Here is a 72,089-nt window from a genome sequence, read left to right on the forward strand (position 1 = left end):
GCTGTGGATTGAGGAAAGGTCTTGTGAAGTTTTTGCCAGGTTAACTTCAAACTAAGATGCTCCTGGTGTCTGACTCCTGAGTAGCTAGGATTACAAACATTTCTAAGTTCAATATTTTTTTTCATTTCTCAAGTGAGGATGATATTACTTCTTCCTCTTGTGACAATTACGTGAAACAATATACTCAACACACATTAGAGTTTTCCACTTTACTATTTCATAGGGTTCTCTGAACCAACTTCTCTCTAATAATGTTATCAACATACAAGTGAACAGACATTGAAGACAGCCTTCACTTTGTGAACCAAATTCTCGGACATTAAATGTCCACCTCCTAGGGCTGGGAAGGTGGCTCAGTGGTAGAGCACTTGCCTTGCATGCCTGAGGCCCTGGGTTCGATTCCTCAGTACCACATAAGCAAAAAGAAAAAAGCCGGAAGTGGCGCTGTGGCTCAAGTGGTAGAGCGCTAGCCTTGAGCTGAAGAGCTGAGGGACAGCGTCCAGGCCCAGAGTTCTGGCCCCACTACTGGACCCCTCCCCCCCAAAAAAATGTCCACCTCCTAGAACCACTGAGTCTAGGCCTTAACTGTTCCCATCCCTGGAGATTACTCCACGTCCCACTCCAAGCCTATGAAAGATTGGGAAAAATAAGGTATTCGTGGCAAGTGTATGCATTTAGTGAAGCAAATATGCATGGAGAAGATGCTTTCTCATGTCTAATCACGGAAAAACAAGGGAGCCCTGTTAGAAGGGAAGGCAGAATCTCATTCTCAACAGACATCTTCAAGAAATGCAGCTTGATGATCTGCCCAGAGACTGAATGAAGAAAGGCAGAGAAGACAAGAGGGCAGGAGTGGATTGGAAGACAATGGCAGAGATGTGGGCACCACACATTTGAAATGCGGTTGCTTGGGGTGGAGTGACAGAAAGGAGCTAGTTGGCACCTTATAAATGCTCCTCCCCCCACGGTATAACCCCTGTTTCCACTGTATTTCATGTCGGTATAATTTGGGGAAGGGAAGAAAAAAAAGAAAATGTTTAAATACGGATACAGGTTGACCCATTGTAACAATGAGATGTACAAGACACTGTTGAACAACAAACTTTACAATTTAGGTCGGGGGTGGGGGGCGGGGGGCGGGAGTGTAGTTGTGGAAATGGGAGGGAAGGGATGCTAGGGGAAAAACAAAGGAGGCAACAATGCTTGATAGGAAATGGACTCATTACCTTGCTCATGTAACTGTAACCCCTCTGTACAGTATATTCACAATAAAAAAACTTATATAAAAAAAGAAAGGAGCTAGTTTGTGCCATCTTGTTGATTTGACATTGGGGATAGCAGCTGGACCCTTATAGTCTCTGCATCTGATTCTGAAAGTCCTGAAGTCTTAAAAATTCTTCTTGATCATAGAAGGAAGGGAAAAACTGTACTTCTAGGAGCCTGGAAAAACTGAGTTTAGGCTGACCTCTTGTGGCTCAGAATGAAAGAAATGATTTCATTAATAAAATGTTCCTCAGACTGGTTATAAGGTTGAAGCCTGAGAAAAGAAAAAATATAACCAACATATATTTTTGGACAATTTGATGAATCTTTTCAACTGTATTAAAAAAAATCTATGGGAAAGTGGTTTCATTATATTATCTATGGGCTTGAATTTTTTAAATTTTATTTTATTGTAAAGATGCTGTACAGAGGGGTTACAAGTACATGAGTAAGGTAATGAGTACATTTCTTGTTGAACATTATTTCCCCCTCCTTTGTTTTTTTCCTACTATCCCTTCCCTTCCCCACTTTCCCAATGCTTGTGTGTGTGTGTGTGTGTGTGAATATAATGGTATAGATTAAGAATTATGAAAGCTATGGTTTCTTTTTTGAATCTGTTTTCAGTATGAGAGGCTTTCTCTCTTTTACTTTCCAGTGATGTATCATGTAAGCCCTCTGTGAATGTCAGCAGATATTTCTGAGGCTGTTAGCAGATATTTCTGAAATGATTTATTATTACCAGTCCCTTGTGTTACAGACTGATGTTTGGTTATCTCTTCTCATCTCTCCCTCCTTCTCTGTGGCTCTGTTTCCAAACTAATAATTCTCTCTGGTATATTTGTCAGAAAGTTTGAACCAAGATGATACATCCAAGGAACAATTTCGAAAGGTTGTGAATGGGACTTTGATGATACTTGAAGACAGCCAAAGGAAATTCCAATGCATGAGAGAAAACTTGAAAGTCCAACCCATTTTCTGTTTTCCTGGAATCCATTAGCTACCATTTCTCTTCGGTTCTCCAATGGCCACAATTCCTAGCATGTTGCTAAGCTTTTGAGGTCCAGGTTTTTAGGTTAGTCCAGGCCTCCAGAGGAAATGACCCCACGTCCTGCTTTAGGAAGCAAAATATCACTATACATTTATTAACTCGTGCAGCAATGGGCTCATCTACAACTCTATAATCATGTTTTTAAAATAGTACACTTGCTGGGCACTAGTGACTATGTCTATAATTCTAACTACTTAAGAGGCTGAGACCTGAAGTTGGAAGCCAGCTTGGAAAGTCAAATCTGAAAGACTCTTATCTCCAATGAATGATCAAAAAGCCATAACTAAGGATATGTCTTAAGTGGTAGAATGCCAGGCAGCCATGTACAAAATAAGCTTAGCAAAAGCTTAGGGCCTTGAGTTCAGGCCTCAGTATCAGTACTTGCACACTTGTGTACACACATACATTCCTCTGGCCGCAAATCCTTCCATGGGATAGAGTTTTCTGGAATTAGATGTTATAGTCTGAAATCAGGAGAGAATAGACATACACCTTTGTGGGGAAAAAATGCTCTAGCTTAGGGATCCAGATGAAAAGTGATTCTTTTTTTAGGTCATATCTTTAAGTAGTTGTACAAAGGAGTTGCCATTTAACAGCAGTTTATGAATATATCTAGATCAACATCGCCTCTTTCAACATTCTTTCTCATCCCTCCCCTACTTACTCTTCCCTTATTATTTTTAATTTTGTAAGATACGCATTGAATTATTGGCCTCATTCTCCCCTCTTATTTTTTCCAAGAGAAGTCTTCCTTTTTCTTTTCTTTCCCCTCCTTCCATCCCTCCCTCCCATCTTCCTTCCTTCCTTCCTTCCTCTTCTTACCTTCTCTTCCTCTCCCTCTATTTTGTTAGTCAGTCTGACACTTGAATCACACCTTTAATTCATTTATTTACCTTAGATATTTTTCAAGTAAACTTTTCTGTTTTGGCCTAGAGTTAGCCTTAGCCTTTGATCCTCCTACATATAGTCTTTCATGTGGCTTGGACAGATTGAGATGGGGTCTCACTAACATTTTCTGAGCTAGCTTTAAGTCACTATCCTCATGATCTGAGTATGTATAATGGAATTACAGATGTGAGCTACCAAAGAGGAAGATGAGACATTCCAACACTGAGCTGAAGAGCTCTGACCAATAACAGTGACCTCAAATCTAAGTGTCTCTTTATAAGTTGAATACCTGGAAGACATAGTTATTTCTTTAATTTTGTCTATTAACTAATTCAGAATGATGTCTGATGAACTTTTCAAAATGAATGAGACTGAGAAACCTGAGAAGGAAGCTTTCTTTCTTTGTTACTGATGATGATTTCTCTGGAATTACAGAATCAGAAGGGCCAGGCTAGTTCAGAGCCTGAACTAAGCTTTTTCAATAAAAATCTGTAGAATATCAGACCTTTATGGCTAGAGAAATGGAGCATTTCTTCATGTGTCTATTTGCCATTCTTATTTCCTCTTCAGATAAGTTTCTCTTTAAGTCTTCAGCTCACTTATTAATCAGGTGGTTGTTTCTTTGAGGATTTGTTGTTGGGGGATTTAGTTTTTTGAGTTCTAAGTATATTTTGGGTATGAGGCCCTTGTCTGTTGTATGGCTGGTGAAGATCTCCCAATCCGTAGGCTTTCTATTGATCTTGCTAGCTATGTCCTTTGCCATGCAGAAACTCTGCAGTTTCATGCAATCCCATTTGTCCAACTTTTCTTTGATTTGTTGTGTTATGCCCTGTGCCAAGGAGCCCTAGGGTTTCTCCTATTCCTTCCAGTAATCTTTTCAGGGTGTCTGCTTTGACTTTGAGGTCTTTGATCCATTTGGAGTTGATTCTGGTGCAGGATGATATATAAGGATCTAGCTTTAGTTTTCTACAGGTGTTTAACCAATTTTGCCAGCACCATTTTCTGAAGAGACTGTTTTTCTTCCATTCTATTTTTTAGCTCCCTTATTGAAGATTAGGTGGCTATATGATGATGCTAAACAAAATGTACTCCAAGATAGGGACACTAGAGGTTTTTGTCTTTGTCGCTGTTGTTTTTAATGTACTATGTGATTTTTTTTTATGTGTTCTTCCCCCATGGTATAACCCCTTTTGTCACTGTATTTGATTCTGGTGCTCTGAATCTTGTATATACATCTTTCTCATTTGGGGAGGGGATTTAACAAAATGCTGAAATAAGGATACAGGTTGACCCATTGTAATAATGAGATGTACAAGACACTATGTTGAAAATGAACTTTACAACTTTGGGGAGGAGGTTAGTAAGGAGAGAAGAGTTGGGGAGGTGAGGAGGAAAGAGATAGTAGGGGAAAAACAAAGGATGGGGTAACAATGTCCAATAGGAAATGTACTCATTGCATTACTCATGTAACTATAACCACTCTGTACATTATCTTTACAATAAAAATATTAAAAAAAGAATATCAGAACTTTTTGATTCTTCCATTTAACCATAGAAAATTAAGGCTAGTTAGTTAAGGAGGTGTTGGTACTTCTCAGTTTTCTGTGAGGAACTACATTTGACATAAAAATACATTTTTTTTTGTGAGCACTCCTTGGCTTGGATTTTTATTTCTTTGCAAAGCAAGTCTTACCCTGTTACTGAGTTGAGCATGTTTATATAGCACCCATACAAAAAAAAAAATATACATCAGAGTTTCAGAAATCTGCCAAACACAGAAGGGCCCTTTGTGCAGAAGGAATGGCCATCTTAGGGTGAAAAGCCTGCTTCCCACACAAGGAATTTTCCATTTGGTTAGATCTTAAAGTTCCAGTGTGCTTTAAGTGTTAATATCAGTTTGTTAGTGGAAAATGACACTTCCTAAAACCTTCATGAACTGGAAAGTTTGATTTTTATTTAATTTGACCCCAGTTGTAAAGATCCTTAATCTCCTTATGTTTATAATTTGAGTGTTATCTCTCAATCAATGTAATACACAGGAATACCCTTTTCTTTTTATGCGAAATACAAAATTTAACTGATTTGGGAGGGAAATGAACATTTTAAAACTGGCAAATAAAGTGCCATTTTTTCCCTGTGCCATTTCACACTTCAGAGAAGTATGAAACCCTTCTTTATGATTCAAAACTCTAAGGATAAGTTGACAGTATTGAAAGGCATGCCATTCATTGAAAGTTACAATGTTCAAACTGACAATACAAGAGCTTGTCGATATGGTGGGATTACATATCCTGAGTTTTAATTCATAATAGCACCTGTAGTCTTCCCTGTGTGTTGTTTGTTTTTGTGCTAGTTCTGGGGCTTACCCTCAAGGACTCATTTTCTTGCTTGGCTTTTATTTTTCTCAGAGCTGTTTTCTACCACTTGAGCCACATCTCAGCTTTTTGCTGGTTAATTGGCATTAAGAATCTTTTTTTTTTCAGGTAAGGGGTAGGTTTATTCAGTAGACCTGCTGGAACCAGGCAAGGTTGGCACTCCATGTGGCTGGCAAAGACTTGGGAAAGAGCTGGGAAAGAGAGAGAGCTGGGAAAGAGCTAGACAAGAGCTAGAAAAGAGGGCGTCTGGGCCTGGGCTAGGCCTTATCTAGAGTATGGGCGGAGAAAGGTATGGCCACATCAAATTCAGATATGACCTCAGCAGATGCAGATGTGACCTCTTCCAGGTGTCCCAGTTGCCTAGATAACACAGGTACTGGGTGGAGACTTTGCTGCGAGTAGGGTGGAGTCTGCTCGCCATCCAGGGGCGGACCTTACATTGCAGCCTTTTAATAATCATGAAATAGAGCATGGATTCTTTCTGGCTACTTCCTGCTGACGAGGGGAGTCGACAATAGGGGTAAAAGGCTGGAATTTGGTCTCTTCCCAGAGAAGGCAGTGAGCAGCAGCTGTCCCTTGGTGTCCTTAGATGAAGTCTGGAGAAGTCTCATGGCATTGAAGGGCTGGAAAAAAAAATGCTAGAGAGCAAATAAATAGCAAGAGGAAGGACTTGGGGCTGAAAAATGTTGGTAGAAATGTCCCTAGCTACTTCTGACATCTGGTGACTAGGTAGAGGAGAAGTCAGGGAATAAAGGCAAGAATATAAATTCTTGTCCAGTCAATAGGTAGACAGGTATGGACACTAGATGGGCAGGCTTCTTACTTCTATTGACCTCCGACTCTGGTTAATTTTGAGAGGGCAGGCACAAAGTTGCTGATGTGACATCATCTCCTTTTACTCCTATCCATGTTCCCTTGTTCCCCAGACTGGCTGAGTCTAGGTGCTTGTTGCTGGGATGGCTTGTCCCAGTTGGTATTCAAGAAGGTTTGAACTCAAGGCCTGGGAACTGTCCCTAAGCACTTCTGCTCAAGGCTAGTGCTCTACCACGTTGAGTTAAAGTACCACTTGCAGTGCTTGCTGGTTAAAGAGTCTTGAGCCATGCTTCCAGCCTGGCTCTTTGCAGGTTAGTTGGGAGATGGAGTCTTAGGGATTTTTCAGTCCAGGTTGGCTTTGAACTGAAATCTTTGCCACAAAAACTGTTATTATTTCCAATTAAAGCAACAAGGAGATCAAATAGAATAAGTAGAGCTTACCTGCTCCTTATCAAGAACTGACCAACAAATATTCTGAAATGACAAAACTCAATAGATGTGATGAGAATTTTAGCACAGATATGCCCAGTATTAGAACCACGTAGTCAGTAGTAGAATACACAACACAAAACACAAAAGGCAAAACTCAAAACCTAAAATGTTTGACAACAATGTGTAGACATTGTTGCTAACAAAGCATATCAGATGGTTGGGCCTCAGTTACTAGGGCCTGTGAAAAGAGCAGCTTGTTAGCAAGGCACCTTAGAATAGATGGATGGAGTAGTAAGCTTGGTGGAAGGTTAAGGGTCAGATGGGGCCAAACCCTTAACCCACCATGTGGCCAAGATGGCGAACTCAAAATGGCGAATTTCCGAAAAAATGCAAAGAAACCCTGAACAAATAGATCAAGCCTACATTGGCTAGTCTTTGAGAGGGAATGTAGAGGGGGGTCCCCAAGACCCAGCCTGTGTCGCACTCTTCAGGGCATAAGCCAAAATGTAGAAAAGAGAAAGGGAGAGATAGGGAAAGTTGGACATGACTGGCAGAGAGAGAGCAAAGAGAGCCTGAAAGTAAACAGACTTCTGACCATTTACCACTGCAGTGGCAAAAACTGTCTACATCTGAGAATGGCATAAAAATGTGGTGCTCTGGCTTTCAGGGAGCGCAGGAGGCATTTCAAAGGGGTTTCACAGCTCAGGCGTGACTCACAGCACCCCATTAAATGAGTAGGAGAGTCAGTCTGGTGAGTGAAGGAGAGCTGACCAGGCAGAAGCGGTGTCCCGACTCCCCCAGAGCCCTCTAGAGAGAAATGGCCAAGCCCCCAAAACCAAGCATCCTTGGCTTCAGAGGTGACTGGCCTTTCAGCTAAAGGCCGTAGGAGCTCTCTGGTGTGGCGCCACGTCTGGACAGAGACTGAGCAACAGAGAACCATAGAGAGTAGTTTCACTCACCAGAGTAGAGAAGTGGTGTGGACGTGGATGTGAAGGCCAGCAATGGTATCGATGCGCTGTGTCCGCAGCAGACAGATGGGTTTGCAAAAGGCCATCAGAACTGTGGGTATTCCTCAGAGCAAAAAGGGAAGAACAAACAAAAAAAAGAGGAAAAAAAAAAACCAGAGAGGAATCCCACCTATCCTGACTTTAAGCCCTTTATTTGAATCACAGCACCATTTATGTTGGTTTTTAAAAAGAGATAGCCGAATAAGAACAGCACCACACATGTGGTATTCAGGTAAGGGATAGGTTTATTCAGTAGACCTGTTGGAACCAGGCAAAGTTGGCACTCCACGTGGCTGGCAAAGACCTGGGAAAGAAAGCTGGGAAAGAGCTGGGAAAGAGAGAGAGCTGGGAAAGAGGGAGAGCTGAGAAAGAGCTAGAAAAGAGAAGAATCTTGTATACTTGTTCCTTGGCTAGCTTCGAATTGTAATTCTCAGATCTCAGCCTTGTGAAGTAGCTACTATTATAGACCTGAGCCATTCATGCCAGCCATTCATCTCCAGTCTTTAATGGCTAACATGGGCATTTATCCCTTAGCTATTTCTCATGCCTTGAACAGATATGTGCAGGTAATAATATTTGATTCTTAAGACATTTCAGTGTGTTCCCATTTCCCAACCTCTGTGATTTCCATTCTTTTCCCCTGCTCCTAAGACAGAATTTACTTTCAACTCTCTCTCTCTCTCTCTCTCTCTCTCTCACACACACACACCTAAGCATTTACACAAATGACCTGGAATATATATTATGTACTGATTTTTGAAACCCAGGTTTTCAAATCTGACATTATTAAGTGATACAAGAATGTAGACAAATACAAACTTATACACCACACTAATAGAAATGAAAATAGTTTTTTTTTCTTCTTTTTGTCAGTCGTGGGGCTTGAACTCTGGGCCTGGGCACTTTCCTTAAGCTGAGCATTCTACCACCTGAGCCACAGTGCCACTTCTCTAATTTGGGGAGGAGGAGGGAAAAAACAAAATGCTTAAATAGGGATACAGGTTGACCCATTATAACAATGATATGTACAAAACACTATGTTGAAAATGAACTTTACAATCTTGGTGGGGAGGGGTGGGTAGTTGTGGAGGTGGGAGGAAGGGATGGTAGGGGAAAAAAAAAGGAGGAGGCAACAATGCTCGATAGGAAATGTATTCAATACCTTGTCCATGTAACTGTAACCCCTCTGTACAGTATTTTTACAATAAAAACATTTGAAAAAGAAATGAAAATAGTTAAATCACTTAGAAGAATAATTTTCTATATTTGATAAAAATTGAATAAAATATGTATCAACCAACAGGCCAGCAAGTTTTCTACTTTTGTGAAATGATGATAATTTTATCAATCCCAGAGGGTTGATGTAAGGATGAAAATGACTTAATATATGTAAAAAATACTGCTGTTATGTTTTTGCCTCTTAAAAGGTGTAGATTTTAGTATTTATGGTAATAGTAATGTTAGTATTGGGTTTTTATCTTAGAGAAACTCTTCCAATGTTCACAAGGAGGCATGTATATGACCTTTCTAAATTTTTTTTGGTAAAAGAAAAATTTGAAAAGAAACAAAATATACAATTTTGGGAGAGGGTAGTAGGATTTGAACTCAAGGCCTCATACTTGCTAAGCAGATACTTTTACCACTGAGTTAAGCTGGAAAACTTTGATTTTTACTTAGAAGTATAAAGGTACACCCAATACCTTTAATTAATAACAATCTAGTACATTTTCCCAATGTGCCAACAAAAAGGTTAAAAGTAATCATGTGGTAAAAAGTTAATTTAACCTGATCTTTTATAAATCAGAACAGGTTGGGCTGGGCCTCAAACACTCCACGGAAAGATTAAAAAGCTTGATCCAAACTCAGCTGAGAAGAAACAAGGAACAAACCAAGAGGACAAATGGACAAACAACTTAGCTGCCATCACAGTTCTACCTCAAGACTTACCCACTCCCAAGTTGGAGGCTGATGCTAGGATGGAACCATCTGAGAGACCCTTTTAAATCAGTCAAAACTCTAGGAGTAATGCAGGTAGGAGAAGTAGGCAGTGTCCCAGTAAAAGCTGGAGGTCATGCTAATCAATGGATGAGGTTTGTCTATATTGTTTTAGACTTTTTTCTTTTGTCAGTACTGGGGCTTGAACTCAGGGTCTGGACACTGTCCCTGTGTCTCCTTGTGCTCAAGACTAGTGCTCTACCATTTGAGCCACAGCGCCATTTCCAGCTTTTTTCTGAGTAGTTTATTAGAGATAAGAATCTCATGGACTTTCCTGCCTGGACTGGCTTTGAACCACCATCCTCAGATCTGAGTCTCCTGGGTAGCTCGTATTATAAGCATGAGCCATCAGTGCCAGGCTTATATAGTAATCTTAATCTTCGAAATCAACAGAGTTCTTATCTCTAGTAGTAAGAAATAATTTTATGATGAGAAATTAAACCACCTAGAGCTTGAAATGCATTAAAATATTTCATTTGTCAAGTTGAGAGATGTGCATATAAATTTATTAAATTGTAACACTTTTTATAAGCATTACACATGGTACAACAAAGTTTAAAAAGCAACAAATAGGAAAGAACAAAGGACAAATAGCATATTCATGTAGCTCTTCACATATTTATTAGGGAAATACATACTTGTTAAAATAGAAAACTTTCTTTAAGTTCATATGATGATGTCTTGACTAAATTTAAATCCTAGTTAAGAAGCTAAAAGCAACTGAAAACCAACAGCAATGAGAAAGTTCAACGTGGCAAGTATTTCTCAGAGGGTTAACATAGGCAAAATAGTTGGCACTACTTACACCAACTGAGTATAAATAAGACTCTAGTAAAGTTCATCATTTATTTTTGCTATGCCCCTTAGGCCCTCCCAACCCATGAGCCCAGTGCAAATCTTTAAAGGGGCGTGATGAGTCACTGTTTCTGACTTGATTCTACTTCTGCTATAATCTGGATGCTCACTATTGATTGGCCAGGGTTTTGTTTCACTCCAGTTTTTTAGAGGACTAGGATTTAATTGAAAGCTCACATTACAGCTCCGTAGTTCATCCAATGCCATTTCCTATGTGCAAAATTCCCTGTAAGAAGTTAACTTTGATGTCAAATAATAAAATTAAATAAAATAATAAATTATAAATAATAAAGTAAATAGAAAATAAAATAATAATAATCCCAGTAGGATATGTCACCTAGATCAAGAGAAAACATGAAGAATAACAATTTCTGTATGACTTTAATGATAAGAGCTTAAGGTCTGCTGTCCTCATCAGTTCTACTTCAATCACATAGTACTTCTCTCTGCTGTATTTCAAATTGTTCCTTCCCAAGGTATAGAGCTTTTCATAGTAATCTATAACATGAAAAATCTATTGTCATCCATCATTAATATAAAAACAGAAGGGACATTAATATTAATGAATAATAAAAACCAGTTCTTACTGGGCTCAGTTTCTTTGTCCACTGGGCCTTAGTTATGGGCATAGTTTGAAAGTATCTTATCGTGTACACACCATGTCTTAATTGCTCAAGCTCATAAATATGGGGAAGCTAATGAGGAGCTGGTTGAAAGAGCATGAGCGACTGGCTCTGTGGCTGTGTCACATGATCACAAATAGTCTTTCTGAAGTGGAAAGTAGCCTTAGAAAGATCTCTGGAACATGTTTTCTTGCAAAAATCAAAGTACATCAAGCAAAACGAAAGTGCAAAAAGAAGATTTTGAATAGGTAAGATAGAGGAATTGCAATGGCTCATCCGATTTCTTGGCCTGTGAAGTTGCAGGCTGTGTGGTTTCTGTGGCACCTGTAAAACTTGGCAGTTGTAAGGTGGACATCTTCATAACATGCACATGAATGGGCATGGCTTTGTTCCATACAAGACATGACTTGCTTGCCATAGTTGAAAATGAACATGAATATATATATATATATATATATATATTATATATATATATTATATATATATATATATAAAATGTAGAAAAACACTAATGTTCCAACATGATATATGATTTTGGCATGGTCTAGAAGAAGAATTAAGACAGAAAGGCAATAGAAAAAATACAATCATTTACTAAAATTGAAGCAAAGGCACACATTATACCACTACAGAGTTTGTGAGAATTCTTAGAAAATGCAAAACATATTTAGCACATGATGACATGCTTAACGTCACTCAAATGAAATAAACATAAAAACTTTTCATTTTGACTTGAATCCAAAGAAAAAAGCAGTTGTGTGAAAAGGCATGTAGGAATCGTGTCATGACATAGAATGCATATGAAATGCCCTTACTATGTAATTATATCAGCTACTTCTAACTCTAATATTTATTAAATGTAATCTAAGTATAAGGGAATATTTTCCTAAGTTTTGAAAACCACCTAAATAAACTTGTCTAGTTTAAAGAGAGGACCTTGGAAACCCTAATCTGTAGTCTGTCAGTCAAAACTTGTGACAGACACCAGAAGTGAGCACAGTCGTCAGGAAAAGAGGCCTCAAGCTGTGGTCCCTCTGGAGTCTCCTGGGATGTAAGGTCACAGGAAGTTAATTAGGGATGCCCAGCTGGGATGCACCATAGAAGTGCCTGGTTGCTTGTTGGTATTAGTTGGAGGACCCCATCTATTTCTGGATTCCAAAAGTTACCTGTGTAGTGAACACATAGAAAAGCTAAATGTGAGCTTGTTTTTTCTCTATAACATTGGAAGAGAGATGAGGGACCTGTGTTTGGATCGAAACCTTAAAAGAAATTTAGTCTATATGAATCTATGACTTTTATAAAAGGCAAAATGGAATAAACAACTTCTTTATGAATGATGACCTAAGATTTGAAATGTACCCGTAGTGTTCCTGGTAAAATACTGAGGTACCAAATTGCCTATGGAAAATTAGTGTACAAATGAGCTCTGATAGCATATTGAAGTCCTTGTGCTGGTTTATCCTAATTATAAGGTCCTAAGGTACTTTTGTTCATCTGATGATACTTTATAAATACTCAGTAAATTCATTTTCTGTCCTAACAACTTCCATTGTCCTTGTTTTTCTAGTGTCATATATCATCTACAAAAAGAACATTTTAAGGAAATATATTTGTACAAGCTAACCAAAAAAGTCTATAGAACTACACTATGTGGACATAAATATGTATGATGAAAAAGAAGAATGAGGAAACAGAAACTTACTTGAATAATGGCTGAACACATTCACAGTTTAGTAAACAACAGCAACAACTCATTAAAGAAATTCAACAAACTCCATGAAGGGTATAAACATAAAAGACACAAATCTTGATACAGTCAAAATATCAAAACCTGAAGACAAAACAAAGAAAAAGAATTGATAAAAAACGCTCAAATACAAAGGCTAGCTCATCATGTACAGGGAGAAACATTATTATTGTTACTATTATTATTATTATTTGGTTGACTACTCAGGAAAAACAGTGGAAGCAAATCAGTAATGAACAGCATAATCTAAATGTTGAAAAAGGAAACACAGCAAAATAAAACAATATGGAACTTTATTCACTCACAAAGAATGAGATTATAATGTTTTCTGGAAAATGGATGGTACTAAAGTGCATGTTAATGGAAATAAACCATACTCAGAAAGACAGATATTAAATATTTTCTATCATATATAGAATCTAGAGCTTCAGAAAAAATTAAGTAAAAGGGAAACTATTTAGAAAAGTGAATGAAACATGCTAAGAAGGGAGACGGAGGACCAGGGAATATAATGGTGGGGTAAATATAGTCTAATTATATTATTTTTATATTTTATTATTTTGTTATTCTTTATTATTTTTATTTATTTATTTTTCTTTTAAAAATCATTTTACATATTTATTTTCATTGTAAAGGTGATGTCCAGAGGGGTTATAGTTACATAAGTCAGGTAATAAGTACATTTTTTTTTGATCAGTGTCACCCCTTGGTCAAATTATGTTATACATACATAGATACATATATATATATGTATATATATAAATGTGTAATGAAATCCAGTAAAATGTTATTCTTTAAAGATTGATATAAATTAGGCAATTTACTGTAGAACTTAAATTTTTTCCTTATTAATAATTCTTACCCTTTCATTTAAAGGAAGTTCTTTTGGCTTTTACAAATTGGTAGCATCGTGATATTTGTGATCTGGGACCATCATGAACTAAAATAAGTGTTGTCTGAACAGAAGAACTACAGTTCTGCATCAGTTGACCTGCTAATGAAGAGAGCTCCTAGTTGGAAAAAGAGCTCTTTATCTAGACTGAGGGATAATTCATTTCCTTGGTAGGAGGGAGCAAGACACTGAGAGATTTCATCATGCTACCAAAAAAAGAGAATATAATAATTTTATAGGCATGTGTGCCTAACATGAATCTTATAATACATGACAAATTGGCAGAATTAAAGGCAACAATTCAAAAATACAACAACTACTCATGGAGATTTAAATATTTTACTCTCAGTACTAGTTAGAACACCCAGACAGAAAATTAGTAAATATATAGAAGAATTGAAACAGGAAAATCAAAGCCAGTTTTACAAAATGTTTGGAAGTATCCACTTATGACAAGAGGTTACAATGTTTTTCAGGAGTCATGAATGTGAATAGATAACCAATACTGCTAGCATATATTATACACTATGAAGTAAATTGAACACACTAAATTTAAAATAATAAAAAGCACACAGTGTTCCCCAACTACAGAATGAATTTGAAGTTAAGAATAGAAACTGAAGAAATCTCTGCAAATATTTAGAAATTAACAGCATGTTCCAAATAACTTGTGAGTTAAGGAGGAAATCACCAGAGGAGTCATGAGGTATTTAGAACTCATTGACTATGAACTAAAATCAAAATTTATGAGGTGTAGCAAGATTAGGAAATTAAATATGCATGACAGGAAAGAATCAAGGTGTTAAAAAAACTTAAGCTTCTTTTTGAAGATCCTTGAAAAAGAAGAAAGAGCAAACTGAGTCAAAAGCAAGCATAAAAAGGAAATAATAAAAATTAGAAACTAAATCAATTAAGTAGAAACAAAAATAAGAAAGTCAACAGAATTAGAGTTGTTTTTCAAACAGATTTAAAAATGGCAAAGCTTTACTAGTGACACCCTAAAATCCCCAACAAAACAAGTTCATCAGTGAAAGCATTGATAAAAATCAACAAAGTTCTCTTTTTTTTTACTTAAGGCTGGTGCTCTAACATTTGAGTCACAGCTCTACTTACTGATTTTTGATATTTAATTGGAGATAAGAGTCTCGTATTCCCTTCCCTGTCTGGCTTTGAACAGTGATCCTCAGATTTCAGCCTCCTGAGTATATAGGATTACTGTCATAACCCAAAGGCACCCAAGATGAAATCAAACTTTTAAGCTCCATGCTAACCTGAATGAAAAATAGCTGTGCCCTGGCCCTCCATGACATTTTTTTAAGGCAAGGCACTTCAGTCAGGCATAGGCACTAAATTTGGTTTACCTGTTGAGTGTTTCTCTAGGGCACTTGAAATCAATTTATATTTTGTCATCATCTAAAAAACTGAACTTCCTAAAAGTATCTCCTGGGAAAGGCGTAGATAGTTGCCCTCAATACAGGCATCTACCTTTAGAACCACAAGAAAGAGATGTTGAGAATATATCATTTTTGTTTTCACATTATAACTCTGTGTTGGCAAAGTTTATTGGTGGTAAGGCTCCAAAAGAAGGTATCAAAACATATCCTACAGGGATATTGTGATATTGAATTAAGATATATTCAAAAGCACTCTATCCTGTAAATGCTATATAAATATAAGACACTTAGTTTTGTTGTTGTCTCCAGAGTGGTGTAACTCTGAAGTGATTTGAGTTCATTAGCTACCTAATGTGGTTCTGTTCATATGCAGGTATAGTGGAAGAGATGTACACTAAAATCACAGTTTGTATACTTTGAATTGGTGAATTTAATGTGTGTCTGGGCTCATATTTTGAACTGTATGATCAAGTTTTTTTAAAAAGATGTTATTAGCATGTGGTAGTTGCACAGGGGAAGTTTTATTGTGACATTTCCATACACATAGGCAATGTAACTTGGTCAAACTCGCCCTTCTATCACTATTCTTCATCTTTCCTTTTAAAAAAACTTCAACATATTTCAGTATGTTTTTTTGTTTTATTTTCACACATACTTATAAAGTACTTCGACCACATTCATGTCATTCACCCTCTCCATTTGCCTTCCCATTTCTGCTGGGGCTAGCCCTATCCAATAGAGCTTATTTCTTATTATCCATTTTATAATATTTTTTCTGATTCTGGGGCTTGAACTCTGAGCCTGGGCCCTGTCCCTGAGCTTCTTTTGCTCAAGGCTAGTGTTCTATCACTTGAGGTACAGGTCCACTTCTACCTTTTTTCTTTTTTGCAATTTATTGGAGATAATAGTCTCACAGACTTTTTTGCCCAGGCGGATTTTGAACCATGATTTCAGCTCTCAACCTCTTGAGTAGCTAGGAATACAGGTGTGGCTGTTTTATATTCTTTTTAATTTTTAGTGTATATCAATTATATAAAAGGTTTCACAATGATTTCATTTGATTATATGTTTCTGTGTATCTCTCTTCTCTTCCTGAGATAGTTTTTGTTTGTATATTTCAGAGTAGAAAAAAATGGAGTGATAGAGAGCTTAGAAAATATGGGTTAGGGTTACATTTATTATACAGGGTGTTTAAAGTGAAGAATAATATTGAGCTCTTGACAGGGATTCTTTTTTCCTCCTGCAAAAGAAGGGGTTATAGATAAAATATAATTTTGTTGTTAGAGTCTGTATTTACTTTTATAGCTTAATTTTCTTAAGTGGGAAACAAAGTCTTATTCTTTTAGTCAGGTCAAATGTCTGTAATCTGGTTTACCCCGAAGTTTAAGGAAGGGATCTATAATAGCTGTGGTGAGAGTTTTCCTTCCACAATTTGAGAATGTTCCAAAAGTCTTACTTTGTAGTTCCATAGAGTTAGAGAGCTAATATTTCTAGTGAACTTGGGAAAATTTTTGTATCCCATGGCCTAGTAAATTGTAAGAATTTTTCCCCTTTAGTGGGAGTCTGTTTATTTGTACTAAAGGCTTTATAATCTCCTTGCATTTATAGTCAAGGTGCGTTTCTCCATCAATTGTTATGTATAATAACAATTCTTCCTCCTATAGCAGACAAAAGAAAATGAATGAATACTGGTGAAAGTGATAACTTTAGTTTAAAAAAGAATGCTATTGATTTCCCATGTTGGAACTGAACTATTCATAACAAAGAAGGAGAGAGTAGAGGTGCTTAGGGACTTCACCACATTTATTCAAAAGTCATAATGCCAGAAGTACCAAAAAATTCATTAGTAGAGATAAAGGAACTTGCCCTTCTCTGGTCTCTAATTCAGACATTCCCCTGTAGGTTTTGACAGTCAATAAGCCCTGGGAAAATGAATAATTAGCACGTGTACAGCTCTATTTCTTGGATGATTGTATATGGGAGTATTAGCTCTAAAGCTTGATATGTAGTACTTTTCCTGAGTTCTCACCTCTTAAGTGCTTTGACATTTTATTCATTTCTAAAGCAGATTTGCTTTTATTTGATATTTTCATTCCTGTGAAATCTCTTTCTTAGTCTTGTAAAGTCTATGTCTAAGTCAGCAAACCTATCTCTTTATATTATTTATCTTTGTATAAGTATATATGTAAAATATATATTATATAACTGAAAACAAAATTTTCACATGAAAATGCCAAGTTTTAGTGATTATGTGGAACAATAGGTTTTCTATGTACCTATATTGGGAATATAAAAAAAATTATGCCATCTTGAAATAATTTGGTAATATTTTATAAGGTAGAAAATATGTATTCTATTCAATGACTTCTCTTCAGTTTTCTAATACTTATTAAATAGTTAATTGCATTTATTCCATACAAATCATAGGGTTTAATGAGTTAGCAACTGCAAAATAGACTGCTGAACACTAATTTTTATTATCAGCCATAGTTCTAGTAATGGCTTATAATGTCTGTTGAAGTTTTAATATTATTTGTGGCCCCTGCCCCCAAATTCTTAATGAGGCATGTTCCTCAGAGTAACGGTATTGAGAATTTGTGAGCCTCTAATAGATGTATGGAATCATGAGAGATCTACACTTACAAGTGGATTAATGTTTTTATTACAAGATTGGTTAGAAATTGATGGGATTCAGTTCCCTCTGTCTCTTCTCCTGTGCCCACTTGGATTTTCCCATGAAGCCCTCACCAGAGGTTGAGTCATGTTCCTGAGCTTGCAAAGGTATGATATACATCAACCACTTTCCTTTATAAATTACTCAGTCACAGATATTTTATTATGGTCATAGAAAGTGGACAAAAACAGAACCTATGATATTCTTGTTAATTATGCATTGCAGAAAATAAGCAAAGATCCCCAAAGAGGCCTGTATAAGTATGCTCCTAATATCATTATTTAAAATTGAGGGGCTGGGAAGGTGGCTCAGTGGTAGAGTGCTTGCCTTGCATGCATGAGGCCCTGGGTTCAATTCCCAGCACCACATAAGCAGAAAAAGCCAGAAGTGGCGCTGTGGCTCAACTGGTAGAGCGCTAGCCTTGAGCTGCAGAGCAGAGCTGCAGGACTGTACCTAGGCCCAGAGTTCAAGGCCCATAACTGACAAAAAAAAGAAACCTCAACATCTACAACATTAGAATTATAAAATTGAAAGGAAGTGAACATGGATTATTCATTGAAAAGAGAATATATTAAAAATAACCAGGGGCTAGGGGTTTAGCCCAGCAGAAGGGCGCCCGCCTGGCGCGCGCAAGGCCCTGGGTTCGGTTCTCAGCCCTGGTTAAAAAAAAAAATAATCAGAGAAAATTTGCATACTGGAATATTGTATAGGAATTAGAGATAACACTCAAGGACATAGCATTTCAAAAAGACAAAATATGTTACCTGATAAATTTAGGCTAAAGTACAGACTTTTAAAGGGACAATTACAATTTGTGTGTGTGTGTGTGTTTGTGTGTGTGTGTGTGTGCACACACAAGCATGTGTGTACGTGGGGGGGTGTACTCTGTCACTTGAGCCACAGCTCCACTTCTGGCTTTTTGGTGGTTAATTGAAGATAATAGTATCATGGAATTTCCAACCTGGAATGGCTTCAAACTGGGACCCTCAGAGTTCAGCCTCTAAAGTAGACAGGATTATAGTCATGAGCCACTAGTACCCAGCTACAAATGTTTTGAAAGTATAAAAGTGATATAGAAACAACCATTTCCAAGAGTGAGATTATTGATACCTCTGGTGGTGATAGAAAGTTATATAATCAAACTTTAAATTTAATAGCTAAGTTGGGTGTTCCCTGTATTGTTCTTCATGGGTTTTTGCTATATCTTAAATATCTACCCTAAATAAATGATCACACAATTACAGAAAGTATAAATTTCATGCTGCTGACTTAAATGCCTATATATTTGCTTTGGGTAATGGTTGGATAATTGTTGCTTATTAGCATAGTGTCAACTGAATATTGAGGTTTTTCGACCAAGTCTGGAAAGAGCTTGATGTGTTAACATTGAATGAAAAACAAACACACGGGAAATTCAGTCTGAAGTGGATATTCAAACTATCCATATTCATTGATGTGCCCACATCAAATATGGAGGCCTCTTTATATCCATGGAAATTGGTTCCAGGATTCTATGCAGAGACCAAAATTCAAGGTATTGAAGTCCCTTCTATAATAGGGAAGTCCCTATTATGTAACTTCTGTTTGTCCTCTCATACTAAATTACTCATAATATATAATATAACAAATAATTTTAATACTCTATTGTTAGAAAAAGTATGTTCAGGACAGATACATTTTTTCCTAGAATATTTTTATTTTCAGATTTGTTTGAAACCATGAATGCAGAAGGGCTGTGTATATGTAGTGCTTGAGCAAATCTACAGCTTTGTGTTACTCTCAAGTGATCTTTTCCATTAAGACATTTAATGTCATTTTTTTCCTTAAGAACCTTGAGTGGGATTGTTTTGCGATAAATTAGGAAAGATTCAAGACCATGTACATTCACGTGGTACTTCTCAGTACCAAGGAGGTGTCAAAAAGAGTTGTACAGCTCTTCCTGCAGTTTTCATTTTTCTAGAAATTTCTAATTCAATTTACAAAAATGAAACTTTTCTCTTATGTCTGCCAGTTCTTAGGCTTCATTTAATTTTTTTTATTTCTATATGGCGAAAGGTCTTCTGTTCTCTTCAGAACTCTTGATGTCCCTGTGGTCTATTTCTAGCTACCCAAAGCTTCCTTGCTGAAGGCTGACACAGACTTCTCCAGCTCTGTGTGAAAGTGCTGTCCTTTTGACTGCGTGGATGTATTTATTTATTTTTCTACTTTGTGCCTGTCTGTGAGTTTTGTGTCACCCAATTCTGGTAATATTTTCTGACATTGTATTGTGCTTGGCTTGTATATAACTTGCCAATATCTAGCCTAGCTATACTTGCCACTGAGTGTAGGATTCATTTCATTCTTTTTTTTTTAGTGTGGACACTCTGGGCTCTTCCTTCTTGCCCATATATACATGCAGCAAGCAACAGGCTTTTTTTTCCCTGGCTCCTTTTCATGGTGTTGTGGCCCAGGATCTTCTGAGACACTGAATACTGCTGGGTGACAGCAGGGTGGAGAAGACCCAGCCTCTGATAGGAAGATGGGCTTGTTAGCAGCAGGACTCCTCAGGCCCCTCTGAACAGGGATGACATCTTGGTAGCCGGGAAAGCAGGATGGCATCTGAACCAAGTCAGATCCCAAATTATTTCTAAGAATTGCTCCCGGCAGAAAAGTGCCACACTTGACCCCATGCGACAGTCGGCAGATTGGCCTTCAGCATTCTGCTCCATGGTTCCAGGGAGACCAAACACTGCAGTTAAGACTGGACCTCACATTCAATGATCCTGTTGCTTTTCAATGACCTTGGCTGCTCCAGAGGGAAAGGGGGCCCTCTGTAGCCACAGAAGGCAGCCTCTGCTTGATGGTTCTGCTCACAGGCATAGGTTGCTATTTGAGCCTTAGATGAGACTTTATGAAAGACAAACTACAGGCAGTGCTTTTTAGAATTTTATTTTATTTGTGAAGATGCTAAACAGAGGCGTTACAGTTACATGAGTAAGGCAATGAGTACATTTCTTGTCAAACATGGTTACCCCCTCCTTTTTTTTTTTTTCCTACTACCCCTTACCTCCCCTACCTCCTACACTACAGAAGTTTTAAAATGGTTCTCATCATTATGCCAGGCTGTGAAGGTGAACCTTTCTTTCTTTATGGATAGTGGGGTACTAGGAGAGTTCCTGGTAAGGACCACTGACTGGGACTTGATAGGCTCATTTATATGTCTAGTAAATATTCATTGAGGGCACTTGATGTGTTGGGAACTTTTCTAGGCCCATTGTAGCATTTCTCAGTGAACAAACCAGCTACTCTTCCTTCCCAGCATTTGCAATTTGACCACTAGGTAGATGAAGACACATCCAGAAGGGAATCCAGACCATAATCTTCCAGGTTTTTAGCACAGTGAAGCAGTTTCTGGTCTGTATTACTCATCTGGGTGCAGCATAGATTTATACTCAGTATGGTGCTGACCAGTAGTTCATAGCCCTTCAGGGCAGCACAGATGGAGGCTTTTCTCTATAAGGAAGCTATTGACTGCATTTTTATTGTTTCCTGCATCTATAAATCTATCTCCAGAGGTATAGTATCAGAGTAGCTCATTTTCCTTTGCTGTCTTGGTTGCTATTTGGGGAACTGCCTGAAGCAGAGTTAGTCTTGTTCGATCTTGTTTATCCAGTGACTAGCTCTGTTTTGAGCTTGTAACAGGATCCCAGAATGAAATTATGATATAAAGGAACAAATGTGAGTTTTGAAATAAAAGGGACGATGTGTCCTATGGCTTTATATACCTATTGCTTACCTGTATCTCATGGATTACAAGTGGGCAAAGTGTTTGCTAAATGCACTGGCTCAGCAGATTAGGAGTTCTAGCTAGAGTCTTAAGAAGGTAGCATTTTTGTGAAAAACAGTAAGCTTGGTATCTTACGAATGAGCATAGCTCTCTTTTAAAGGCAATTCATGAAACCATGTGCCTTTGCATTCTAGAGAGAACAGAGATATATTCATTTTATACCTAATCAGAAGTAAGGTGTTTTCTTGAATTCCCCTCTCCATCTCCCCCTTTCTCAACGTCAATTTATCCAGTAAGACTGGTCTGTCAGTTATTTGGAGTGAAATTGACCTAGAGATGAATCTCTGATTCTCTGCTTCTACTTGAAAGAAAATAATTTAGATTCTTATTTTAAACTCCTCAGTTGCTGGAGACCAAGTGGGAGGAGGAGGCAACCATGCATACATTTATTTAATTTTGTCGCTACAATGGTCATGGCATGGAATGACAACAAATCATCCAAAAACATGTTATTCTCTAGCTATTTGTCCACAGAGAATCACATTGTGTAGTTATTTTACAATTGAAGGAACTAGAGACCTGGGGGCGGGGGGTAAAGTACTTGACTAAGTTAACATAGTAGCAGAATTGAAAACTATTTCTCAGAATGTAAGAGTCGTTCTCATTAATGTGATTCATTGTCACTCATAAGTCCTTGAGAAAATTTCATAATGGATAATGGGTATGATCCACTTTGATTTTTCTAATACTAAGGATCAAGCTCCAACTATCTTTAACTCAGCCCATCTCCAAGAACAATAGAAAAGAAGGTGTTCTCTCCTACTAGTTTCATGCATTGCATAAAAGTAAGGGCAGGAGGTCTCCTGAACATCTGCTTTTTCTGATAATCAGATAATACTTCGTAGTTCTAAATGACCAGATTCCTGTGCTTAGTCAACTCCCTTAGCATGATCATTTTCCTCATCTAGGCACCAGGGGAAGTTGATACTGGCAGGAGAGAAACTCTGGAACCTTCTATCTGAAATACATTGTAAATCTATGTTTAACCATGACTCCTAGGTGTCAAATCTGATTATTGGCAACTCCACTTTTAGGGTGGAGTTTTTCTTTTTCCAAAAATTATTCCCACTCTCATCTTCCTAATTCTCTGTTATAGGAACCAATGTAGGCTAATTGTGGTTAATTAGGAGAATCACTGGGGCTCAGAGATCTGTGAGCAGATGATGACTGAGAGATGCCTGGAAAGATCAGTGAGTTCAGGAGACTTCTAGCACTCCTTGGGTTAATGTTCCTCATCTGGTTAAGGCTTATGTTCCAGGATGGGATGGTCTGGCAGGTTTAACTGGATCAGTGAATCAAGTGAGTGGTTCTACAGGAAATCTAGGCTGGGATCAGATCTAATTTTCATTTGGTTTCTTTGGAAAGCAGACTATGAGACAAGGATCCAAGAACATAGTTGGGTGGTAACTCCAGGAGGCATCTGAAGGCACTGGGAGTATGAGTCAGAGGAGGAAGTTGGTTACATGTGCCTAACCATGACAGTGGCCACACTAGACGTCTGGGACTTGGGAAATTCAGGGAACCTGTGTGGTACCCACATGCCATTGTTCATCTAACTAATGGCAAGAGAGCTGAGACACCCAGCAGCAATTCTTAGCCATTGCTTGAATGCTGCTTGGCGATGAAATGATGTCAGTCAATCCTGCATTACTCAGAAAGAGAAGCAGTGACCGACCGTCGTATAACAATAATATGGTGCATTCATTTCCTATTAATATCTATTATTTCCCTATTAATTTCCTAACTGCTGAAAATTTAATGGCCCAAGACACAAATTTGTTTGCAATCTGGTGGTCATAAATCTGATATCAAGGTAACGAAGAACTGCATTCTTCTGGAAGTCTTTATGAGACAAATTGCTCCTGTGCCTTTACCAGCTTCCAGATCCTGTTGACATTCCTGGGCTCATGGTTCTTTCTGCCATCTTCAAAGACAGCAGAGTAGATTCTCCTGCTGACTTCCCTCTGCTTCCATTATCACATTCCCTTGTCCCCCTCTGTCTCCGGCTCTAACTGCCCCAGCCTGCCTCATAACTACCTTTGCAAAGATGTCAGGCTTTCCTAGAAAATACAGGGAAATCTCTGGTCAATACTCTTGGCCCCTTAGCTTCATCGTGCCTGCAAAGTCCCCATGTAAAGAGGCATCTTCACAGACATCTTGAGGGACTTTATTCAGACTTACACACGTAGTAACTGCTGAGGCTGACAGCCTTTACCCTGGGCAGGAGTACATTCATGAGAAAGAGCCATGGACATTGACCAGCTAAAAAAATAACAACTACCTCTACAGAAAAACATTTTTTACTTTTCTCACAGAATACATTCCCCCACCTCCACTTCATCTCTGTACATGATTGAAAAACCAAATCAGATAAGGGGAAATAAACACCTCTATGTCTTTGATCCCAGTTTCCCAAGTGCCTGTGGAGGTCCCACTTCAAGGTCTCCCAGGATTCTCATGCTGATCCCCACTTGGCTGAGAGATGTGTAAGTGAGTCATACCCTCCTCTTTTCCAGGCCACTTCCCACTGTGGGTTTCAACTCAATTCAACCACCACCTCCACATGGATGAGTTGACTCCCACCTCATCATCTAGCATACAACAGAAGCTCCTTAATTTTGTCTAGAAGGAGAAAGGTGGAGGGGAGCACAGGTCATATGGAGCCCAGGTGTGTGCATGTGTGTGAGCAGTGAGTGTTCAGTTCAGCTCCACTGACATCAGAATGAACCCCGTGCAGACACCAAGAGGGTGAGTCTGGCCTGGAGTCCTTAAGTGGAAGTCTGCCAATTTACCTTATTTTGTATCAACCTTTGCCTCATATAATGAATCATCTCTGGTTCATTTCCAATGTTGCTGATGCATACAGCACTAAGGGCAGGAAGAGGGAGTGGGGGAGCTCCTGATCTGACCTGATCATTGTTGTAGACACAGTTCCTAACCCAAGGAAGGAGCCAGGGCTAGTTTGGATTGAAATGCTGATGTTGTGTGGGTTGCTGACAGGACTCTCTCTGAAAGGCTGGAGTTTCCTGAATGGCTACATTTCAGCTGCAAGGCAAAAATCTCTTTCTGGGTTACTCTGGGAATAAATTATAAGAATCATTTCCCCCAATGCCCTTTGTTGATAGAGTCCCCACACAATCAGAAAAAATAAAATCTCCATCAATTTCATTGGTTCTGGTGTCAAGCCCCTAAGTCCCTCTGAGGCTCCCACAGCCCCCTTCCCCTCCTCCTTTTCCACACACAGTACTATAAATCACATTCCAGATCTGACCGGGGCAATCTTGTTCCTACTTATGGAGCTCAATGAAGCATGCCCAAGCAGTGTGTGTTGTTTACACAGAGATGCAATGTCCATACACCAAATGTTGGCAAATGATAGTTTCTTCTAAATATATTATTTTTGGGTAGGGGTAAACAGTAAAGTTCCAAATCTTCCTTCTACCTGCCATCCTCTCCAAACAAGCAAAACAAAATAATGCTACTATTGATGTGTGTGTGTATGTGTGTGTGTGTGTGTGTGTGTGTGTGTGTGTGTGTGTGTGTGTGTGTGTGTGTGTGTATCTGTGTCTCTCTGTGTGTTACTGGCTCCATGCTTTCCATGCTTTCACTTAGGAAACCTTCTGATGAGTAACCACTTGAAACAAGAAGACATATTTCTAGTTGCATTTTCTGTGGGAATTATATTTTCTTTCTTTTTTTATTATTGCCAGAAATCCCCTGATATCTCCTGAATGTCTGCTGGGCCATAGACGTTTAGCTTTTCTCTGTCTGGTGAATGTAATCCTAAATTGGAAATGAGAATTTAAGTCATTTTCCAAATGCCACATAGTAGACTATCCGGATATATAGATCTTGCATGTTAACCAAAAAATCCTCATTATCTCCTCCAGTGATTTTCAGAAATGTTTTTTTTTTTTTAAACAATCATACATGTGACAAGTGGCCTAGCAGGGAACACACAGCTTCACCATACAAGGATGTGTTTTTCTCTTCCATCTTGGGAAAGTACAATTACAAGTGTCAGCGTGTATCAAAGGCCTGTGGGTGGTCCCCTGGGCTTCTGTCTGCCTCAATCAGATGATCTCAAGGTCCTTGAAAGTTGTTTCCTGTCTCCATGGAGATGGGGCCAGAGATAACGCAGCCACCTTCAGTTTTGCTGCTTACTGTGTAGGTAAAATTTAAGTGCATCCAAATGCTCTCTAGCTTGAAACACCACAGAATGAGATGAAGCTCTCCAAAGGACATGGGGGCTGGAACATTGCCCTGTTATATGGCAGTTCTCAGGAAAACATTGCGGCCAGTGTAGGTGGTTACACAGCACTGCTCTTAGGATGGCTTCCTAATGCCCTGGACATAAAATGTAGGTCCTAAACTAAAGAAAATCACAGGTCAGGTATTTTTTCCATGTTAGATTTAGTGGCAAATGTAAACAGTCTACCTTCTTCTTAACCTAGAGTAACTCACTGTAATGCTTTTCATAAAACAGAGAAACTCTATACCAGAAAATGCATTTGGTTTAGAGGTTATTGGGTTTTTCATTCTTTTTCTTTCTCTGATGAAGTGTGTATTTTGAAGTCAACATTGAGCAACATGTAGAGAGGGGTAGAAATAGTGCACTATTGGTGCACTATTAGTGCACAACTGAAAATTCCCTGGTCCTTTCCCCAGAACTTGGCTTTCAGCCCCTCTTAGATAATCTTTCCTTCCATTGTAATTGTGGTTTTAGAGATTTTGACTTTCAGGATTTCACCATGTAGGATTTTGATTTTTTTCCTCACTTGAGATTTGTCAGGCTTTTGATCTTGGTAGATTTCCACATTTAGGATTATGGTGTTTGGAATTTGATCTTTCAGGATAGAATCAGTCCCTGAGTTTCACTATGCTCATGGAATCCGAGGACCCATGCAATCCTAACTCCTAACACTGAAATTGCTTATTTGATGTCTATATTGCCTACCTGTATAGAAGCTGTGAAGAGGAAAGTCCATTAATCCCTCAAGACTCATAGAGCTCTTGATTTATAGCTTAGGAGCAACCATTGCTTGTTGAAAGAATGAAAAGGATTAAACATTGTTTCCATATCTTGGAATGGTAGACAAATGCCTGCCATCTGGAAGACTTATTGACACTCAGAACACTTGTCTGGATCAGATCGTAAGTTTAGAGGAAGGGACTTTGTGTCTGGAGACCCTTATGCTTTCTTGATGTCCATAGTTAGGAGAAAAGGGTTTAATGTGCTTAAAAGAAATATACAGGTTAGAATTTCTTGTTGGTTTACATAAAAAATGTGCAGCAGAAATAGCCACAACCTGACTTTCAAGTCTAGCATTCACCATCAACCCTCCTTTGTTATTTGCCAGTCATTGGCCTGGGCACTGGCCCTGAGCTTCTTTTTGCTCAAGGTTAGCACTTGATTGACACTAGCACCACTTCCACTTGGAGATAGCAGTTTCAGGGACTTTTCTTCCCAGGCTGGCTTTGAACCATGATCCTCAGAACTTAGCCTCCTGAGTTGCTAGGATTATAGAAATGAGCCATCAGTACCTGTCTCAGATCCTTTATTATTTATATTTATTTTTATTTTTTTACAGATTTTTTATTATGAAAATACCGTACCGAGGGGTTACAATTACATGGGCAAGATAATAAGTACATTTCTTATCAAGTATTGTTGCCTCCTCCTTTGTTTCCCCTTCCCACCCACCTCCCCCACCCCCCCACCAAAGTTGTAAAGTTCGTTTCTCTACATAACGACTTGTACATCTCATTGTTGCAATGGGTCCACCTGTATCCCTAGTTAAAAGATTTGTTTTTCCCCTTCCCCTCCACAAATTATACCAACATCAAATACATTGAGAGCAGGGGTTATACCATGGGGGAGGGACATACAAAGCAACAAAGAAATCATCTTACAAATATGTTAGAAACAATCGCATGAAAGAAAAAACATTTGAATACTTATCTTGGGGTTCATTTCACCTAACATCAACTTATCTGACCTTTTCTGCTTGTCTCAGACATATACTAGTTATTGCAAATAAGGGAAACCATGGGATCTATGTTTCTTTGGGCCTATAGCTTAATATATTTTTTTCCAAGTCTTTCCATTTCCTAACAAATGGGGCAATGTTATTCTTTCTGATGGAAAGAATTCCATTGTGTATATATACCACATTTTCTTGATCCATTCATCTACTGAGGGGCATCTGGATTGGTTCCATATTTTAGCTATGGTAAATAATGGTGTGATAAACATAGTTGTGCTGGTAGCTTTAGTATGGACTTGTTTGTGATCATTTGGGTAAGTGCCCCAAAGTGGGATTTCTGGGTCATAGGGGAGCGCTATGTGGAGTCTTTTGAGAAACCTCCATACTACTTTCCAAAGTGGTTGAACAAGTTTATACTCCCACCAACAATGCAGTAAGGTTCCCTTCTGTCCACATCCCCTCCAGCATCTGTTGTTATTAGAGTTCTTGATTATAGCCATTCTAACTGGGGTGAGGTGGTATCTCAATGTTGTTTTGATTTGCATTTCTTTTATGGCTAGAGAGATTGAGCATTTCTTCATGTGTCTATTGGCCAGCCTTCTTTCCTCTGCAGAGAAGTTTCTCTGTAAGTCTTTAGCCCACTTATTTATTGGGCAGTTGTTTCTTTGAGGATTTGTTGTTGGGGAATTTAATTTTTTTAGTTCCAGCTATATTTTAGATATGAGACCCTTGTCCTTTGTATGGCTAGTGAAGATCTCCCAATCTGTGGGTTTTCTATTGGTCTTGCTAGCTATGTCCTTTGCCATGCAGAAGCTCTGCAATTTCATGCAATCCCATTTGTCCAAACTTTCTTTGATTTGTTGTGTTTCTGGGACAGACCTTTTTTATATGCTTGTATTAGGGTAGGTTCAAGCTAGGTGAAGTCATTTCCAGGAACATTGAAGAAGAATCTGTAAATCATTAACAACATTGAGTGACCGGCACCTGCTCCCACTCCCGTAGGCATCTGCCTATGCCTCTTACATTCAACCTCAAACCTCCCAAGTAAAGACATAACATCTTTTTATGTTGTGATCTAGTTTCAGTGCTTTTCAGGGAGCAGAAAGCAGGCCTATGACATGCAGGCTCCATTAGATGGCTGTATTGCATTTCTTTCGGTTAACAGATGCATGCTCTCCCTGAACAGTTCAAACCAGAAGCACCACTGCTTCCCAGCCTCTGAGTATGTAGAAAACCAGTACTAGGAAACTAAGAGTAAGGCTATCGATCTCAGATCTTTAAGGATCTCTGGGTTGTCTTGGGTCCCTCATACTTCTCTATCAAGAAGTGTAAAGATGTGCCTGGATCTTCCTTTTGAGCACAGCTGGGGCTAAGCTTGTTGGTTTCCAGTGTGGTCTAATGCAAAGTAGACTCTAAGAAAGTTATCAACACTGCTTGTTTTCTTTTCTTACTTCTTTTTTACACTTACTAGAGATTTTATTATATGACTGTGAGATAGTGAGATTGTACATTGTGTCTATAGTTCTTCATTCCCTCCCTGTACATAACCTAACTCAGTAGGGGTGGAGTATCCTTCTTGCTCCCTTGGCTTTGGGCTTGCAAAGTTGACGAGTTAGCCAGAGGATATTGGACAAGATCGAAGCTAGTTAGCTACATGCTTCCAAGGCTCACAGGGTTGGGTGGGGAGACTTTCTTTGGTCAGAGGTCATTTGAACATTTATAATATCACTTGTGGTCCATGAAAAATTGTTGATACAGGCAGATGGGCTGAAAGCAGCCTACTAGAAGTATTCCATGTCTGCCCTGTCATATACACTAAGTTTCATAACCCTGAAAACACAGTGTCCTCAATGCTCTGCTTTGGCCATCTGATGAGAACTTGCCCAGAGTAGTTGTTGTTTCCAGGTAAAACCAGTTCTAAAGAAGTACTGGTCAGTCAGCACACTTGTGATCAGCCAACAAATGTTCATTATTGCAACTCACTGAGTTTTAGGGTTGTTTGGTATTTGGTATTACTGCAAGCAGGTCATAATTGCAAACACCATAAAGTTCTTTAATTTTGCTTGGATTTTGTGTGTGTATGAGGTATGATATGCACATAATAAAATGGATGGATTTTGCTGTTCCTACTGTGTTTGATATATCATGACAATATTACATATATAAACACTATCCTCAACAAGCTTTCAACCACATTTTCCATCCCTCGGAGAATATCCTCATGCTCCTTTTTCAGCAGTTCTATTTCCTCCACTGCAGAGATAACTACTTTTCTGATCTCTAGCACCATATTTAGTTTTCTTTTTCATGGGTTTCATAGCAATGGATTTATATAAGAGTGTCCCTTTGTCACTGGTTTCTTTAGATCAACATAATATACTGTTATTTTTAATTCAAACATAGTATTTGTATGTATTTATGGGATACATTTTGATACTTCAATACATGGACATTGTGAGTCATGATCTCATTTGTATAACTGAAATTCTAGTCACTGAGACACATCATCTCAGGTAGGCAAGCACAGTACTACTTGAGCCACAGCTCCCCTCCTGGCTTAAAAAGTATTTTTTGGTAGTTAATTAGAGATCAGAGTCTCATGGACTCAAGAAAATGTCACTATTATTTTTATAAAATGGCTCTAAGACCTCAGGTACAAAGATAGACTATAAAGTAAGTTGCAACTTCCCTTTTCTAGTTTATTTATAGATTCTCTTAGCCGTTTTCAAGAATCAATTTGACACAACCTTTCCTCTTTTTTCCTTAATCAACTTATTTCAGGAGTCTAGGAATGTAAAGAAGTATAAAGGTACACCTAATACCTTTAATTAATAACAATCTAGTACATTTTCCCAATGTGCCAACAAAAAGGTTGAAAGTAATCATGTGGTAAAAGGTTAATTAACTCGATCTTTTATAAATCAGAACAGGCTGGGCTGGGCTTCAAAACACTCCATTTTGGGCAAAAGAGCCTTTGGACCAAAACGGAAAGATTAAAAAGCTTGATCCAAACTCAGCTGAGAAGAAACAAGCAACAAACCAAGAGGACAAATGGACAAACAACTTAGCTGCCATCACAGTTCTACCTCAAGACTTACCCACTCCCAAGGTGGAGGCTGATGCTAGGATGGAACCATCTGAGAGACCCTTTTAAGTCAGTCAAAACTCTAGGAGTAATGCAGGTAGGAGAAGTAGGCAGTGCCCCAGTAAAAGCTGGAGGTCATGCTAATCATTAGATGATGTTTGTCTATATTGTTTTAGACTTTTTTCTTTTGTCAGTACTGGGGTTTGAACTCAAGGCCTGGACACTGTCCTGGAGTCTCTTTGTGCTCAAGGCTAGTGCTCTACCACTTGAGCCACAGTGACACTTCTGGCTTTTTTCAGGGTAGTTTATTGGCAGTAAGAGCCTCACAGACTTTCCTGCCTGAGCTGGCTTCAACAGCCATCCTTAGATCTCAACGTCCTGAGTAGAGGATTACTGGTGTGAGCCACCAGTGCTAGGCCAACTAGTCTTTTTATTTTATTTTTATTTATTTATTTTTTATTGTGAAAATACCATCAGAGGGGTTACAATTACATGGGCAAGGTAGTGAGTACATTTCTTATCAATCATTGTTGCCTCCTCCTTTGTTTCACCTTCCCATCCCTTCCCATCCCTGCCCTCCTCCCCCCCCCCCCCACTTTATCTTCTGAAGTTTGCTGATCTCTCTTACTACTTTGGAAGATCTCATCTCTGTTATTTCTATCTTGTAAAGTTAAGTCTTTGGAGTATGGAGTGCTTCAGCTAGGACCTTTGCATTTAAAGTTTTGGTTGTTGTTTTTACTTTCCTTGATAGGTTTTCAAGCATAACAGAATAGTTGAGGAAGATTTTTCTCTAATGTCAGTGAACTTCTTAGAACTCAAGGGACTAGTCCAGGTGGGTTATTATGGGGAGCATCCTAAAGGCCTTATAGCCTAGAAGAGTAAAGCAGAATCAGATGCTTTAAGCCCAAATAAAGAGCACAACCCACAGGGAGGAACTGCTGTCAGTAGTTAAGAATTCTAGTTAATCTCATGGACAATAAGAGATTCTTTTCAAAGCAAATATTCCTCTTCCCCTTTATTGTATCACACGTATCACTCGGGCTTCTTTATGTCAGAATGTTCTAATTACATTATATCATCCTCACAACATCCTCATAGCTGCTTTTCCTTGTCTCCCAACCTGGCTGTGACTATTTTTTGGAATCTTATGATTATCCATCATGCCCAGTTAAGTTACGGACAAAGCACACAGTGGCTTGATGAATGCATACCTTTCTTTGTGGCTCACGGAAAGGCTCTTGCTTCTTGGGTAAACAAGGCAGTATGGATCCCCTATTTATTATTTTCTGCATTCTGCTACTGTCTCTTGCCCTTCTGTCTCTGCCATGGTGGGATACAAGGAGATTCTCACCCAATGGCCGTGTTCTGTTATTGGACTTCTTAGCCTGCAGAATGACAGGTCAGCTAACTCTTCTGAACCGTGAATTCTACTCACACCAAATAAGGGAATCATCAGATTAGATGAGCTTATTTTCTCCTCAATCCTCTATCAAGGTTGAAATTTACTTTACATCAGTTCTTCATAGATTTAAATTACACAGGAATGACAAATGCATTTTTATGTTAGAGCTCAACCTTTGGAATTAGCTGGCTTTATAGGTCTTATTTTTTTATCAAACTTAGGTCATGATCTGCAATTTCCTTACCAGCTTGAACTACTCAAATCAAATATAGCCCAATTTACTATATTATTTCTCTACTGTTAGCAAAAAAAGTGTAAGCAGGATATGTAAAATGTGAAATACCATAAAGTTTTGCTGCCAAGTAAACAGTGATGAAACCCTGACAGAACCTCCAAGTATATATAGCCAACTGGATCATTAAGCAAAAAGCATACCAATAAACAAACGTCTTACACCTTATAATATTTCCAGTGCTTCTGGCATGTGTCAGATATGTCTCATATAATAATTCCTTAATCTTCATAACAACTCTCTGAAATCGGCTCTTGGCTCTAGTTATTTATTTATTATTAATTGACTAAGTTATTTTGCAATGGAGGAAACATATGGCAGGTGGGCAGTTACCTTGTGCTAGATGTTCTGGAAATTGTGCTCTGGATTCTACTCCTCTTGCTGTTGATAAACTCAGATTTAAAACATGCATTCAAGCATCTAGTGACTTTGGAGTCATCTTGCCTTGGTGTGGGTTCTGGATCTTCTCAGTTGTGTAATTTTGTATATAATTATCTCCTCCCTGAACTTTATTTCTCTCTCTCTGCAGAATGATGGTAATTCACTCTATGTCACAGTATTTCAAAGGAGGCTCAAGAAATTGATGTGTAAATACTGGACATTTCCTAACTAATGCTTTCTCTTTTCTCTTGTTCTTTCCTTTTCCACCATTCCCTCTCTACCCCCTCACTTTGCTGGCTAAGTCATGCACATTTATTTCTTCTACTTCTATAGAAGAAACATGATCTCTTGCTTCTTGTCTGTTTGTCCTTTTAAAGATTTGTTCTCTCATCTCAAAAGCATTTCCTTTTTGGATTCTTCCCCTTCTTTAGGCTGGGATACCCCAACCTTCATACTTTTTTTTTTTTTTTTTTTGGCAACATCCTTTTGCTTTGAACTACCTGTCTACCCCTGCTTAGTCTCTACAATCTCATGCAACATCCAAGAGCAGGTATGTAACAGAAGCACAGACTAGAGTCAGGAGGTTACTGGATTCTAATTATAAACAAAGCAAGCCCGAATTGTATAATTAGAATGGAAAGAAGAGAGTTACAGCTGTTTTAAGGGCTGTGACCCAAACTGACAAAAGACAAGAAATTCACAGAGGCAGATGCCTCATCAACCTTGCCTTTGAACATTTTTTTCCCCTGATATATTGCTTCCTTTCAAGGTATTTTGAGCTTCTAATTTCTGAATTTTCACTTTTAAGGCATTCATACCTAGGAGACTGATGGACTGCTTTGAAACTTAAATAACCCAAAGGAGCCATCTAAACTTCTGGGTGGAATATGTATTCATGCATTTAAAAAAAGTGTATTATATACATCAGAGACTTGTAATGGCTCATTAAGAAGGATTCGGGGAAGTATGTAATTCAGAATTGACTCTGCTGTCCATGGAATAAACTTACCATGGCTGTATTAAAGTTGTTTTATTTTACTTTACTTTCCACAGTAACATCTAAAGCAAAAGCATTTACACAAAACAACTGATCATTGGCATAGTTTCACTTTTGAAATCTGAGCTGTTTTCACATGAGAAGAAAACCACAGTACAAAAATTAAATAACCTTGGTAAAACCTTCTTGGTCTTTTTTATTCTGTTTCCTTATTTTTAAAAAAATTATGACTAGGCTAAGAACGAATTATTTTACCTTTTATCTCTAGGGAATTTTCTATACTTGGTTCTGTACAATTAAATTCTTGAGATTCCTTTCAAATGACAACCTTAAACTAGATCAAGCTATAAAATATTTATCAATAATTTATTCGTTAGAATATCAGTTAACCTTTGTATTTTTCAAGATTAAAAAACAAGGCAAGATTGTGATGAACTGGATTTTGAGGGTAGCAATGTAACAACTAGATATTTGAGACCTGTATTCTTAAGGTCCAAGGGAAAAATCCACTGTAGAGAAATAAAACGACTTTACACGCATACAAATTTCACACTAATTTAAAAATATGTTTTAAATTGCACAAAGAAGCTGGGTACAGGTGGCTCATTCCTGTAGTCCTAGCTACTCAAGAGGCTGAGATTTGAGGTTCGTGGTTTAAAGCGCGTTGAATGAAACTGCATTTGTGTATATGTAGCACATGTCTTAATCCATTTATCTATTGATGGGTAACTAGGCTGGCTCAATAGCTGTTGTGAATAATGTAACAATAAATATAGATATGCAGATATCTCTACAGTCTTATATGAATTCAATAATCTATTTCCCAAGTGAGCAATATTCTTACCTCATTTCCTTTTCCTTAATTTTCTTGTGCCAGATTTTACAGATAGTAAACACATTTCTCAATTTTTTAGTGCTCTAATTGGCCACCCTGAAATAGCCAAACTGCAGTGGGTCCAGACTAGAAGATGCATCTAGTATGAGGATCATTGAGCATCCTGTCTTCTGTATTCTGGGAAGCTGCACAAAGAAGCTCATCAGGTTCTTATTGGAGAGGAAGAATCTCTCCTCTCTATAGCAAAGCAAACAAGTCACATTGAAGGAGCTGCTGAAAGTCACAAGCTCACTGGATATCATAAAAAACAACAGATTAAAGACAAACCTAAAGTCTCAGTTTCAAGAACGTCTAGAGAAGGGATCATATTTCAAATAAAGTATGTTTTCTTATGTTCAACCCACAGAAGGTCTTTATGTTGCATCTTAAACACTGCTTTAAAAATGCTAGATACTGGTGGTTCACGCCTAAAATCCTGATAACTAATCAAGAGGTTAAGATTTGAGGATCTAAGTTTGAAGTCATCCCAGGTAGGAAAGTCTATGAAGTTCTTATCTCCAATTAACCATCAAAAAGCCAGAAGTGGAGATGTGGCTCAAGAGGTAGAATGCTAGTCTTGAGCAAAAATGCTAAGGGACAACACCCAGGCACTGAGTTCAAACCCCAGTAACTGGGACCATACAAAACAAAACAAAACAAAAACCATAAAACAAAAAACCCACTAACTTTCCCTGCTTTCTTCTTTCATACTGCTAAACCTCTAGAAGGCACAGGGACAGAGCAAAATTGTACATTTTAATCTGTTTTTTTTGAGAGCATCATATCATAAATACAAGAATGATCGTAAAGGAAATGATTTATTGAGCATGAGCTGTGCATGTCAGTCAAGTAGATCGCTGTCCATTTTATATCCATTTTGTTTTCCACCACCTGGAAAAGTGATCATTTGTATTAATTGTACGTATAGATGACAAAATTGAGTCCCGGAGAGACATTTGCCCACAATTTCCATGCTGGATTAGGAGCTCTTATCTTGGTTTTGCCACTAACTACCTGTGCTTCATGTTTCTTCCTTAGATTTCTTCTTCTCAAAATGAATGAGTTGGCTAGGGTTCTTGGATATTCTGGAAGAACATTGTAAATACCATCTTTAGATTCTGTGATAATTTCCAACTGAATAGGTTAGATGACTCTCGACATTCTACAGAGCCCATGGATGCATCTAGTGCAGGACCGAAAGGTCATGACCACTTGAGAGAACAGAGAGGGACTTGTGGAACCTCTGCTGTCAGATATGGAAGGACCACGGGCAGGCAGGATTGTGCTGTCTCCCTGGGGAGCCAGAGGGCTCAGAGTACCAGTTTTTGAAAAACTATGAATTGAGAAATTGCTAGCTACTTTGAACAGAAAACAGAGGATGTAAGTCTTAATGGCCAGCAACTGAATAATCTCTTGGTTTCTTCTTATATATTCTTGGCTCCTTTTCTTACTTGGATAGGCTGCCACAATGCTTCTAACTTGAAGATTCTGTTATATAATCTTTCAGCTATGCTTGACTGATCTCTGCCATTTTTTTCTTTCTCGCCTTTTGCCTAAAGCATCTTTTTAACTCAGATCTTGTTTACTATTCACAAACCTCTCCTATAAATCCTAAGATTTTTAAGAGTATAAACTGGGTGATTTGCTCGGCACTGAAAGCCACGGTCAGTTAAGTTATGTGAGACCTATCTGGCTTCTGTCAGATGATGTTGGACTTCCCAATCCACCATTTGGAATCTTGTACTAAGTTATTAAAAAAAAAATTCTGCTACCATTTAGGTTTCACAATGCTACTCTTATAATCTTCAGAGTAAATACTGCGCTTTTCCTTAGCGTTTTCCTTACCCAATCATGAATACGTTATCAAATAATTTTCTTCCTTGTACAGCTTATCTCTTGTTTATTTTTAGTTGGTGTGAGGATTTTCTCTTTTAAATTAAAAAAATAATATATTTACAGATTAATTCATTTGTGATATGACTAATTCATGGGCTGGATTCTTCTTATAGTGGTAGGAATTTTCATCAATAGTCCCTTAAAAATAAAACACATAGGTTCTCAATTGAAAAGCACAAATTGAAGCTTTATTCCAGGTAAATATTATATTGGTTACTTAACAGAATCTAGAAGTGAGTGGAGCATTGTTTATCCCCTCAAAGAATTTACATCCTTGTACACAAAGCTGCAGATTGTTACTATGAAAGGCACACTGATATTGTATAGAGTTTAAGGAGCTGCAGGTATTTGAGGTATATGGAGATGAGATTGTTAGTTCTTCCTGTCTCAGAGAACTACTGTCTGTGAAGATACTATGCTCTGTAAAGATTTGGGGATCTAGGGGGACATACTTCTTGCTCTTATTACCATAGAAGACTTGTAAATAATCTTATCAATGTCTAAATCTTGCCCTTGAACAATTTAGATACTGCATAGTAATCCATACAATTACCTTATAGTAATCCATACAACTACCTCATATGCCAGTTCAAGCTCTATATGATAGCAGTGGTCCTGGTTAGCATATCTCACAATTTTATGTCAACCACAATTTTATTTATTTTATGCAATCATGAAGAGGACAACCTTTCAATGGCACTCATTTTCCTATATTCACCCTTCCATATCATCAAAATAAAAAGAATAAAAGAAGGTCTGTTTACCTTTTCTTCCCTCATACAACCATTTCTGTTGGTTAAATTCTGCATTAAAAAATTCTGCATTTTTATCTTATTTCTTATACCATAAAATTACTAATAGAGCAAAATAAAGATAGCTTCTTTTATGAATAAATTGCTAATGAGTTGTTTTGGAAAAATAAAATGTTGATCTGATTAAAAATGGAAAGACCTTTAAGAAATGGAAAGATTTTTTAAAACCCGAAAGCCTCAGAGAGTATGACTCCCAAAGAGATTAACCAGAGCTATGTTTGCAGGTATATTAATAGTTCAAGGCAGGATGAGTTACCTTGGGTTAGCTGTGAGAGTAGAGTGCATGCAAGGTACTTGCAAGTTCTTGGGAAAGGTAAATTGGAAGCCACTTGGTATATTTTGAACTCAGTTTTGATGCACTACTTGAGAAGTTCCAGGCTGGCCTTAGACGAACTGGGGAGGATTTAGAATAGGGCAACCAAAAGGCTGCAATGCCATTAGAGAACATTAAAGAAGCTGATCCAGTAGGTGTGAAGTTCTGAGAGATATCTCAGGTAAAGCTTCATCTTCAAGTCAGGTTCATTTGCTTTTAATATTCTTAAATTGGACCAAAGAGCCTTCTGTATTGATCCAGTTCCTCCTCTGGTATAACACACATACCACTGGCTCTTCAGATATTTGCTTTAGAACAAACATCTCTTGATCCGGAATCCCATTTTGTTCTTTCCCCTAGAGGGCAACTGCTTGTCAATATCCTCCAAAATTGCAGGGCTTGGAATAGAATTGAACCTATTCTTTGCTTATATTCTGTCTAATATAGGGTCTTACAATGGATGTTTAAGTAAGTCATGTCATGCCTCACTCACCTAATCCAATACGTAGCATGCATATATCTGAATAGAAGCAAAATGAATGTTCTCACTAAACAAATCATGTTCTAAATTCTGAACATAAGAAAATAATTCTCTGCTTTGTTTTCATTTTTCATGACAATTAAATCCTTTTTTTGTTTTGTGGTTTTTAAATTTATGGCTTTGCTTGCCTCATATTGTTAAAAATAATCTATTTTCTCTATTTTACATGTTTTCAATCAAGGTTGTTTCAGTTGGAGGAAACATCAGCAGGGCTTGCCTTATCTATAGTCAAATAAAATAAATTCATTCCACAGGCATTTATTTTTTAATTTTATTTTACTGTAAAGGTGATGTACAGAGGGCTTGCAGTTCCATAAGTAAGGTAATGAGTACATGTCTTGTCACACGTATTGGGTGCTTACCATACTTGGGTGCTTGGGATGCACTCATGAGCACAGTGGTTAGGGTTTCCACTTTCCATTCGCTGTTCCCTAAATTACTAGGTAGAAACATGGTACCAACGGAGACATGTTTATTTTCACCAACCATAGGGTCAATGCTACTGATTCAAATGAAGGGCAGTAGTCTCTCTAATATAATAGAGGGATTTCTGATCCTTCATCTAAGTTTTTCTATGAGCTAGAAGACAAGGTGTTATCCTGGCTTGAATGTCAGACCCTAACTGATGTTCTTCCTTAGACTAAGCAAGATAATTTAAAAATTAATACACTGTGCAGACAGCAGTGCCTAAAGGTTATAAAGGCAAATAGTGAGCTGCAAGGCATTTGAGTCTGCCAAGCAGAATAAGAAATAGAGAAGGCTAGATTATAGACCTATTAAAAATAAATTAGGGTGTTAGAAAAAAGCAAATTAACATGCAGATAATCAATCTAATTTCCGGGTCTCTGTTGAGTGCTAATGCTTAATGCTTTTCATGTTTGATGAAGGTATCTATTAATTAAAATATTTATGTAAAAAAGAATCTGCATGAGACAACTTCGATTGGTTTGACTCTCATAAGATGGCTTTGGGTTTGTAGTAAAAGGCAAAAGCCCCATCCCTGAAGTTTAAACGGCAGTTTATTTCCTTAAATATCTGTCATTGGAGATAGTTTGCCTCGCTTCCATTTCCATTTCCCATTTTTTTCCTTTCTGCTTCCTATGGACAGTTTCCAAATGTTTTTCCTGTTGCCTTCTACCACATGATTATTCTCAGAATAGGGGCTAGTAGTCAAGCATCAGAACAAAGTACTGGGTTCCTAATTGATTTGGGAGAGGGAAAGGGTCCAAAGAGCAAAGAGGTCATGTGTGAGCTAGCAGAATGGGTGATGGACAAAAAGACAAGAAGGGACACTGCCAGATGCACAGCCACAGAACAAATACAGAAGGAATGGCTAAAGGATTCGGAATCATCTGAGTGCTGGGAGACATGAAATTTCTGGATCTAAAGAAAAAAAAAGGGCCTTCATAATATAATTGACTATCCTGTTATTTTTCTTCCTTCTACTCAGTAGATTGCATAAGAGGATTAAAGCCTAGATGCTACTAGAGGAGGCCAAAATGAAGCTAAAGCATTTCACATTCCTTCCTCCTACCCATAGTCTTACCAGGAGTCAGAGAAAAGCTCGACAGGGAGACCACACAAAGCCCTGTGCTATGCACTGGCCCATCTTGAGTTCAAAAGAATTCACAGCTTTGCAGCAATGGATCAATGGAGTAAAGGAGGCCAGGCCTGCTGCCTCTGTCCCTCACTGCTCTACTTTGTAGCAAAAATGAGACTGAGTCAGAGGTTGCAATCAAAGCTAATCCTCCCTGCTGCCCATTGCGTCTTGCTTGGGTCTAGCTCTTGCTAATAATGGTAGGAAGAATTGGTGGAAGGCAACATGTAGAGTTTTAGTCCTTTAAGCTCATTTTTAATTGAAATAGAAAGTCATCTAACACATAAAAAAAGTTGGAAAAGAAAATCACAATAAAAAGGTAGATGTAGTGTGAAAAGTCAGCCTTCTCCTATTCTCTGTGACCAAGTTTGATTTCCACAGAAGTAAAGGGGTTGGCACAGCAGACAGAAAAAGAAATAAATACGGAAAGTGACATGCAGCTCTGAAAAACATTGAGCATCTGCAGCTCAGAGCCCTCAGTGTTATAGAATGCAATCAAAGTGACAAATACTTTCATAGTCTCTCCGGGAACAAAGGCTGTCACAGCAGGCCAGAGCTCTGGCCTAGATCCTTACCATGCAGCCGGGCCTAGAACATTTCTAGCTATCTCACATGGTAATGTTGTTAGGGAAGAGTTACAGGTTGCTTCTGTCAGTGGTCCCTGAGAAAGTGCTGGGCATACATTTTAGGCATCTTCACATATCTAAGGAGCACGGGAAGCAGGCTTTTCTAAGCGTGACAGCTGAGAAATTTCGGTTTAGTACTTTATTGATTAATTGATTACACCAGTATTGGGGCTTGAACCCAGGGACTGGCCACTGGCTCTTAGATTTTATTTTTTTGCTTAGGGCCTATGCTCTGTCACTTGAGCCATAGCTCAAGTGAGGATTTGACTTTCCTACCCAGGCTATCTTTGAATTATGATTTTCAGATCTCAGTCTCCTGAGTAACATGACCCACTGGCACCTGGTAATACTTTATTTTTTTATGTCATCTTCTAACTACAACAACAGGGAACATGCCAACAGCTACTTATTGAAAATCTGTTATATTTCAGGCCTATATATATACACGCATTCTCTTTCTCTCTCTCAGATATATTCTTTACAATATGCCTAATATGTCTTAAGAAACTGTATTTCACTTTTCATTATAGCACTTATCACAGGTATTTCTGCCTTACTAGCATTAACATGCTATTTAAACTAGAGGTACACATATATTTCTTTTATTAGCATTGGATGTATCTTTTTTGCCATCTCCATCTTCATGGGTCTGAAAGGATTATTTTGTTTCTTTCATAGCTCTGAATTTACTTGCAGGCAAAATCTTATTCCCTAAGCACTTCCTAGCCATTGTGTAAAGTCTCTCATTGTGCAAAGTGTAAAAATCCCAGGAGGTGTATTAATGTAGATGAACAGTGAACCTAACAATGACAAGTAGCCTAAAAGTATGTGGGTCTTGCAGTTTAGGCAAGTGATTGGTGGGATTTGAAACCCTACCCTAAAGATAACCAAATGAAGACAGGGACTGTGGAACTGTACCAGTCCAGCAAACAAGAGGCCCCGAGTTTAAACCCCAGTACCATTAGAAGCACAAACAAAACAAAAACGTGACCAGGGCTTTTGATTCCATCTTTATAATAGAAAAAATATTTTCTTTGGTCCAGAACTGAGAGAGAAGAAAATGGGGAGAGCAAGTCCAAAGTTGCCTTTCCTAGAATGCTTCTGAAAACAGACAGTACCTCTGGAGAGAAGATGGCTATGGGGAGTATTAGGAGAACCCATGCAGAGCTTTGCGAGGAGGTTCCAGAATCTCTTGTTTAATTCATAAATAATCAAAGCCTTTTGGCTTCAAGGGTCAGCTAATCAAGAGAAAGACTTCTCTGAAATACCTGAGGGCAAAGACCTTGCTTTTAGACTTCTCCTCACTCCTCATATACCAGGACTTGATGGGGATATAGTCTGCTAGCATATTGGAGTAATAATGAACTTATAAGAACTAGCCCCTAGAATGCAAACTATTATGTGCGAACCACTTTAAAAATGTTATCACACATTTAATCCTCATAAAATATGTATGAGGGCTCCAAGCACTTTAGAAATTTTAACTCATTTGATCATTAAAGCCCTCTGAGCATTTTACATCCAGTTTTACAGATGAGGAAACTGAAGTCACACAGCTAGAATGCAAGCCATGTGTCTTATTTCTGGAATGGAGGCCTTCATTGTGGTGGTCAAAGGAAGTTAGGTTTCTTGTATGATTATCTGAATTTTCAGACATAACATACCAATTTGTATGCCATGTTTGTGATGGATATATTCTGTCTTGGCAATTCTACAAAAGGGAAAAAAAAATCAATCCATCTCATCTAGAGGTGGACACAGGAGGTGTTAGTAAAATCTGATCATAATCCTTTGGCAGCCTATCAGGGGTCATAAGTGAAGATTTAAGATTCATAAGGGACCTGTCTATGGCTTCAACAGTATCATGCTCTCAGCTAAGTATCTGGAACAAAATAATTTCCCAATAAATATCAATCACTTTAATGATTATGATAGCAATTATGGTTATTATAACCCCATAGACGGCTGCAGGAGACAACTTGCCAACATGGACTTGTTGCTCCTTCAAATTTGAATCCTGCTTTCAAAATACTGGTCTCATATAAGGTCAATTTCCCCACTGCTGCCCTGAATGTTCAAGGTCCTTAATTTTGTTTCTTTTCTCTCAAGGAGGAACAAAATCTAATAATCAATTGAGATATTCCATACTACCCTTGCAGAAGAATTTGCATTTGGAAGTGTTTAATAAAAATGAAAGGGTGTTTAACAACTCAATCATAAGATACTTTAGATATTGAATACAATAGCAATATTCAATAGCTGAGCTATATTAGGATGGTCAAGCTTTTCAGTTTTATCTTGTGATTAAATACTTGTTCACTCATCTTCCTTCCTATTATAGGAAAGGCAATGGAGTATAACCCAAGATCTGACAGAGCTGTATAAAACAATGAACATGGAGGACAGAAACACTTCTTTGTAATGTTCAATCAAAAATATTATGACCTCTTAAAGCCTACTGGGAAGTAGCCCTCTTTCTAGAGAAGAAAAATGAAGCTGGCCTGTTGTGATTTCAAGAATAGGAGCTTCTAACAGAGAGAAAGTTTGCCAACAGCATCAATCTCAGGAAGTATACATTTGTGTCATGGAATGGATGGATGCTCATTGAAGTTTGGGTTTTTAGATCAGTATTATGTTTAGAAAGGAATGTTCAGTTCTTCATGGACAACATATTTCTTGATAAAGGCAAGTTGATTTATTTGATTCAAATGAAGACATATCATGTTAAATCATTCCTGTGGTCGCTAGCATAGTGCCTGACTCACATATAATGTTCAATAAAGATTGATGAGGGTCAATGAGTATACTGCATAATGACTTAAGTGACTTTAAATGCACATAATAGAAAGGCTGAGTTGCTAGTTAGATTCAAGAAGCCCTGAGTTTTTATTCATAACTATGTGACTGTGGCTTGGTGTCCCAGAGACTCAATTCTCATGGAAGAGATGAAGCTATATCACATTTAAGGTCTTCTATAGCTACATAGTGATAAATACAGGAGTAAGTTGTATCCTTGGTCATTTCCAAATGCCAGTTGATGGCTAAATTGCTCTTAACATCTCACATCTCTCCCTTTGAGCATATCTCCACTCTAATCATTTGCTACTGGGTAATGCCTCTTTTCACATCTTGCAGTGGAAAGATACTATTTCCAACTCTTTTTTTTTTTTTTTTGTCAGTTGTAGGGCTTGAACTCTGGGCTTGGGCACTGTCGCTGCACTCTTCAGCTCAAGGCGAACGCTCTACTGCTTGAGCCACAGTGTCACTTCTGGTTTTCTGATGGTTTATTGAACATAAGAGTCTCATGGACTTTCCTGACTGGGCTGGCTTTGAACCTCCATCCTCAGATCAAAGCCTCCTGAGTAGCTAGGATTACAGGCGAGAGCCACCAGTGCCCAGATTCCAACTCTTATCAGTTGCTGAGGGCCATATATAATTATTTCTATATATCTAATTTTGCTTCTGCTGTAACTTATAATAGAAAATTAATTAATTACTTGTCTCACATACCATGTATTTGTTCAAATTAAAGGTAGAGCAGGCAGAAATAATATGGATTCTGGTAGCAAACCTTACATCCTTTGTTTTAGAAGACCTATTTATTCAATCTAAGGCTCCTGAGATTTTGACAATAATGCTAAGACCTTTTAATCCTCTGTTTATTTGAAATAAATCTTATTTATTTCAAATTTCTTTCTGGATAAAATGATGTATAACTCTTTCCAACCTATGTTTCTGTAACTAAATAGTTCCACAATGCTAACATTTCCTAAGTAAAGTAGTTCTGCCTGTTTATTAGTAGAAAAATCTTGCTTAAAACATAGTTTTTGCATAAAGAACATAAAAAATGGTAAATTTATTTTTCTTCCAGAAAGAATATGTCTAAATATCAGTCAGCCTTTTTCATCATTTTCCTGACTATTTGGCTTGTGACAGATCTATGAGAAATTTGAGAATTGTGGTTCTTTAACAGCCCATCTTAGAGGTGATAAATGAAATGAGCTGACACAGAATTTATCACTTTAATGTGCACCTGAGGGTTAATGGGAGATATCAAGCACACGATGCCGGTATTCCAAGTGTTTGACAAGACCCTGCATCTGTGTGTCCATGACAAAGAGATGAAATTGTCAGGATTGTTTGTTTTAATGCCATGTTACCCACATGCCCAAATACAGCTGTCCCTCATAGAAAAATCAATAAAGTGGCTCTCAGAAGCCATGAAAACGAATACAGCTGTATAAGACCAGGACCAAGGCTAAGCCAGAGCTTAAGCAACTATGAGAGGAAAAGAAAATAAGAGCTAGATTAGGTCTGGGAATAGACCCATGGCTCATTTGGGATTTTCTGTAGGTTGTTTCCACATCTCAGTGATAATAATAAAGTCTCCATTGTCATTTTTTGCACTGTTCTTTCTCTTGGTGTGGCTTAGGGTTTCATAGAGCTTTGCCAGAGTCAGAGACTCTTCCTTCTCCTTTCTCCACCTTTTCTATACATGAATATCAGAGTGATCAAAGACTTTTCCACAGCCATTTACCTTTCAAGTGGTAGAGCACTAGCCTTGAGCTGAAGAGCTGAGGGACAGCACCCAGGCCCAGAGTTCCACCCCATGACCGGACCCAAAAAAAAAAAAAAGTGAGAATGGCTACCAATTCTTTCCTAGACACAGAAAATCAAACCACAACTTACAAATATTTGTTGGAGATCTTTACCATAACTCTTCTAATCCCTAGAGTGGGAGTAATGAACGAATTAAAATACCGGTATGTATAGCACTTACATTCAAGAAATGAAAACAGTTATGCAATAAGAATAAGAACATGCATGATATTCTGTTAAGAGGTTTTACAAAGGAACAAACCAGGAGAAAATAGTGTTCTAGAAGGTGCATTTACCCAAAGGTTGTCAGCAGGCGTTAAGCATGCTAGGTGTATGACCAAGGTAATGTCAAGAACAAAGTTCCTAAGTTGCCAGATTCCTTGAGGTGTCTGTGTTGAACTGAAAGAGCAGGATGAAGTTTTCAGGTATGACACATTGTGGAAATATGCTGTCACCAACTTACTAGGGTCTTGAAAACTCCGGAAAGAACTGTGATGAACATTTCCTCATACTTACACTTTTTAGTAACTCATTCTGGCTGCTACATAGAAAACTATACAAAGTACAACTGGGCAATACAGAAATCAGTTGGGTCTACCAATAATTGTCTAGAAGAGAGATGAAAATTGCCCAAACTAAGGTAGGCATTGTTTAAGCAGTGAGCAGTTATCTGATTGAGGACATATTGTGAGGGTTTTAGCCAGTTATTCACTTTTAGTTTCAATGTGGGCTATATGGATTTCCCATGATTTGTGGCAATAATAAAAACACTAAGGACAACTGCAGTTCCTCAGAGGCCATATTCCAATAATGAGGTCACTCAGGTGGCAGCGTTGACTTGACACAGTCGCTAAAAATCAGCTTTAACAGAAGTTAAGATGCCACCATTTTTAGAATTATGATTTTCATGTGATTGCTGCAGGTGTAGGTTTACAATAACATGAAGTATTTTTATGCTGTTCAGGTGATAGATCTATTAAACTCTTCTTTGTGGCTAGAGATCCTAGAAGTAATTCGTCACCCAGTATTAATCATACAAATAACATAGAATTATCCACCAAGATATTGGAAAAAAATTTAGATTAAGTTAGATTATATTTTACCAATTCCTTAGTTGTCATTCATTTAAGAAAATATGATGCTTAATAGAACAGAATGGAAACAATTGGAGTCCTCACAAATGCTACAAGAATATACAGGTAGTCTTTCAAAACTCATTTAAGTTGGAAAATCTAAATTCAAATTCAGATGTTTTTTCCTCTCTTCTTTGCCAAGTCAGTTAACTGTGGCTTCATTTCAACATCCTTTCAACCTGCCGTAATGATACATACCCAACAGAATAGTACTAAAGATTTGAAAGTGATGTATCAGTGTCTACCACAGAAAAGGGCATGATAAATTTAGGGCAATGTAGATTCATTTATATTAATATAAATATTTTATTGTTAGGATTGTCTACCTGGGAATTCTTAAAGACTTGGATACCTTGAATGATCGTTGAGTATGACTTGGGGATGTTACTACCTTTTCCTGCGTAGAGGCTAAGAAGAGGAAAAATGACCCTATATATCCAAATCAGTCTCCCTCAACTCTATACTAATTACTTGTCCAAAATGTTAATATTGCCAAGGATGAAAATCATAGTTTAGTTATACAAAATAGTCTCAGCTGGAACTCTACCTTTTAAAATAACTTGATTTAGTTATCTGAACATGATAAAATACTGCTTATTGCTTGAAGAAGTACTAGAAGGTAGTTCGTGATGTTGTGAAATATCAGATCAGTACTCAGCAAATTCTTTCTTCCAACAGTGGGCATTTTTGGCAACTTTGGTGATTTTGGGGGCTTAGTCATAGATTTGTTTATGCCAACAAAATATTAGATAAGTTATAAGTAGAGCTTTAACTGCAGTTGTATGTTATGGTTTATCCTTTGCTACTTGCTATTTACAATGTAAACTTTTTCTAAATATTCTTTGGTCCAGGGATGCAAGAGAGTTACTTAGCTCATATTCAATGCTGAGCCAAGCAAAGTTCAGCCAGAAGTGGACCAGCATAGCTGAGCCTAGACTAGATGCAAATCTGCTGACCCCAAAACATGAATGATGGTGCATACTAGTTACAAAATATTTTTGAGACAATTAGTTAGCCATTATTATTGTGATAATAGCTGATATATATGATGCTTTGAGAATACATCTTTTACTAAATCTATTGTGTTTATTATGGACCTAAACTGGTAAGGAAGGCCAGCAGTTTAAAAAAGAGAAAAATACAATAAAGTAGAAATATTTATAATTCACAACAGTCCCTAAGAGTCTTAAGTTGAAGCTATCACAGGCTCAATGATTGTAGAGGTGTGTCGGACTTCTTGTTATTCAGCTATTTGGATGTTATTATGTATCTTGAATAAACATTTTCTAAAATGAATAGTAAAATTGGTCTCATCAGTAATCACTTAAAATATCAAAGTGTAAGGGATGGTAAGGAGAAACAAAGGAGGAGGCAACAATGCTTGATAAGAAATGTACTCATGCCGGGTGCCGGTGGCTCATGCTTGCAATCCTAGCTACTCAAGAGGCTGAGATCTGAGGATCGAGGTTCAAAGCCAGCCCGGGCAGGAAAGTCCGTGAGACTCTTATCTCTAATAAGCCACCAGAAAACCGGAAGTGGTGCTGTGGCTCAAGCGGTAGAGCGCTTGCCTTGAGCTGAAGAGCTGAGGAATAGCATCCAAACCCAGAGTTCAAGCTCCACTACAGACCAAAAAAAAAAAGAAAGAAAGAAATGTACTCATTACCGTGCTCATGTAATTGTAACTCCTCTGTATGGTATTTTCACAATAAAAAAATCAAAGTATATGTATATATATATATATATAATATAACATAATATATAATATATTATTATACTATATTAACAAAATATAATGTATAATATAAATAATGTAATATAATATATAACATATATTATATGTTTATATTAAAGGGGCTGCAGGATCAAAGAACTTCCCCAGATTCTCAAAAATATTTAGTTTCAAAAAAAAAGAAATGAAACATATAAAAGACAAATAACAACAAATAACAATGAAAAAACCTAAGAATCCTTAATCTTTGGATTTGGTTGGTCTTTACATGGTATTTCCTGTTATGCTACTTCATTATTCTTTGGGGTTTTACTACCTAACTTATCTTGCTGGCTTTTCCCCGCTTCTTATTCCAAAATACTTACTTACAATGTTGTTTATTGATACATTTACCAGGCAAGGAATTTGGGGGTAGAAACCATGACATGAAAGCCATCTGTTGTGGCATATGCGCTGTTTAGCTACTCAGTTTTGGCAGTGTCATAGTTTTGTCTTAAACATTTGAGCAGAAAATAGGAATTGAGATGACTTAGCATTTGTATGCACCTACGCATGATTTAACATGTGTGTGTGTGTGTACTTTAGGATGAGTAAAAGATAAAAATAAAGTAGTGAGTCAGAACCTTCTGGGTCTGGAAGGAAGACCAGAGTGTGGGCAGCTTGGAATAGGATCGCTGTACAGATGGCGGAGTGTCTGTTTCATGCACCATGCATGCTTACAGAGGAATGGCTTCTGCGATAGCTTGTAGGACTGAGCTGGTACATTTTTATGACAAACTACAGAATAATAATCAACAAGCCCATCTTGAATCTTTTATGAAATTACCTTTTTTTTGCTTTGGGGTAAGTGTAGATATATATGTACTTGTAAGAAACAGAGCTATCTAGTATATCCTACGTCTAGTTCCCGCTCCCTCCCCATGACAATGTTTTTACCAAATATGGCAACCAAAACACAGAATCTTTCAGCTACCAAAGAATCTCTCTTGCCATTTGATAGCTATACTCATTTCTCTTCAGCCTTCTTGTCTTCCTTAACTCTTTGACAATTTTCTTTCTTTGGTCTGTTTCTACAAAGTCATTTCAAATATGTCATAAAACCAGAATCACAGAGCATATAATCTTTCTGTTTTTTTAAACACTCAACATAATTTTTTGGAGATTCATTTTTTTCCTTGCTTCCTTGCTTCCTTCCTTGCTTCCTTCCTTCCTTCCTTCCTTCCTTCCACCCATGACAGCACTAGACTTGAATTTAGGACTGGCCACTGTCTTTTCGATATTTTGCTTAAGGTTAGTACTCTACAACTTGAGCCAGGGCTCCACTTCCAGATTTTTACTGGTTATGTAAAGATAAGAGTGTCATGGATTTTCCTGCCTTACCTGGACTTGAACCACAATCCTTAGATCTCAGCCTTCTGAGTAGCTAGGATTATAGGTGTGAACCATTAGTGCGCAATTTGAGATTCCTTTCAATGGTTGTGTACATCAATACTTTGTTTCCTTTCGTTCTAGGGTTATTATTTTGATGTACTATAGTTGTGTAATCACTCATCTAATGAAAGACTTCAGAGTTATTTCCATCCTGCTTGCCTGTAATTATGACTCCTAAAATTCTCATACTACCAGATATGTACTGATATTATGGCTTTTATTTGAGCTTTCCCGTGACCAATGATATCAAGCAGCATTTCATTTGTTTATTTCCCATAAGTACAATTCCTTGTGACATGTCTCCTTATGTCTTTTGCCCAATATTTCATATAATTGTTCATTTTTTTCTGTTGAATATTAGGAATTCCTTTGTCCAATATGTGAATTTAAATCTGTTTTTACCCCAGTCTCTAGCTTTCCATTTTAATTATTTTTAATTTAATTTTATTGACAAGGTGATTCAGTTACATACCTAAGGTAATGAGTACATTTCTTGACAAGGTGATGTGTAGAGGGATTCAGTTACATACCTAAGGTAATGAGTACATTTCTTGTCTAACATTGTTAGCCCCTCCCTCATTTTTCTCCCACTTCCCTCTCCCACAAACCCCCTCCAAGTTGTAAAGCTCATTTCCAACATATTGTCTTGAACCACTGTTGTACTGGCTCACCCTTTGTCCTTTGTCTCACCTTTTTGTTGTTCCTCTTCCGTTCCCCAAATCAGATAAATGTATATACAAGACACAGGGTACCAAAATCAAATACAGTGACAACAGGGGATAAACCAAAGGGAAATAAATGAAAGAAAAAAGAAATAACTTTAGACAGTACATTAAAAACAACAAAGAAAACCTCTTGTTTCCATAACTTTGAAGTTCATCACCTCATATTTGTCTTTATAGAGCAAAATTTTAATTTTGATTAAGTCCAATTCATTAATTTTTCCTTTCATACATTCTGTTCTTGAAATCAGTTCTAAGAATGCTTGATCTAGTCCTAGATTCACAAGATTTTTATCTTTAAAAATTTTATTTCTACAACTATATTTACATTTACATGCTTAATATATTATGAGTAACTTTTCTACAAAATGTGAATGTTATGTCCAAGTATTTATTTCCTTTTTGCCTATTGATGTCCAATTTACTCCCTGGCTATTTAAAACTATCTTTCTTCCATTGAATTGCTTTTGTCAAAGCATGAATTAGATGTATATGTGTGCTGTTATTTCTGAGCTTTGTTTTTTTTCTATTTGTCTTTCCCATAACTAATAGTATAGTCTTGATTACTGTGGGTAAAGAAATCTTGAGATATGCAAAACAATTTTTCCTCCATATCTTTTTATTTTTTGTATATATTTTTGTCGTAAAAATACTGTAAAGAGGGGTTACAGTTACATGAGTAAGGTAATGAGTACATTTCCTATAGAGCATTGTTACCTCCTCCTTTTTTCCCCCCTACCATCCCTCCCCTCCCCACCTCCCCAACTCTTCCTCGACTTCCCTCCCCCGCCCGAAATTGTAAAGTTTGTTTTCAACAGTGTCTTGTACATCTCATTGTTACCATGGGTCAACCTATATCCTTATTTAAGCATTTTGTTATTTCCCTTCCCCTCCCCAAATTAGAAAAATATATATGCAAGATTCAGGGCACTGGATCAAATACAGTGAAAACAGGGGCTATACCATAGGGGAAGAACATACAAAAGAAACAAAAAAAAATCACATGGTACATTAGAAGTACATTAAAAACAACAGCAAGAAAGATAAAACCACTTGTGTCTCTCTCTCTTGGGGTTCATTTTGCTTAGCATCATCTTATATGGCCATACGCACATTGCTTTTGAGCTTTTCTGCTTGTTCTAGACATATACTAGTTATTGCAAATAAGGGAAGCCATAGGACCTATGTTTCTTTGGGCCTGGCTTACTTCACTTAATATAATTTTTTCCAAGTCTTTCCATTTCCTAACAAATGGGGCAATGTCATTCTTTCTGATGGAGGCATAGAAAATTCCATTGTGCGGGCTGGGAAGGTGGCTCAGTGGTAGAACGCTTGCCTTGCATGCATGAGGCCCTGGGTTCGATTCCTCAACACCAAATAAGCAAAAAGAAAAAAAGCCAAAGTGGTGCTGTGCCTCAAGTGGTAGAGCGCTAGCCTTGAGCTGAAGAGCTGAGGGACAATGCTCAGGCCCAGATAACTGGAACCACCCCCCCCCCCCAAAAAAAAAAGAAAATTCCATTGTGTGTGTGTGTGTGTGTGTGTGTGTGTATCTCTCTCTCTCTCTATATATATATATAGAGAGAGAGAGATAGATAGATATATACTACATTTTCTTGATCCATTCATCTACTGAGGGGCATCTGGGTTGGTTCCATATCTAAGCTATGGTAAATAATGCTGCGATAATCATGTTTTTAGGCATTTCTAGTTCTTTTGCCTTTCCATAGGTATATTAAAATTTTCTTGTTTGTAGTTACAAAAATGGTCGGTTGGATTTTGATAGTCATTGTGCTAAAAGTAGCCATCAGTTTCAGGAGAAATGATGCCTGTACCATACTTGATTGACTCATATCATCTATATAGAGCCTGACAGCTGTATTTATTTCATCCATGTTTTAATGTCTTCAGCAAATGAAGGCTCTCTCCTTTTATGAACAATTTGTGGCATTTCATATTTTGTTTTGGTGTTTATATGTTTATTGGTAATAGCATACACAAATGCAATTGATTTTTTGTGTTTATTATTTATTCTGTAATCATGCTGAGCTCATTTATAGAGAAATCCATAGAAGTTGATGCTAACTATTCTTTTTCAAATTATATTCTTGTTATCTTTAAGTTTTACAAAGGAATTAGCCACTGAAAAAATCAGTTTATGAATATATTGCAACTTAATCTATACCACCCTTTTATCATTCTCCTCCGTCCTTCTCAAACTCACTCCTTCCCTCAGTATCAATTATTTTAGACATTTGCTAGAATCCCTCAGTGAAATGATGTGGGCCTGTACATTTTGATCATTTTAAGCTTTATACATGTTTTTATTTTGTATACATTTTTAAAATTATGAATTTAAAAGCTATAAGATTGTTGAGATCATTTATTTCATTTTCAGCCAGTGGTAATGTATTTTTTCATAGCATGAGAATGTACTATATATCCTGTGTTATTTCTGATATTGATCATTTGTTACTGCTTTTTTCTTTGTTTTATTAGAGCTTTGTCAAGTAATTTTTACATGACTGATTACCTTCTATTGTTTTTCTGTTTTCCAATTGTATTGGTTTTTGCTAGAATATTTATTGATTACTCTTCTGCTCAATTTGGTGCTATTTTTTTTGCTCATATTTCTTGGTTCTTGCAGTATGGTTTAGGGTATTAATTTGAAGTTTTAGGTGTATAAATTTTTCTCAGAGCTGTCTTAGCATTGTCCCACAGATTTCATAGTTTGTATTTTCATTTCATTCACTTGAACATAATTTTAAATTTTTCCTTGAGACTTTTCTCTAATTTGTGAATTATTTAGCATGTGTTACTTAGTTTCCAAATATTTGGAGATGCTCACATTATCAGTTAGTACTATTATTTTGATTTAATTGCTAAAGAATAATTAATTCTATGTGGCTTTAATTTTTAAATATGTTCAGATTTATTTTATAGTCCGGAATATAAAGTCTATATTGTGCAGTTTGTTAGGTTTTTCTATAAATGTCAATTAGCTCTTTATGTTTAATAGTGTTATTGATGGATGTATATCTGTGTTGGTTTTATGCCCAATTCTTTCAGATATAGAGATAAGCACATTGAAGTCTCTGAATAGAACCATTGGTATCTATTCCCTCCTTCATTGCTATCCATTTTGTTTTATATAGTTAATGGTTTAGTTGCTTTGTGTATACACACTTCAGATGTGTACCTTTTCTTGGAAAGTTGACTAATCTGTTATTAAAAGTTAGGAGCTGCTAGGAAATGTCATCCAAACCAGAAGACTGAAAGGATGCTGATAATGGGATGAGGGTTAAGGAAATGTTAGCATCCTAACTTAGAACAAGGACAAGAAGCCTTCACACAGGAAAGATGAATAAGTTTTTCAAGGTTAAGTTCTACCAAAAATATAAGGTATTTTAAAAGTCAGAATATAAATTTGTGATTTTAAAAACCTTGTGTGTAAGTTGACACCAAGTGAATATGCCAGCATGGTTATTCCTTTATAAAACTAGTCTATGAAAATGGTAGAGAGCTAATTCTTCTTATACAAAGGAAGTCAGCCTCTTCTGGTTTTGGAAAAAGAGAACTGAGAGAGTCTTTTCAATGATTTTCCATGGGCTTCTCACATAGAACTGACAACACCAAGCAAGAATTTCTGCCTCATTCTTTCACTGTGCATCTCTCTGGGATTAGATCTAACAAATTGTCAGTTTCTGCTTCATTCCCCAGGACTAGCTTGTTTTTTTTTTTCTTTCCTTGATAGTCTCAGTGGTGACAGATTTCTTGTCCATCTTTCTGTAGTCCCAGATTGTTTTAATTACCACTGCTGTGCTTTGATAGATGGTAAACTGTGAAAATGGCCATTGGTTGTTTTGGATGCTTAGCCTTTTTAATTTTTCTTCTAATAAAACAAAACAAGAGCACTTGATTGGAGTAAAAGGCAGCGCATATGACTTAGGGATCTATCGATTTTCTCTTTTATTCATTAGAAAAGGAAGCAGAAGTAAAGATAAGAGGTAATTCATCTGCTACCCTCACCTTATTCTGACTGCAGAGATTTTTCTTAGTTCACACTCTATTGACAATGCCTGCAGGGAGGGTGGGGGGAAGCTGAGATTTTGTTTTTCTCTACAAGCTTCAGTTTGTACTTTCCACCTTTTTCCTGAACTGTTTCCTTCACATAGTCCTGAGAGAGAAGAAGTGGACAGGATAGGAACACCTTGGACACAGGTCCCAACAGGGACAAGGAAGATCCTTAGTCCTTCCTCTAAGCCTCATTTTCCTGACTTGTAACACATAGATAACAAAGAAACTATTAAGTACATGTGTGTGTGTTTGTGTGCATGCACATGTGCGTGCGTGTGCATGTGTTTGGTACTGTATGGTACATGATAAGTAGTTGTATCTGTGGTAGCTCTTTAAACATTTTGTTGGACATCTTTAGTCTTTTTTTTATTGTGGAAATACCATACAGATGGGTTACAATTACATGGGCAAGATAGTGAGTACATTTCTTATCAAGTATTGTTGCCTCTTCCTTTGTTTCCTCATACCATCTCTTCCCCTCTCCCCCCCCCCCCCGACCCCCACACCTCCTTCCCACCCCCATCCCCCACCCTGCCAAAGTTGTAAAGTTCATTTTCGACATAACGTCTTGTACATCTCATTGTTGTAGTCTTAACTGAAGTTGTAGCTTAAGTTAGCACAGTGCCTGACTCAATAAAGGAACTTGCTATGTTAATGGTTCTTTCCAAATGCATCATAAGTGAATGAATGAAGTGAAATAATGTCATTTAAAAAATGAGAGGAAATTAAAAAGCAAGAGGTTTTCCAAAGACCTTGTTAAGGTCTTTGGAAACACAGGATGTGAGGGTCTATGCTGTAGAAATAAAAGCATCATTTAACATTGCCAATGCCTTTGAGTATAGTGTTTAGATTTGTTTTGGTGATAACTATAAAAGAGACTATATTCTACATTTCCTTACCTGGGAAAAATTTATCAATGACAATATTCCTCTCTTATTGGTAACAACAGAAGTTCTTTCCTTGACATCTGTCATCATTGCACAACAAGGCTTTGGAAGGGATACCCTTGTCATCCCATATTACAGATGAGTAAAAGAGAGGCAAAGTGACAAGTGGGTAAGACCAGAATGTGTAATGCTATTTTAGAATTTGGATTTTTTTTCTCTTTTCCCTTATGATGTTGGAGTTCTTTTCGCCATACCCTGCTACCTTTACACAGGCAATCTAAATATGTCGCTGTTCATTAGTTGTTTGTACAGAGGATCATGCTGCCTTTTTCTGAATGTCACATCTGACAATGTGCTAAATAACCCTCTGCTGTGAATAACCTCTGGTCAGCTTGCAGACTGGCAGGGCTGTTCTTGTCAAATCTCTTCTAATCTCGACGCGCCTAATCACAAACCTGTTTTCTCTTCCATAGATCCCCAGCTACTTTGGATAAATGTGCCTCAGCTAACAAAAGCTCTTGCCTTTGTCTGGATATTGCTACTTCCTTTCCTGCCTTGAAGATCAGTTGTTCTCCTATTAAGCAACTACCAGGAGTGTTGCACCGGGGACAGCACATTCTAATGAAGTGGTAATGAAATGTAGAGTCAGACATGTCTTGATTAAAATGGAGTACTTTGATTAAAGATTACAGCCCATTCCCATTTCTTCATGCCATTCAGCTTTTTTTTTTTTTTCTGGGTATCAAGCCAGCCATAGACAATGTAAATGCCATTTGTGTATATTGTGCCTCAAAATATGTTTTAATTAGACATTTAAATTAGACTCGTGCTGGTTCACTGAATCTAGAGATTTTCTATTTCTCCAATGTAATTATTAGGTGTTTTAATTTACCAATTCAGGGCCTGCTATTTATTTCAATACGAACTGTTATGACATTAAACTCTAATTCCTAAATTTTCTCATAAAAATGAAATATAAAGTCCAAAATGAAAACCAATGTTTTGAAGTAGTCAGATGCATAGTAACAAAGAAATGAAATTGGTTGAAAGCACGGAATCATAACTGCTACCATGTGTTACTAGTTGGCTGGACAGTTCATCCCAGCTTGTTCTTACTTTTCATTCTGTACCTTGTAAGATCAGACAGAATGAGGATGGATAACGAGAATTGAAGAACCACAGAGCTTGTATTCAAACGTTTCTCTCACATACTTATTATATCTCTCTGGACATCTGTATCTCTGAGGAACAGAGATGTTGTTACTACATTGATGGAGAAATACATATTTTATATCAGTGTTCTCAGTATTGAATGGCCAAAGGAACCTAAAACAATGTCTGAAATGTTATAAGCATTTAGTAAATATTCAGATGGGGCATACAACTGTGCCCTTCTCTCTCCCTGTGTCTATACTCATGACTCAGTCTCCCTCATCTGAGAAGGACTCCTCTGGACTATAGCGCCTTTCCAGACAAGTGTTGAAGAGAACAAATAATAGGGCAAGACTGACAAGGGGTCCTAAGCTATATCCTTGCTCTTTTAGTTAGGATGAGAGTGAAAATGAGGCTTCTTGAATTAATGGAACAGTTTGTGGGGCCAGTCCTCTCCAGTGGTCTGAATGACGTCTCAGTTGCAGTTTGGAGAAGTCCTTCTCTAAATGCTTACACTATTTTAGACATTATCTTAGGTTCCTTTGGCCATTCAATACTGAGAACGCTGTCATAAAATGCATATTTCTCCATCAATGGAGACATTGTTACTACTAACAACATCTTTGCACCTCAGAGAGATATAGTAAGCATTAGAAAGTAGTGTTTGTACACAAACTCTGTGGCTCCTCAAGTCTCATTATCCACCCCTGTTCTGACTTGTCTCTGCAAGAAAGCATAGAAAGAAAAGTAAGAATAGATGAGGCTCAGTTTCCTAGCCAAGAACTCACAAATGGTAACAGTTCTTGTTGAATGCATTAATTGTAAGAATGAAATATGATAACTCATGTTAAAATGCTTAGCTTGGGCTGGGATGTAGCTCAGTGGCAAAGCGCTTGCCTAGCAAGTGCAACGTCCTGGGTTCGATCCCCAGTACCAAAAAAGAAAAGACAAAAAAAAATACAGTTAAAATGCTTAGCTTAATAGTTGGGACAGACTGCTCTTCATAGTGAACATTGAGGGCTTAATATTTGCTTTTGAGATGAGCAACCCATTTAATAAACAACAGTGATGACAAATGAACAGAAGAGGATCAGCAGCAGCTGTACACATGGGCTCAGACACTCTACACATTTATGTGGTACTTTTGACCCTGACCGGCAGTAGGTGGAGTTAGGACGGGGGGGGGGGGGGGGAAGAAGCCAGTCATGTGATTTGGAAGGGGTATGTATTTTGTCTTTCCTTCACGCTCTAATACATGGAAACTGGGTGTTAGTTCCACCTACTGGCTCTGCCTTGGGCCATCCATGCCCAACTTCTTCTCCATCTGGTGAACCAAAATCACACAAGTACATGCCAAGAGCCCAGTAGGACCTACTGTTTCATTTACCAACAATTCACAGACACCAATTACCAGTCCAGCAACTTCTGTGCTCTTTATGAAGATATATGCTCTGTTATACAAGATATTTGTTATCCATGAGTGAAAATAAAGCATATCTATAATCAGTAAAGAATGTGGGACTCAGCCCTGAAAGGCGCACAGAGGAAGTATTAGAGTATATTCACCAGCAACAGTGATGGAAACTTTGTCTAGTGAAATTTTAATCTGAAGTTTCAAATCATACAACAATGGAGGACTTGGGAAATACTGAATGAAATGTCACTGTGTAGTCTTAGTGGAAGAGGAATTTTAGTACCTAGAGCCCATTGTTGACACTGAGTAGGGCCACATTGTATTGGGGTTAAGGCCACCTATGATCCAATATCATACAACCAGGATTTTAGCCTCTTCTGGGAGAGGCATGGGCCACCATATAAAATACGATGTGTAGGGGACATGATGAAGGTGGTACCCTGACTAGGGTTTTGGAGACCGGAACCTTAATATTTTTATTTTCTTAAAAGATGCTGTACAGAGAAGTTACAGTTTCATGAATGAGGCAATGAGTACATTTCTTGTTCAGCATTGTTACCCCCTCCTTTGTTTTTCTCCTACTATCCCTTTCATCCCTTACCTCCTCCACTCCCCGCCCTCCAAAGTTGTAAAGATCATTTCTAACATAGTGTCTTGTGAGTATCATTGTTGCAATGGGCCACTCTGTGTCCTTGTTTCATAATTTTGTTATTCCCCTTCCCCTCCCCGAATTAGATAAAAGTATACATAAAATGCAAGGTACCAAAATCAAATACAGTGACAACAGGGATTTTTCTATGCCTTTTAATTCCTGTCACTCTCTTGGCTCCAACCTCCTCTAAATTTCAAACACTTTCTAACACTCAGCTCCCCCAATACTTTTCTAATATATTCTTGATTCTTTAGAGTCTCTGATGCTCTTATAATCAATAACTCTAACTCACTAATTCTAATAGTGCTAACATGGTGTCAGAAATTGATTTAGTTGTGGAATCAGCCATTGTAATACGAAAGGGTGGTGCTCGTACTAATATGCCACATTGAATCTGCCTGTCTGTGTCACTTAGGGTTCCTCATATATCCCAATATTGAGCCAGGATTTGTGATGATAACCACCTTGGCTTTTAGTTCTACTAAAGTGCACAAATAAGACTTTTGAAGCCATGGGGATCTTTGAATTTCCTATGGTGTGAGATAAGGCTGTTTCTCATTACTCTAAGAATAGCCCAGCTCCCAAAGCCATTCAGAAATCCACAGAGGGAGATCAGGCTGGCAAGGTTTGCAATAAACTCTTATTAACACTATCAAAAATAATCTGCTTTTGTCTTGACCTCACTTTAGATTCTCAGCAGGTATAATGGACACATTTGTAGGGTTTCCTTTCCCCTTTTAAAAGACTAGATAAATGTACCTTTTCCCTCATCTGATTCTAAGCTTCCAATGTAAATGGAAAGTTCATTGCTTTCCTTGATAACAGACATAATCTTCCCAATGGACGGCCCTCTGTCAGAAGACATATGAGATAGTCCTAGAGATTGTTTTCTGTTAAAGCAGGCTGAGAAAAAGCTTAATTTCCCAGTCAGTGCACTTTAACCTTTCTCAGATTGATGCAGTGGAAAACGTTTTGTACTAACTTTCAGTGAAGAAAAGATGTCTGCTTCCTTCTATTTCCAATTGTTGACTGTACTGGTCCAATGCAGCTTAGTTACAATTGGTCCAAAGTCCAAGTCTTCCAGAAGATGTCTTTATTACGTATTCATTTATATGGATGATGGGATGGGTGTATTGAGAGAAAGAGTGAAAGATTACTAATTTAGGAATGACTACTAAAATCAACTCAGGCTCAAACTACAGGCAAAAAGAAATACATCAAAATTGCATTTTACATATTTTAGTCTGTGTTCATTTTTCTCATCTTAGGTTCTGTGGGACAGAGAAAGCCTTCATTTCTCTTGACACATGGAAAACCGAAGCAGAATCTACATCAAGAGTTTTGACATGTCAAAAGCTTAAACAACACCAGTAATGGTTTTAACTCATCAGGGACTGGCCTAAAACCATGACTCTCCTATTTTTGCCTCATGTGTAACTGGTATTGCAGACATAGTTCACTATGTCTGACAGCCTCCCTCACCCCACTTCCCTGTCAAGGACTTAAACAGGTCTATATTCATGAGGCAAAAATATATAGAAAGAAGGATAGATTCACTACAGTCTTGTTGAGAGACTTCTGTGGTTGGGTCATACAAGGTAATATGTCTTTTAGCTCCATTTCAAGCATACACTCTCAAAAATTCACAAAGAAGTTTTTTTGTGTGTGGGTTTTCTTTTTTGCTTGTTTTCTGTCTATTCTGAGCTGAATACTGTTTGTAATACAATAAATTTTTCTGGAAAAGAGAATACTAAAATAAAATAATTCCATCTTTAACATGAAAAACTCATGATTGGATTAAATTCCAAGATATACAAGGTCATGAAAGAAACAATAAAAGTGAAAGTAGAATACTTTGTATATTTTTCATTTACAAATAGGAGGTTTAAGTTTTATGGTATCCCTTTTAACCTATTCCTCACTTCCCTACAGAAGATACTCATTCATCTTTTATGGTATATTGGAAATGAATGCTATCAGATTATTTTTTCTGTGTTAAATATGAGGATTCCAAGATAAAAAAGTATTTTTCTATCATCAGAGTTATTGTAAAATGACTGAAAAAAGCTTCTTGAATATCTATCGACTGCACTTAAAAATTAAGACTGTAATGGGATTTAGTTACACACTAAGAACAGTGCCAAAAAACACAACTAAATAATGAGAGAAAATAAAATTCAAACTCCATGTACAATGCAAAAAAAACCCCCACAACTAAATAATGAGAGAAAGTAAAATGCAAACTCCATGAACAACGCAGAGTGCTAGTGAGGATATGGCATAGTGGAAACAATCAATCCTACAATGGTGAGAGTGTAAAATGGTCCCAATTCTTTGGAAATTTGTAGTTCAGTAAAGTTAAGAATTTGGGTCCGCTGTGTCCTCCTTGGGACTGAGGAGGACAGATACTGCAAAAAGAAGATATGTACACTGATCTTTATATCAAAGCTTCTCACAATAGCTTCATTCTGGACGCATCTCAAATGCTCTTTAACAATAGAAGAGATAAATGAATTGTGTTGTATTTATTTATACAATGCACATAATACTATGAGAAAACAGACATAGCATATAGAAGTATGAATCAGCCTCAAAAACGTTATACTGAGTAAATGAACACAGACACAAAGGCATATACATCACATATGATTTCATTTATACAAAAATTCTCAAACGTATTTGTTTTATTAGAAGTCAGGACAGTGGTTAGCTTTAGCGATAGATGGTCATGATAGGTAAGTGGAAGTCTGGTTCCACTGATATGATCTAGATACTGGCTACACAGAGGTGTTCACCTTGTGACAAAAATCATCAAGCCAAATGTGTATGCTGTGTACATTTCTTTTCTGATTGTATGCTCTGTTTCAATAAGATGATCACAAAAATTAGCTTTGAGCAAAGCCCCAGAGTCAGAGCTTGTAAGGAAAATCACACTGAATATCCTTAGGACCACCTGAATTTCTTTCTATTTAACACAACACCTTTTCTACTTAGCCTGACATCTGCTGCACATCTGTATGCTCCATGGCATGCAGTAAGTTAGACAGCTCAGTTGCCAAAGGAAAAAATCATGGTGAGAGACAGAACTAAAGATGCATGGGCGAGGCTGGGAAAGATAAGTTTTCAATTGACATCAGGAATGAATAGGTGAGTTGATAGGGGAGCAAGGAAGGGGGAAAAGGATCATTTTTATCAGGAGCGAAAGCAGAGGCTGTAGTAGAATGTGGCATATTGTGGATGGGTAGATATAACACACCAATGAACAATGACTGAAAGCAATGTAGGGGACAGGCCGGGGAGCTAGGGAGTTCTCTGACTCCAATATAGCTCATGGCTGTCAATACCTGTCGCTACCAATACTATCTTTGTAATCTGGTCTCTGTCTTCTACATTACTTTTGAAAAATATCTAAGTGAGAGAGACAGAGGGAGAGGGAGAGATCATGAAATGCTCTTTTATCTGTATTAAAATGAAGTGGGGTCTTCTTTTCTAGCACAAGAAGAGTAGTTGACTTCAGCATGCAAGGGAAATGTATAGATATCAACATTTAATCTTCTTAGCCACCTCTGAAGTGGTGGAGGTTATTCTCATTTACATATGAGACTTTAGATTCAGAGTTGAAGATACTAGTTCATTATCTCATTAGGATTTAAAGACAGAGTCCACCACGGAGTACGCTGCTGTCTCATTAAAACTCTGTGAAAATAAGTACCAGCTCTGTTTTCCCCCCATTCTGTAATGCTTTTCAATAGGAATGTGAACTTCTTAGTGAGTAGGATTCGATATCAGGGCCTCATGGATGCTTTACCACATGAGCCACAGCGCTATTTCTTTTTGCATTATTTTTAAGTAGGGTTGGAAGTGTGTGCCCATGGGCCAGTCTTGTAATCATTTTACTTCTAATCCTATGTAGCTAGGATGCCAGATTCACATGATGCTTAGCTTACTAATTGAGATGCGGTCTCAATACCTAATTTTCTTTTGCCTGGGCTGGTTTTAAACTATGATCCTCCCAGTCTTCATCTATGATCAGCTGGAATTACAGCCATCATACTTGGCAAGAATGAAAAATTCTATTAGGAGAAGATGGCCTCTGATATCTGTCTAGGGCTAAGATGAGACTGTTATTTAAACAGCAAGGTCAGAGTGAGACCCAAATGTCAAATCAGCAGAGCCCTGATGTGTTTCCTACTACAGAGATTTCTAGACCTGCAGTTTATAGCAGAGTCTTCAATAAGAGGTCCTCCATCAACTTCGGATTCTAACTTGAGTTAAAGTAATAGTAACTTAACACTTCATGTTCTCTCTCCTCCAAGGAAAAATTACGCCTTAAAAGATTGTAAAATGATTTAGCCCCAACTCTCATATCAGTACCTGTGAGATCCCAGCCAAGTAATTGGTGAACAGAGGAGATGATTGGGAATTGGAAATACTATTATGACTTTCAACAAGTGTATATTAGTTTTTGTTGCTCATGAGTAGGATCATATGGGGTTATACTGGGTTCTTGCTTCTTTTATTTACAATGATATTTGAAGGCACCTTTATGTTATAGGGATAACATCTTCTTGATGTACATACAGTATTCTGTCATGGCCTATGTACATGTATCTAACTGTCCTTTCCAGTTGGGACATATGAGTAATGTTTCTATGAGCATTTTAGACATATTTGGTATTCTATGTCTGTATTTTTTTTGGATTATCTACTGAGGATTCAAAGTGCTTGATTATAGACTATGGATAAGTTCTGTTTTAATGAACAGCATCCACTAGGTTTTCAAATTTATTGCATTATATGGTATTTTATAAAAAATTAATCCCCTGTATTTAAAAGTTAGATTTCCTATGAAGAAAACAAGGTCCATATTACCAAATGAAACCAAGCAGTGTGGAGCAAGTGGTGCCACCCACTTTAGTCTGGACCAGGGAAGTCTCAGCTCATTGCTTTGCTTATTGGTGATACTTCCTTGACTTTTCTCTTGCTGCTTTCCTTTTCCTTCATCTGACTATTTCAGTAAGACCGTAGGGACCAGCATTCTAGGATATAGAATAAGGCACTAAAGAGAAACCAGGGTCCCACTACCACTGAGTGAGTAGAACATCCATTTTCTTGATTAGAAGCAAACCTAAGTTGAGGATGGAATGTTAGCAGATTATTTGGCAGGAGAGCCTAGAAAGTAGGAAGGAAATCAGGTAGAGGAAAGAGGCCAGAAAACATGACACGATGTTGAGTGAGCCATTACAGATCAGTCCCACTGAGGTGCATTGAGACCACTGGAGAAAATATGTCAGATGTTGACCACTTGAGTAAGGTGTGGGGGTGGGCAGCCTCATTCACTAGTGGAGAACAGTGGGCAGGAGAAAGGAGCCATTTTCCAGGATCTCTGATCAGGTGTGTTGCACACAAATTGAGTTCTGGAGACCTTAGGTTTCTCAGAAAACAGAAGCATATTCTAGGTGTTGTAGCGTCAGGCCGTGATGATGCAATACAGCAAACAAACAAGGCAATGACTGTGGACCACTGTATGAGTATTTGCCACGATAACCCCAAGGCTTCTGTAACTTAGAATTCTGTATCGGGAATTCTGGTCCTCACTACTACTACAGAACCCGTCAAAAGAGTGCTGCTTTTCATTATGTGTGTGGAATTTCCACTACCATTTCAGAAAGGCACATCCATCCTCCTCTGCTACCAGGGATGTAAGCATCATGACACATTTATAGAAGTTTGATTCCAAGTCCAATTCAGAGTACCAAGAACCCTGTATAAAGATGATATCTGTCATCATGTTTTCATCATTCAGGACATAACGTTTCTGTGTGCTCTGTGCAAGCATATTTAAAGGATTTTAGTAATACATTTTTTTCCAAGATAGATTCATCTTTTTCATGCATGTCCTGGTGATTTGTAATCAACTAGAACAATTAGATTGTTGCACAGAGCTTTAAACCGCAGCATGCATTTCCTAGTAGTATGGAATGAAATCTGTGTGGAACTGAATGAGAAATTATTTTTCTTTTCATTGCTATTCAGTCTTCAAGCTAAGTTTTTGAATATGAATTTTTGATTCTTAGTAGAGAATAAAATCAGTGCAAATAATAGAAAACCTACAACATATCATCATATTTTGTTTGAGTAACACATACCATGCAATGCTAAAAGTCATGTGTTTTTAAATGACTGCTTTGACAAAAAGTCCTGGGAGATTTTGCAGAAACTAGAATAATCCAATTTCTCATTTAGGCAATGACAAATTTTTAGTGATCTGCTAAAATTTGAGAGAGTTTCTTACAATAGGTAGTAGATGGGTACAATCAGTGCCCAATCACTTTCCATTTTTATCAGAGAAGCCAAAATTTAAAAAAACAAACACCTTAAGGAATGAAAAAAATGCATAAAGACACTTAAGAAAGTGAATCAGTTAGGACCTAGAATTATTACATTCTGAGCTGGAGATACTGGGGAAATTTTTTTTTAGTTAGTACTCACATATACTGGCGTGAAGAGAGAGAGAATGGAAAGAAAAAGAAGAGGAAGAATGTGTAGAGGAAAAGGACAGGAGGAAAGAGGTTGGTTCTCATTCTTCTAATTACTTTAAGTAGATAGAGTGCAACTGTCTTTCCCTATTCTAATTATTCTGCATAGTTGTATGTTTAATAAAGTCACCATAAACACAGTTATCCTACAGCAAACCATTGTGGAAATAAAATATTAATTTTCTTTGAGACTTCAGTTACAACACATTTTGCTAAGTAAAATGCTTTTGTGTTATTGCACAGACTCATTTAACAACAACACAGATAATCAGCCTCATCATCAATGGAATATTGCATAATAACCAGAAAGTATTTTAATAATTCTTTTGAAGTTTTTTGACCCATAGAGCCTGCATATTTAACTTTTTATGCCATATCATATTTTTTGAAATGTACAAGCCAGCCAGCATTAACTGAGAAAGAGCTGACATTTTCATGATCCTGGATAGCGTGCTCATAAATTGCTTTGGCTTTCAACCTAACAGAAATGCTGTCTGCCACACTGGTTGTCATTGAATATGAATGGATAAAACTTACTTTCTTTTCCATCCTTTCCAGATTTCATCAAACACTATCACCGTTACTTTAGCAGTCTCTGGAGCAGTTTCACTTAAGAACAGAGAATATCCTCCTTTTTTTTCTAGATGTACCACACTGTAGATTCATTAACAACAAACCCACAGCCAATAGCACTGTAAATCATGTCTACATGACACTTACCTAACACATACATTCTCTCTATAAGACACATTCAGTCTTTTTGAATTTATGGACATTAGACAGCAGTTTATCATTGTTCCTAGGCACATTTTAAACTACAATATCATCCACAAAAGCACAAAGATGTGAAAAATATGGCACTAAATAGATGACGAAAAGATACCTGTTTAGGTCATGGGACATGAAACAAGAAGTTTCAGAGATTGCAGTTGGAAATATGCAAGTCAGAAAACTCACAATGTTCACTGCTTTTCATGGGCCTGTGAGCAACCGAAAATTCCATGAGTTTCAGTGATTCCTTTTAGTGAGTAGGTGAAGGTGGATCAAGGATAATTGTTTCTTGATATCTAATATACTAGACATGGGTATTACATTTTGAAAAATTATTATCTTTAGTTGTACAACGGAGCTGACAGCAAAGCACTTTAGGAATATCATACATCTTGATAAATTTATAATTATCAGTATTCCTTATGCTTCTAACAGACAAATTTGTATAGCAGGTTTGTATGTGTGTGTGCGTGTGTGTGTTGAGGGGGTCAGGTACCTTTTTTTTACAAGCTCTCTCCATGTTGGCATTCCCTTTGTATTTTCTGATAAGTTATTGTTCTCAGAACAATAACTTACAAAATATCAAGTATAAGCATTATAAATGTAAACTTATAAAATAACAAGTATAACAATGTCATAAAATAACAATAACAGTCCTAAGTTCTAAGTGATTTCTTGGTTCTGACGTATGTCTGGAAAATTTTGTTAGCTATTATAAAGTTGATAAACTATTTGGTCTCCAGGAAGTTATATTTCCTTATAGAGAAAATATAAAAAACACTTCTAAGATCATTTAAGAATTAAATAAGAGATAATGGGTGCTTTCATATTGCTCATTAGATAATATCTCATTTTCTGTGCCTTGATCCGAATGTGTTTCTTTAGTAGAACATGTAATATAAAGGTTAAGCATGTAGATTTTGGAGGTTATGGACTTCCTGCAATCCTAGTACCATCTGTTACTGTATAAAATATACATCTGTATAAAATATGAAAACAAGAACTGGGATTAAGCCTCTTCCTGCTTGAGTCCCTGAATCACTACATGTTTTAGAACACTATCTGATCCCTTCCAGGAAGTGGGAATGAAACGGACCCTTATTCTGCTCTGACCATACTTCAAGGCTTAAATGTGCAATTGGAGTATTGTATTAAAGACTAGGCCCAGGGATTCGAGAATTTATTAACTTCTTTATTACAAACCAAGCTTAATGTGACAAATATAGACCCACATGTCTCTGACCTTCCCTGAGGGCAAATAATTTGGATAGCTACATAGTTCGGCAGATGGAATTTGAGCTCTAGAGAGTTTAGAAAAGTGTAGTGCGCTAGCCTTGAGCTGAAGAGCTGAGGGATAGCGCCCAGGCCCAGAGTTCAGGCCCCACTACCGGACCAAAAAAAAAAAAAAAAAAAAATATGATGGTCTCAGGAGACTTGTGTGCTTGCTCTCTGTGTAAATATGCATTTGTAGAAAAGATGAGTTTTATGCTAGAGATGTAGTACCCCAAGGAGGCGGAAGATTCAGGAATTTAAGCTTTAACAAAGTTAGTAAGACCTAGACATATAAATAAGTGACTACAGAAATGGTTGGTCGCTAGGAGGATATTCTAAATGGCAGGAAGTCAAAGTGAAAATATACAGACATTTAAGAAAGCAGGTACTGCCAAATCTACAGAAACTATCTCATACTAGGGAACCATTGAAAACTTTGGAATAGGGGAATGATATCAAGGGAACAAAGCTCTAGGAAGATCAGTCAATCTCTAGTACTGATCAATGAAGTTCTACATGCAGAGATAGCAGGAGAGCTACTTTCTTGTGTTATCTACCTGCAGAAGCAAAGTGTCTAGTCTAGACAAGGGAAAAGATGCCTTTTCAGAAGCATTGACAAAAGAAGGTGTAACAATGCTGAGCCATCATAGTGTTGTGTAACAACAACAATGAAACAACAACAATGAAACAAATAATGCATAAAAATACAATGCCTTTAGACATATTGTGCTCACTGATGAAGTGCTCATTTGATGGTGTCAGGCTGACTTTGGATGGTGTCAGCTGGACTTGGCTGTATGCTCAAGGTCAAGTTCATGTCTGTTCTGCTTATTCATTATGGGATAACAGTGGATAAACAGAATACCCACAGTAAGAGCACAATAGCAAGAGGACAAGTATGAACAACCCCAAAACATTTTGAGACTTTACTCAAATCACAACTTCTTGGGTCTCGAACAAATAATTCACACAGACAAAGCCAAAGTTAAAAGGTGGTGAATTGTACCTTGTATACCATGAAGCCACATGAGGTGAAGTACTGAGATTGATTTTAGAACCTGCCCCTGTGGATGGAAAAATTTAGAAATCAAGCTCAACTCAACATTTTTGGGGGTTGTCTACTATATGTCCATCTTCTTTTACATTGTTTGTCAGTGTGATTTACCAATGAAGCTTGAGCATCAAGGTGGGGAATAGATTCAAATTTATTTCCCTACAATGAAAGAAGGTACGTGGAGTTAATAAAACATTTTTATATAGCAAAACTTCCATTCATTGTTTTCCTGATTTCCTATGAAGACTCTCAGCTTTTCCCGCTATGAATAATGAGGCTACTGGCAAGTTTCCTTAACTTAACCTCATCTAAGTTTCTTGACCCATAAACTGAATATAAAGATTCTACCCACTTCACAATAGCTTTATAAAGCACTTAGAGCATTAACAAGCCTCTGACTAAGTACTCCATATATATTATTTATTTTATTGTTAACTAATTTAATCCATATTATAACTGCATCAGAGAGGCATTTTTATAATCCCCACATTAGAGATGAAGAATCTAAGTCAGAGTACATAGTCTAGGATTACATCCTTCACTAATACATAAGTCTAACTTCATTCTTGTCACTATGTCCAGAGAATAATTTCTTTTATTATTCAAATGGAACTATTCTCCGTATGTTTATATTCATTTTTGTAAGAGTATAATATTGCTTTGTGTATGTGTGCAGGTTCTCTTTAGAACTTCTATATCAGTATGTTGTTTTACTACTTGCTACTTGCTTTTTTCCAACACTACAGATTGGAAACTTTCTGATGATAGTAATATTAATCCATTACTTTATATAAGATATTACAAATGATTATATATTACAAATAATTCAATAGCTTAAATGTATCTACCTACACATAACTCAGCTCTTCCTTCTTTTTTTTTGTTAACTATGTAGGTCCTACTTTATTCTTGACTTTTCTAACAGTGTTATATTGGCTACCTTAGTACAATCTTTCTATACACATGGGTGTATGCTTCCTTGGGAATGGAACTGAGACATCTACTTGCTGATCTATAGGATGCTTGTGATTTATAGTTTCAGGAAGTACTAGCAAGCTGCCTTCAGCGTGGCTCTATGAGTCCACTCTTCCATCAGCAGGGACAGGGGTTTGTTTTTTGACATCTGGAAAGCAGCAGGTGCTGGAGGGAATTGGCAAGGTGTGATGGGAGTGTAGAAGCCTTGAACCCTGCAGGAGACCCAGGCCGATGTTTGCTTCTTTGTAATTTCCACTGGGTTTCCAGGATTCAGGCTGGTTTCTAATTCCCAATTACTTCTGGTGAAAATACAAAACAAAGGCGATTCTTTTCTCTCATAATGGACAGAGCATTATTTTCCATTTGCCTGTACTCAGGGGACTTCTAAAAATCTCTCTTTATTAAGAAGTAAGCTGGGGGCTTTTGTTTAGAACAGAGTGAGAAATATGACTTTTTTTCTCATTGCCCATATAACCCAGCAACCCCAGCTGGCGCTATTATAAAACCTTTTTTAGGAGCCACTCATCCTCCCGATGCATTACATTATATTTGGAACTGCAACTCGACATGACAAATTTCACTAAGGACGTCTGTGTGGTTCCAGAATTTAAAAGACGAGGGGAAAAAGAATCTTTCCAAATGGTCAAAACAGCATACAGAATTTATCATGTGGCACTTCCTTTCTAGCAATTGATAATAGTGTTTTTACCTATCAACAATAGTGCAGACAATTAAGAAAATGCTGTACCTCTGACAATTTATAAAGTTTGGTCATTGGAAATCAGACAGCAATGCTTGGTTCTAACCTAGTAACCAAAGCTATAGAATTAATTAGTTCTTGCAGGTTTGAGGCAGACAATGATGTTTGTTGCTGTGTTACAGTAATAATCCCAGTTATCGTTGAGTTATTAGCAAACTCCAGGTCCTCTCTCGGGAGGAGGGGGGGGGGAGAAACCTATAATTTAACAAAATCACTGTATTTCAGATTTTGACATTGCACATGCTTTTCAATTTCCATCTGTTCCTAGGGTTCATTAGTATTTTATTGTTGCTACAGTCAAACATTGCAGAGATTTTTTTCCCTGTAAAATAATACCCCATCCACTATATTCTGTCATCCCTTTAGACACAAAAAGTGGCATGTCCATTCCAATTTTAAATAGCTTTTAGGAAATATTATTTTGGACATTTTTCTGAAAGTCCAAGATGGCTGCCTTGAGCTATAAATTAGAGTAATTGCTTTGTATATGAAAACAGATATTCAAAACCTACTTCAGATTTTTTATGTAGGGAAGAGAAATATCCATTTTCATTCCTAAAACTTTTCTTTATTGGATCAGAATATGGGCAAGATATTCGATGTGTTCACCTACACATGCATACACAAACAACTTCCATGTATATACCTTGCCTTTCCCCTTAAACAAATATGAGCACACATATTTCCACACAAGTCACCCAAAGTGTGCATATTCACTCATCTAAATTCCACCAGCAAAAAAGTTCCATAGGGGCTGGGAAGGTGGCTCAGTGTAGAACGCTTGCCTTGCATTCATGAGGCCCTGGGTTCGCTTCCTCAGCACCACATAAGCAAAAAGAAAAAAGCCGGAAGTGGTGCTGTGGCTCAAGCGGTAGAGCACTAGCCTTGAGCTGAAGAGCTGAAGGACAGCGCTCAGGCCCAGAGTTCAGGCCCCACGACCGGACCCCCCCCCCAAAAAAAAATGGTTCCATAGCCCTTCAAATACAAATATGAAAATGTGCATATATTATTCACAAATACATATACTTCAACATACAGATATATCTAACTGACCCAAATACACACACACATTACATGCAATTGCATACATTCACCATAATCACCCATAACCTATGCATATATATATACACATACACATACATACATACATACATATATACATAGTAAACCTTTCTTTTTTCTCTTTCTCTTTCTCCCTCTCTCTCTCTCTCTCTCTCTCTCTCACACACACACACACATACACACATGCCAGCCTGTGGTTTGAATATGGATGAAAATATGAATATGATAGTGAAACAATTGGAAGTTAGAAAAACTAGTGAAATGCATACTGGACAATACATATTGAAGCACATTTTGGAATTAACTTGATAGTTATAGATATTTTAATAACTTTCCAGAAAGCTACCAAATGAATAGATTTGCTTTATTGGTCATATTTTCTGTGTGGCACTCATAACTACGATTCCTCAACTGAAATGAAGGACAAGGTCAGTGGTTCGAAAACAAAGCCAGGGTATCCAACCCTGCATAGGTGCCACACACACACACACACACACACACACACACTCACACACACACACACTCTCTTACACACACACACACACACACACACACACACACACACAGAGTCGATGTCAGTGGGATGATGGCTGATTTGGATGATAAAGACAATTATCTGTTACTAGTGTACTAGGGATATACCAAGTGTCACAAAAAGGAGAGATCTCGAGGATGTGGTTTTCTCTCACTGGTGAAGGCAAGGAAGGCTGGGTTGGAAATACCCAGTAAAATGGACAGGCTTATTCTTTTTGAACTCCTTTTTTTCTGTGGTAGTTATTTCTCATGTCCTGAAGACTGCTCATCCAGGAGAGGGCAGTGCTACCCGAACACAGGGAGGCTGGAAAGTTTCTACCCTTAATAGCGGCCAGTGGTTCTTTTGGGAAGTTAGAGATCAACTCCATGCCCAGTCAAAGCTCAAAGAAATGTCAACACCTTCAGAGAGGCCCCACCCAACAGAAAACCAGGCATCCCCTCTGGTTTATAACTTGTTATGACAGTGTCCTTTCCCAGTGTCACCTACAGAAAAGGTTCTAAATGTGCTGCAGACTGCTGTCAGACCTGTGAGGGTGAAGCTTAAATGCAGAGGAGATGTGAACTTAGAGTGACTTCCCACTTCACAGGTTGAAGGGCTGTCTAAAGTTGGCTCTGATGGGTAATTGATTCACAGGAAATGCTGTGAAACCCATTAGACTTTTAAAATAACTTCTCTGCTCACCTTTGTCCCGTC

At 37.6% G+C, this 72,089-nt stretch overlaps 1 non-coding gene across 1 annotated transcript; it reads left to right on the forward strand.

Moving 5' to 3' along the window:
* Positions 1-18,308: 18,308 nt before the first annotated feature.
* Positions 18,309-18,372, forward strand: Trnaa-ugc. Its single transcript has one exon. It is a non-coding gene; the product is annotated as a tRNA-Ala (tRNA).
* The last annotated feature ends 53,717 nt before the right edge of the window (positions 18,373-72,089 follow it).

This window comes from Dipodomys spectabilis, unplaced genomic scaffold (assembly GCF_019054845.1).
Source record: "Dipodomys spectabilis isolate Male_0828 unplaced genomic scaffold, ASM1905484v1 ptg000175l, whole genome shotgun sequence".
NCBI classification, from domain to species: domain Eukaryota; kingdom Metazoa; phylum Chordata; class Mammalia; order Rodentia; family Heteromyidae; genus Dipodomys; species Dipodomys spectabilis.